Here is a 71172-nt window from a genome sequence, read left to right on the forward strand (position 1 = left end):
CGGAATGGGCTGATAACGAGACAACAGTGGTGGATACGTATCAGGTTGCTGTGGCTGCAGGTTGAAGACTGGAAGAAGCGGAAGAGAGGATAGCGTGGATGTGGTCTGTGCGTGGTCTGGCTCGTGTGGGGTTGGTGAAGAAGAAGTTGAGAGGTCGTGAGTCGCAATGCTTGGGGCAGTCGACGGTGCTGGCCGAGTCGCGGTCAAAGGCTCACAAGGGAACAGCACTGGTGCTACCAGACACGCGGAAGCGGCCGAGGCAAATGAGCACGTTGGAGAATTCACGCGCTGATGCAGGCACGCAGCTACTACTTGTTCTAGGGAAATGAGCACATTAAGCACTGGTGAGTGTGCAATCACCGGAGGCTGAGCCCAACTCAAATTGACTTCAGCGGTAGATGGGCCGAATACGTGATGCACTGCAATATCGGGTCCGCGAAAAGGCCTTTAAGGCCTCAGCATGTATACAGCGGGCTATTTTATTTTTAGGGAAAAATAAAAAATCCCTCAAAAGTTATTTGGATTTTGACTTTCCCTACAAAGTTGTTTTGTTGTAAAAAAACCTCCAAAAGTATGGTTTTATTGCAAAAACATCCCTAAAAATTTAGAAAAAAATTAAAAAATCATAAAAAATTCTAAAAAACTAGAGACAATTCTAAGACCTTTTGTAAAATTGTTTTTTAAAAATAATATCCTTTGCATCATATTTCATGGAGAGGAAGTTTGAAAAAAAAAGAAAAATGTGCAGCTCATTTATTAATTCAAGTTAAATGCATAGTTAATTATTTACTAATCCAAAAATCATGAAATCAATTTTTTTAGTCTTCTTACATGATCATCTATCTTCTAAAAATACATGAAATCTTGAAATAGTTATTGTAACGTGCAAGATTGAGTAAATGTGTTGCAGATAGATTAATTCATAACTAATCCATAACACCCCCAAAGTTAGCGAAACCACTTTTATTAGTTTACTTAAACAATTATTTGTGTAGTAAAAATAATGGTAGACATGACAAAGTTAAAATAACATGAGTTAATAAATGAGTTGCACATTTTTCTTTTTTTTTCCAAACTTCCTCTCCATTCAATATGATGCAAAGCATATTATTTTAAAAAAAAAATCACATAAAATCTTATAATTGTCTCTAGTTTTTTTTAGAATTTTTTTTATTTTTTTGAATTTTTGGAGGGTTTTTTTACAACAAAGTCAAACTTTTGGGGGTTATTTACAACAAAACAATTTTTGTGGGAAAAGTCAAAATCCAAGTGAATTTTGGGGTTTTTTTTGCATTTCCTTTATTTTTATATTTTTAACTTAAATATTAAATAAATAGATCTCTATATGAAAGATTTTTAAAAATAAACATCTATCGTCCTCTTATAGAGTAGTTAGAGGCTTAGAGCCTTATTGCTTTATGAGAAAGCGACAAAGACTCTGCCACCGTAGCAACGTGGGCCCTTACTGCCATCGGAAAGTTTAGGCTGATAGATGAATAGTACTCATCAAAATTACTGTTCATGACTTCATTTCCTCACTCATATACTCTATTTAAAATAGTAGTCTTCTGTTGCTCTAAATATCTTAAAAATTTTGTACATGTCTCATAATCCATGTGTAACCTATTTTAATTGGATTCATCCAAAAAGCCTACATAGAATTTAAATTAAAATTTTTCAAAAAAGGCTACTTTTATAACTTCTAATAATTGTTAGTGTCTCAAATAAATTTTCAAAAATTTTCAAAAATTCTTTAATATTCTTCTTAAATGATTGACTAATTTTTAAACTTATTTTTAACCCTAAGTTATATGGTGCAAAAGTGAGTTCCTTTGTAATGCTCTATTTATATGTATTTTTATCATTTCATGTGATATTCTTCTTTTAATTCAATTTGAATTCAAAAATATACAAAATTTAGCCATTGGAAATATATCCATTTTAAATATTTTTTATATATAGGACGGAAATATTTTTTATTTATAGGATGGAAATAATTTTACAAAATTTCATGTGATATTTTTTTCACCATATAACCTATGAATGGAAATAATTTTAGAAATTATTCCATCATATAAGAAGAATATTAGTGAATTCTTTCCGATTTTTGAAAAATTATTTGAGACCCTAATAATTGTTAGAAGTTATAAAGGTAGTCTTTTTTAAAATTTTAGTTTAAATTATACGTAAGATTTTTGGATGAATTTAATTAAAATGGGTTGCATATAAATTATGAAACACGTAAAAAAAGTTATAGAATTCTTGTTGATTGTTCGTTGCGTGTTTTGTTGGTTGTGTGCTTTTGTTACACATCTACAAAAATTGAATCTGAACTCATCTTATGCTTGCTACCTTATCCCCGAAGAACAAGAAGCTATCGGATATGTCATTAGAGAAATCAAACAAAGATAATCAACACCTAGAGCTGAAAACCCAAGCCGCAAGACGAAAAGCTATAAGCAGCCCATCCACAGAGTCTGTACCCGACAACAACAATCAGACAGACGACAATGTCAAACCAAGTGAAGAAGACACTCAAGGCAACGAAAGCAATCTAGAAATACAGAAAGTCCCTAAAGGACATAAATTGAATAAGGAACGAGAAAATCCAGATAACAAGAATGAACATCGCATGTCACTAGCACCTATTGCTGGAGATCTTCTCGCAATAATGGCTAACCAAATCCAACTGAAGCAAACTATTGCTCAAGAACTTAGTAACATCAGTCAAGCTCTTGACATAGGAAATGTTGACCAAAACCACTGAAACACCAAAAAGAGAAAATCTAAACTCGGTCAATGCCATATGGCTAGTTACAAGAGATGAAAGCTAGAAAACCAACATTCTATGCAGAATAAAGCCCCATGATCCACCTCAAATCAAGCAAATCCAATTTTCTGCAACCAAGATAGTGAAAACCTATGACAGAAAAGAACTTTGAAGACACCAAACCTCAATGAGATCTACTTCTTATATAAGCAACTCGAGCAATTCATAGCAAGTTGTCCAGTAGTGACTCAATCCAACACCCAAAGGCACACAAAAGCTCTGCTTTAATTGCAAGGATTCATGCCACTTTGCAAGGAATTGTCCCCTGAAGTAATTGACTGTTGCGTCAGTCTATATCATCAAAGTATTACATCAATAATCAGAACGGCTGTTGGAAGATTATGTAGACCCTTAGAATGGATACCCATAATCGGAAACCCAGAAATCGATGGATATCAGTCCCAATGGATACTCCCTCTAGTTCAACTTGAGATGTTGTTTGGCTTTACCTTGGAGTTGTTCTTTTGATCACCCCTCGGAGAGTATCTTCGGTCAAGGAAACTCCGATCGCTGTGAAAGTCTTTTGAGATCTGCGTTTTCAGAATAAGTATTAGATATCTTTTGGAAACCTTTATGTCGGAATCCATTAAAGTGGGGTAGTATTTTTAGCAAAACCTACGCATTGGAAAGAAATGACAAGTTATAACCTTGGAGTTAAGTGTTTTACCTTCAGTGAGGAAATATAGCCTCTGAAAATTGGAAGTTTACCTCAGTAACCTCATAAAAGATTGAAGAAAAATCTTGACATCAATAGGCTAACACCAAAACTTACAGAAGTTTGCAAGTTTCTCCTAAAAGAAAATACTTATAATATTGAGATGACCATAATCGGAATTACTCCTGGATAAAACTGGATGAATGACCCGATAACCAGAAAACCCTATTGGATAACCATAAAGGAATCTACCCATGTTGTATCATAAGGGAATGAAGAAGTCAATCAATAGTCTTGGACTGAGAAAGTTTAAAAGCTTAAACTATGTTTTGGAGCAACATCAGTTTAGTGAGAACTGCAACCAAATCTCAATAGAGGATAAAGTGATAATCCGTGAATGGATAGATGACTATAGTGTCGCATACTCTATGAGATCATCCGTAGTCAAAACCACTTTAAGTGGGGTAGCCTCACTTTGACTTGGAAAGTAATTATTTAAGGATGCAAACACAAGTATGTGTTGGAATCAAGGATGATTACCAAACAAGGACTAGTGAACCACCACTGATTGGTAGAGATTATAAAATTAGAACCCGAGAGTTATTGATATATCTAATGGATTAAAAGAAAATCATCGATAGAGTTTCGGTAAATGCCAGACAACCCATAGATAATCAAAGTTATCAGTAGGATCGTAGACGTTAATATTGGTATTCTGGAGAGAATAACACCTGAAGTGGGATGATCCTATGATTTATCACTGGACAAAAATTGATTATTGGATATCAAGCATAGTTGATTAAGTGGATATACTCGGAATAAAGTCCTGAGATTAAAAATACTGGAATCTCTTGAGTCATGACGATATTCAGTGAAAACCCATAAGAAATTATACAACACGATAAGATAAGTTTACTAATGACAGAGTGGTTCAGAAACGGAAGATAACCTAGGTTAGCGTTATATTGGAATATTTTGGATATGATAGAACGTCTAGCCAAAAGGGATAATAGTTACGTTCGACGAGCATGATGAAGTTTTCAACGTAAAGGTTGAAGTAACAGTTGATCAAGAAGAAGATCCGATAGAAGATAGTATTTCTCTAATTCCTTCTTAAAACCATCCGAATCTCGGGGTCGAGATTTACTTTAAGTGGGGTAGATTTGTAACACCCTGAATTTTAGCATATAAAGATATAGCAAAATTCGCTCCAAATTAAAAAAAATTCTAATTATTAAACTAGTATAAAACCAAGGAAGTATATATTTGATGTATATATACTTGTATGTATATATTCAAATATATTATTTTAGTTAAGTATTCCAAAGATCACTAAGTTAATTTCTAAGTTAATCGTTGCATAAATTGAGCACATGCATTTTGGTTTATTGTTCTTATGGTTCTTTGTGTGGCGAATCGAGTGTTGTATGCTTCTCAGTTCGAATCTATTCTAGTTCTTCTCGGTAATTTCCTAATCCAAATCAATTCGTAAAGATCGATCTTCCAATCCAACTCAAATCTATAATTCAATTATTCAATTGAGTTATCCCCATTTAATTTTGTTCGACTCGAACTGAATGTCTCTCGAATTCGAATCTCAATATTTGTTCTTATCAGCTCAAATACAAATTGAATTCAATTCCTTTGAATTCAAGCCTCTCTCAAATACCTAGGTTTCCAGTTCAAACATTTCTCCTAATTCAAATACCCTTATTTGAATTAATGCCAAACTCATATTCGAATACTCCAATTTGAGTTTAATCCTATATATCTCAAATCCATTTACAATTCAAACTCATTTTGAATTATCACCAATCCATTTTGATTCGATTGCATTCAAATTGAATCACTCAATCTCAATTTGAATATTTCCAAATCCTATTACCAATTCAAATTATTCAATTTGAATCCTTGCAAATACAAATACAATTCAAATACATCTATTTGAATTATCACACATTTCATTTACAAATTCAAATACATCTTTTGCAAATCAATATATTTATTTGAATCAATATTCATACACAAATATCTCTCTTTCTCTCATCTCACTGTTGTCTCTCTCTCATCTCTCCTTCTCTCTCAGCCCATCCCTCTATCCTCTCTGTGTGATCACCGACCAAATCAGCAGCCCATGCTCTGCGCCGGCCATCAGCAGCCCATGCTCTGCACCGGCCATCTCTCCCTGATCTCCACCGAGCAAGCCAAAACCGAATTCCCCTCCTCCTCTCCTTGCTTCACCTGCAAGCAATCGCACCTCCATACATACACCACACAGCAGCACACCATCGGCGTTCTCCTCTCCCTGCAAGCACACGGAGCTCTCCTCCTCTTCCCCACACAGGCACAAGCATACATACACACCTGCAGGAGCTCAAACACACACATGCATACAAGCACAGCAGCAGCACCGCGACGCCGCATCCACACATCCTCCCACTGTCGCGCCGAGCTGCCCTGCGCCGCCGTGCTCCCCGTTGCCGCGCTCGCTGCCGACGTGTGCACCGCGCCCTGCGCACCTCCGCGCTGCTGCTCCTCCATGCCGTCGCGCCGCCGACCTGCTGGCCCAGCCGCAGCCCCGCTCGCGCGCTGCCCTGGCCGAGCCCGGCCGGCTATCTCCTGCGCCGCCTTCGTGTCGCCGTACCGCGCCCATCGTCGCTCGCACCGTCGCCGTGGCGCCGTCCCGCGTCGCCGCTCGGTCGCACCCCTCTACATCGTCCCGTGCCGTTTCCCATCGCCGACAGCCCACGGTGAGCCTCCCCCTCTGCTCCTTCTTCCGCGCTGCCGCCCGACCCGCACCACGTCGAGCCATCGTGCGCGTGTCCCCGTGCTGTCGCCGGCCGAGCCGCGCGTGCCGCGCCATCTCTCTGCTGCGCCGCACCGCTGGCCGCCGCGTCACGCCGTCTGCACGCCGCGCTCCACCGCGCCGCGCTGCGCACAGCCCCCGCCCGCGTGCGCCGTGCCGCCTCCTGCCTCGCCAACCCGCGCCTCCCGCCGCGCCGCGCATCCCGTCGCGCTACCGAACCTCCACTGACGCGCCACGCGCGCCGTCCCTCTGGCGCCACTGCTTCTCCCTCCGGGCAACCGCCGCCCGCCACTCGGCCGAGAAGCCCAGCCGACCTCTCTTCCCGCCGCCGAGCTCCCGCCGGCACCCACCCCTCTTCCTCTCAGCGTCGCCGCCTCCTGCCCTCCGGCGTCGCCTCCCTCTCCCTCCGGTCTCTCTCTTCTCTGTGCCGCTCGGGAAAAGCCAAAGGCCCACCCGGCCTTATCCACAGCTCAGGCCGGCGTGTCCACACGTCCGGTCCACGGTGGACCTTCCAGCCGAGCCGCCCTGGTTCATCGGCCCGTGGACCGAGCCCACTGCACCGAACCCCTCTCCGGTCCACGGTGCACCACCCTCACACCCACTCTGGTCCACAAATTCCGTATACCAAGTTCACAGAACAGTACTTTTTTTTTAATTTCCTGGAATTATCCTTTCTGGCAAATCTTCCGTCGTCCGTAATTCATCCGTTTCAACTCCGATTTTGGTGATTCATTAGCCAATATTCCTCTAAAATCATAATCTATCTCCATGCCAAATCTTGTAAATTTTGGAGTTCGTTTAATTCTCGTTTGGTAATTATTTGTATTGCGGCATTTGATCTAGATTTAGATTTTCTCCTTTAATAAATAAAGTCGAGTTTAGATAATTTCATAAATGTGTTTGAGATATAATCGTATTTATGTTGCTTATATTAATCTCGCTTAAGTGTAGGTTAATCATCATATGAGTTAAAGGGTAGGTTTTAGATTAATCTTTTAATCAATGTTGCAATGTATTGTTATTTCATGTGATATTTCATGTGATGGCATACAATTAATCTTAGCTCAATTAAGGTAATCAATTAACTCGTGTAAATGATAGATAAATAAATACATGTTAATAGAATATGATAGAATAATTTAACATTGGTAATTAATTAATTGAATAACCTTTTGATAATTAATTAATTAGATTTAAAGAATAGATTAATCTAATTAATTAATTGGATGTATGCTTTTATGATAGCAATAAATATAACTTAATTAGTGTGGCAATTAAACAACACTAAACATTTAAGATTAATCATTAAATAACCATATTTAGTGCTATAGATTAGAATATTAATCTCCACACTTAAACACAGATAATCGTTTAGAGTTATACTTACGTATATATGTATACATGCTCACATACATATAGACGTAAGTATTACACATATGTTATGTCGATATACGTGCACTCACCTACACGTAGAATCTCTAGCTGTCGTCCTTCGACAGTTAATCTAATAAGAGTTCACCTAGTTAATCGTGATTTGTTCAGGTTTTCCCTTAAGTTGATAAAACAACTAGGTTATCAGCTTATCCTAGCTTCGCTAGATTATCCCGTTATTCTCTGTGTACTAGTTTCGTGTTGATTAGAGTTACCGATCATCTTCCGCTAGGTTTAGCTTTCGTCGTTTTCTTCGTCGTTCTTCTTCCGCTTTGATATTTCTTGGTTTTGTTCTGGTGTTCAATTGCTTAGTCATTGTGCGCTTTTTATCGTTAATATGCGTAGACTCGAAGTCAAGGTTCTAAGCAAGAACGCGAGGAAGGGTCTGAAGGCAAGATCCAGCGATGAAGAACCCGAAAGATGTGAACGACAAGACCAATCTTGAATTGACCCTTCAAGAAGGCAAGTCCTATTTCCTTGATCATATTGAACCTATGTTTTCGAATAATATATATGATCAACTAAAATCAGACTTATTATCGCATGTGCTATATATTGCATTTCTTTCAAACTACTTGTAGTAGTTAACCCTATCAACACTGCCATGCCATACATGTCATCATCCAGAATACATATCACCCTAGGAATACCTGTTGTTAAATATATTAACGATGGACGACGTCTTGATATCTAGCATGCTTAGGATTGAATACATCTCCTCTGAGATGTCGCTTTTAAAATACGTCTCCTCGGAGATATTGCTTTTAAAACACTTCTCTTAGAGACCAATTTGCTATTATCAACAATAACTCATATACCGTGATTCCTTGATGGTTGTGAATTCCGTGATGGTCGAGAAATCCTTGATGTCATGTGGGACATGGAAGGTGATGTGTAAAAATGGGTGAAAACTGTTTTGGCGCGGGCAGGTAGAGTGGTCCTCCAGGGAGGATGCTCATGGGGGCTTGAGTTACATGATGGTATTCATTGCCCATGAAGATGCCTAGCCCGGCCGCTTTAGGACCGAGTCTTGCGCCGTCATGCTTAGTCACCCCGTGCAACTATGCGTCCTGTTTGGGCAGGACTTGATTTTCCTTCACTGGACTGAGTTGGGCATCATACCAGGAGGCTGAGAGCAACGAGCAGCCAGGGGTCTATCTGTCCCGCTGTTTGGAGGTTCAGGGACCGGCTTAGGCTTAAAAATGGAGGCTGGCCTTCGGAACATGCAGCTCTGGAACTTGGCGTGTCTCGTGGAAAAGCCCGGCAGGAAAGGTGTTTGGAGAGTCTCGGTATGATTCGCTCCTCCGCTTGCAACGGTTGGAGGCTGAGCATATCGTATGGGTAAAGCTGTACAACCTCTGCAGAGTGTAAACCTATTCGAATAGCCGTGTCCACGGTCATGGACATGAAAAGCATTGACCTCACTTGAATAGACTCGTGGTGCGTGTGTCTTGATGAGTGAGTGTGTGGACTAGATGTCCGTGTGATGTGGTTCCTGGCTCGATCCGCCAGAAGCTGTGTGGTACTAGAGGTACACCAGATGTGATAAAAAGGACTGCGGAGTGAGGTATAGCCCCTCCCAGGACTGAAAACCCCCCAGATACAACTTGTTACCCTGGTTTTGGTTTTAAAACTATTTCGACAGCTTTACTACCAGGTCACCTTCTAATACGTTGGGGACTTGAGGTGATACTCAGTACCAACAGAAGATGCATGTAGTTGCTTTCAAAAGCTTTGCTACATTTATTTCAAAAGGTTAACAGTGGAGAATATAACTTGATACCTGCATAAAACCTGCTTTACGCTTAAAACTATGCCGTAAAGCCTTATCCTTGAAATATTCATTATGCATCTATCAACCCCCTTTGAAGTAGTATAGGACTTGTTGAGTACCTTCCGTACTCAGTCTTGTTGCTTTCAGATTGTTGAGTTGGAGATCAACCTCAACCCAGATGAAGTCGAAGAGAAGAAGTCTAAGGTCGCGTCCGCACCCGAGTTGCCTGTGGCATTGGGTTGCATCGTCGTTTCGCTCCGCTGCGCTGTAGGCTCTTCTGCCTGGCTGGTCTGCTGTGGATTCTTGTCCACCAGACCATCTTTTCGCTTTTCAGGTATTTATTTTACTTATTTGTATTCGAAGTATGTATTTGATATCATTCTGTTGAATTCTGTGCGTATCAGCTACTTGATCCAGGGACTGATACAGGAGGCACAGGGGAACCCGGGTCCGGGGTCCTGACAATGTACACATCGTTTCAACGATTTTTTTATTTTCAAAATTAGTAAAAATATACACTTGTTTCAAAAAATTTGTAAAAATAGGCTCTTCATGCTCGTTCAACGGGTGAGATATATAAAAATACCCATTCAATAGGTGAGATTTATAATCTCACCCTTTGAGAGTGCGATTAATAACATCGCTCAACCATAGGGTGCAGCAGAGTCCACTTGACTTGCCCTCATGGCTTGCACGGCTGCCACCGAGGTCAAGAAATGGATTGTCTGTTGAGAGGGGCAATCATTGTGTAGGGAGATTTCTCGCCTATTGGGTTTGATCTAGTAAAAATAGAGATATTCTTAATGACTCAGTATCAGTTTGATATAATCAATCTGAATAAAAAATTTACGACGTTTTCATAGAAGTAGGAGCGTCATGTTGTCTAAGCGTATAGCTTTTAAGTATAATGTGCTCATATTGCGTCGTTGAAATTTGATCATATACTTAACTTTAGAGACGTTAGGCTCTCTTGTGTCGTCAAGAAGAGGAGGATCGTGAAGCAGCGTGTGTGAGAAAGTGGAAATATCTGTGCTCCATGTAATAGATTCTACTATACTAAATATCGCAATATATAGAATAACCCTAGATCACCTTGTATCCACATTTATTTGTCAATAAAAATGCCGGGTTTCTCTATTCACTACTTCTGCACTTTAAAAAACGCCTTATCTCATATAAAATCTGCTATCTCTGAGGTAGGAAATGCAAATTTTATATAAAAAACATCCATTCTCGCCCTTCATTTCTCTGCACAAACATGTGTTCTGTCACATCATTCCTCGCCCTTTTAGCGGGTGATTTTTAAAACTCGCACTATGAAAAGGGTGAGAAGGGCATATTTTTAAAATGGGCGCATGTTTCCGCTAAATTTAAAAAATAAAATAATCCCCGTTTCAACCATAGATGGGCTAAATACATTGAAACATCGAGCTCCTACAAGGCCGGTTCATTTGTGGAAAGGCCCTTTAAAATGAAAGGAGTTTTGGGCTTCCAGCTAATTAAATCGGTATGTCCGAGCCAAAAATTTTATCAGATGGGCCTCCGTTTCTAATTAGGAGCATAGTAAAGTAGGGAGTTTTTTTTAATATTTTTTCGAGTTTAAATTTAAATAAATAGATTCCCGGCGAAAAGATTTGCAAAAGTAGGCGCCCACCGCCCTCTCAGAGGGCAGTTAGGGGCTTTTTTCATGTAAAATTAATTTTTTTCCATTTTATCCTATAAAAATGTATTATTTTTGTAATTGAAGAAAAAAAAGAAGGGGTGTAAGGAAATTAAGAAATTAAATTTGGAGTAGGTTATGTAATAACGGGAGGGAAAAATCAGTAATTAGTAGTTGCATTATTTTACATGGGTATGGGGTGCGAACGAGGACAAACATAGTATTGAACACATAGTGAAAACATTACAATACACTGTAACCGTGACGACACGATGAGGAAACAAAGGTAGTATGTACGGTTCGCACTAAGACCTTATTAGTGCGCCAATCCTAATCATAACATGCCTTAGGGAAGAAAAGTATATCGGGTTACATTAGGTACTCTCTACTGCGTGCATCTAGAATACTTTCCTTTTCGGAGGGCATCGGGACCTGCCGCCTTAGCACGGCGGGCTCTCTCCCGCTTCCTTTCCCTCTCAGCCTCTCGAGCCTGAGCCACGGTACGGTCGTGCGCCGCCTTCCTCATGCGCTCTTCTTCCTCCCGCTTGAGACGAAGTTCCTCTTGCTGTTGCTCGTACTCCCGACGTGCGTACGCTTCCCTTCTCCACCTCATGTTCATGTCGACCCACAGCTTCTGTGAGTCATTTTGCTCATTGTCGAGCCACTGAATAAAATCACAGAGCGGTGGAGGGACTGAACAAATGGAACAAGATGAGCGGTTAGTAAAAGAGGGTGCGTAATCAGAAGAGATGAGGCGGACATCTATTACCGTACCGGTCGATAACCAGTTGTTGCATTGCGAGGCTTGTCATACTCGTAGTCCCCCAATGTTTCTTTGGTGGGCTCGATGGAGCTGAGGAAGACATTGCACTTGAGAGATATGAGAAATGAGCGATGTTTCTCCGTAAGGAGGTTTGGCTACTTATAGTTGGGGGAGGCAGGAGCATTGGATTCACTCTTAAAGAAAGGAATTAGGGCATGGGCGTAGCTGGCGGGAGGAGCATCGGATTCCATCTTGAAGAATGTGACAGTTTTGTCATTGCCCATGGTCAGAGATTCCACGTTTATTGGTACCCGTGTCGTCATTTACTGATTTGAAAAAGCTGGGTAGTGTTGTCACATCTTGTTTAAAGCCTGCGGCAGGAGGTATGTGTTGTCAAGTCATGGTTAAAGTTTAGTGGTGTGGTCACTTGTTCATTGAACGTGTCTGAATATGAAATGTATTTACGAAATGCTAAGTCGACCATACAAAGTGAACGTGTCTTAATACATATGAGCACATCACGAAGCGAATACGCATATGTTAGTTAAAAAAATATAAAATGCTACTCATGCCTCCCTCGTTGCCGTCGTCCGTGCGCCCCATCGTGGTCCCGATGCCGCTGGTTAACCCTCACGTGACCCCTGGAGTAGGTGAGCGGGTCAGGTGGGCCAACGTGTCTGGTAGGCCTAGTAGGGACCACCGGTGTCGAGGGCTCGTCGTGCGTGGGCTGGGTTCGAAGCGATGCACTGGAAACCTGGGACCGCTGAAGGACGTCGTAGTCAGGTGTGCCCCCGAAGAAGTCACGGACGATGTCGTATGCGGTGTCGGGGCCAGCCTCATCCTCCTGACTAGGGTAGGAGGACTGTGAAGGCTCCGCAGGCGTCCATGTGTACTGGCTGGAGGGGCCTGTGAACAAATAATCACGTTAGATACGAACAATATGGTATTGAAAGTAGTAGTAAAAAATGTATAATTGTACCTGCGTGGTACGACGGTGCAGCAGAAGAAGGCCACACTGACGTGCCGTAGTACGTTGCGGGGGGGGGGGAGGGGGTAGGGTGTGGGGTCACCGAAGACGGACCGACCTCGTCACCGAAGTAACCTGAGCACAGTTGTAACTTATTTTGTTGAAAGTACTAGAAATTAGGAAGAAGTGTTCCCGGAGTACCTGACTGTGGACGTACAGGGCTCAATCTGCGAGGCTGCGTCGAGACTTGTGCAGACGGACCTAATGAATGTTTAATAACAATAAGTAAAGGATATTGATCAATAATTTTCAAAAGTATAATTCGTACCATGTTGCTCGGACCCTCCAAGACGTGATAGAAGGGGTCGTGTGGGTGCCGACACTGAAGAACGTCGGTGCACGTCTGACGGCCGAGACGACTCGGCGTGTACACCACTCGTCCTGGGAGGCGGCCCTGCTACATCTGTGGTAGATCGGCAGGAGGTGAGTTTCAGGGCGCGCGTCGTCTTGTCGAAAACCCGTCTAATGAAGCTCGCAACATCCGACGCACTTAGGTGATGCCCTTGCCGGACGCGGTCCACGGCAGCAGCTGCATCCCTATTTACATCATAAATGATATCTGTCTGCGGATACGAACAATAGTGAACAATTAAAGTATACGGTTATGTTCATTCAATATGTAGTACGGACTTCAAAAAATGACTTACTGCTAAAGCGGCGTCCTCGTCCCAATGCATCGGGTATGTCTCCGTTGTCGATGCGACGTGGCCCCGAACATCATCAGGGGTATAGGTGACACGAGTCCGCGTACGAGGTACGTACCACCGTAGGTACTCACTAAAGTTTCCCTCGGTGTGGGGACGCGCCTCATCAACGACGTCCTATAGCGCTTGGGCCCATGTTGCCACGTAAGGGGCCAAGCGGTCCGCCCAGAGGTGGCCAGCTGGGGCCTTTCCGCGTGTACCTGCATTAAAACCATGGTAAATGTAAGGCAAACTGAAACGAAGGTTGCTCAAACTAAAGTTTATCAAATGTACCTGTGGACGTGCAAGGGGACTGTACGGATGGGGACGAGCGGGAATGCCTGGTGACGGCCAAACTGCCGCATGACGCGCTGCGGTGAGTACTCTTCGACGTAGATGTCGAAGACAAGGGGCACCTTGGTGAGCCAGTACTCCTCGTCACGGGTGCACAAGGGTGACAATTCCGACCCTGCACGTGTATGAACGGACCGAACGTTGTATGGCTCCCATACCACATCGTTAGGACGTAGCCTGTCAAACTGGGTACGAAAATGCTCGTACGCGCTGCGAGGCTGCTCGTGGGTCCAGTGTGGCTGAGGGACAAACATCAATACGGATATTTAGAGAGTAACATAGTACGAACGAAACTGTTAATGTAAATTGCGTACCCGTCGACGACACCACAGCGAGGCCATTGTCGGCGCGTCCTCTTCCATCTCGCCGTACCACTCCTCTGGGTACGGGGAGCGATCCACCACCGGCCTACTTATGGCGAAATGCTCGTACGACCATAGCTGAAGAAGAAGTGGACACCTGGCAAAAGTGGCTAGCGCCTCCTTCTTCGTGCATGCATCGTAGAGCGCCCGATACGTCGCAGCAAGAACAACTGATGCCCAGCTGAACTGCGGTACATCCTCTGCATGCGCGTCCGCTATCAACCGGGCGTACGGCACAAGGGTCCTCGTAACCAGGTGGCCTTGGCCACTAGTGAACATCACCCCACCCAAACAACCAAAGGAGGTAGGCCTCCAAATATCTCGAGACCGCGTATGCGTTGGCTTGTGGGTGGATGTACGACGGCTGCATATATGACTGGTGTCAGAAATAATCATTACAACATAATTTGTTAGTAATCGATAGGTTGCATGTTACCGTACCTGGAACTGTAGGGTCCACTTCTTCGTTGGCCCTCGTGCATCGGCTAAGAACTCAGGCACGTACGGGGGTGCATCCGCCTTTCGCTCCACCGGCCCAAATCGCTGATGCATGTCGTTCATCCAGTCAGCCTGCATATCGATCACCCCAACCGCAGCTCCCGAATCTTCATATGTACCGAACCTAATCTCAATAGCCTTTTGTTTCGCCCTCCATGCATTCGTATAATTTATTGTGTACTGGAACCTTTGCTCAATAGCACGGATTATTGATCGTGGCTCATACCTTAGGTTGTCCACAATCTCTCCGTACATAACATTTGCAATGAAAGCAGAAGGCAAGTTTCGATAGGCGAACTCTATTTTCTCAATATGACAATTATGTTCCTTATCTATTGAGCATTGCCAGTAGTCTGTCCATTTCCCTCTAAATGCGTGCACCCGCCAAGGGCACTCAGGAACCAAACACTTCACATCGTACTTTCTTTTACTTGATTTAACAACCTTGAATTGCCTACGAAGAGACAACGACCAGAATTTCACAGCATCAATAACTGCCTCTTTTGTAGGGTACATAGCACCCTGTGACACCTCATTCTCATGGTATGGCCACGGTGTCTAGTCAGCCTCGCTAACCACCAACTTCGAAAATTCTTGATCCCGCCACTTTGCAGGAACTGCAGCATTACCCTCCTCATCAGAAGAATCCTCATCGGCAAGGCCTTCCTCTAACTCTTCATCCTCCAAATCCATATCTTCAATGATGCTAAGGATGTGCTCCCCTTCATCAGCTACACCCATCGGCTGCAGGTCTGGAACATCACCAACCTCCTCTCTGGACCCTACATTAGCCGCCTCTGACTCATCTTCCACTGCCTCACTTGGTCCTGCTACTGCTTCTTCAGAGTTCACCTCATTTTGATCTTTCAGGTACGTCGCAGCTAATAAAACAAGCGGCATGCCACGTTCACAGCATATATCTACATACTGCCTCCAAGTTGATGTGGCTTCGATGGGAACAAGCTCACCAAAGTATCCATAACTAGCACGGCTCAGAACACCTTTCAACTTCAGCTCATATTGCTGCGGATCCAGTTGGAAAAACCGCATGAGCCATTTGCACACCCCCACAATAGTCCTCTCATTAGCCTTACTAAGCCCCTTCATAACATGGCGAAATCCAGAGAGATCTACACCGTTGGGACCGTACATAATTTCACCCTCACCATAATATATCTGAAAAATTAATTTATCTCTCATTCCTGGAAACACCCGCAAACATAACACATGTTAAGACAACAAACTATATTTCTGATTATCGGATAAAATAGTTTTTAAATGCTACCCTAGGTTCGCAAATTATCATCTACTGTTGACTCATACGTCCGCATGTATAAGTAATATACTATAAACTATATACTATAAACAACATACTGAAAATAATATACTACAGGTAACAAATTGAAAATAATATACTAAAAATAATATTCTATATTCTACTATTTTCGTGCAATTTTCTAACTAAATTTTACAATTTTCTAAACCCTAGATCTAAATATCTAAAATCTATGTCATATACTACTACTGCACTAATTAACAACAATAAAAAGGATAAAAAGATTGACCTGAAATTTTTTTCCAAATCCGCAGCCCAAATGCAGCAGGGCTTCGCCGATCTCTCTTCCTCCCCTCTCCTCTCCTCTCTTCTCCTCTCTCTTCTCAACTTTCCTTTTTTTTCCGAATTTTATGGTTTTTTCTCCAATTTTCGGGGTTTTTATAGACTCAGGGCGCAGGGGGCCGGCGCAGGGGCGGCGGGCGGGAGGAGCCCTTACCGCCCCCTGAGAGGGCGGTAAGGACCTCTACCCGCCCCCTAAGGGGGCGGTAAGCTGTGGGGCCCGGGCGGGAAGGCCTACCGCCCTCTCAGGGAGCGGTTAGCACCCGTACCCGCCCTCTGAGAGGGCTGCAGCCCTCTGAGAGGGCGGTGGGTGCCTACTTTTACAAATCTTTTCACCGGGAATCTATTTATTTAAATTTAAACTCGAAAAAATATAAAAATAAAAAAAACTCGTAAAGTAGGAGTACCTTCGCGACGAAGAAGAAGGAATGGAGGAGTACCAACTAATACGAAACCCTTTAGAATCATAATTGCTATACATTAGTCAGCTAAAATAATTCGTGTTCTTAGTCAAATTTCTCTCCATCCCATTGGTGCCACGATTCGTGCTCGCGGCCACTGCCTCCGGCTGTCGCGCATCTCTCTGCCCGTCGTGAACTGATTATATTTGTTATTTCTTTTTGGGTTTTGATCTTGTTGTCAGTCCAGTTATTTTAGTTAGTTTTGCGAAGCGGGCTATGTTGTGGAGACCCAGTTAGAGATGAGAAAAAAAAGATAAATTTTAGGGATGTTGAAATATGTATCTTTTTTTATTATATAAGCAATTGTTGAAGTTGAAATTTCATGAAGTGCTAGATTATAGCATCCTTTATACCATAAATGTTTTTCTAATTTTTTATGACTATTTCGATAGTATTTTAAAGGTTGAGAGTATTTGAACGCAATATTTTATGATTTTCAAACTTATCGTCCGTTGGATAGGTAACAACTTTAGCGAAACTTATATACACGTGTCAGCGGTTTTATTTTGTGTTTACAATCAAATTCTCATCCACACGATTAGCTAGAAGATTCGTGCAGCAGGCTTCTCAGATGCACTCACGCGCTGCGTTTGTAGCTTGTTTGTTCCTCTATGTTGTGTTGATTTTTATTTTTTGGTGTCTGTTTCAGCCCACCTAACAAATCAAAACGGGTTGCAAACCCATTATGAGAGATGGAAAAGACGATCGGGTGTCCGTTAAGGGAAAGAGAAAGTTGAATCACCGAGTCAATTTGTTTCACCCGTGACGCGTCTTGTATGAGAGTGGAATCAATGATTGTGTCACTTTAAATCCTTGTGGTTTTTTTATCTCGCGTCGGTTACTGCAACTTACCTCTATTCAATTATTTTTGTATTTTTCTGGAGCTGCTCACCCTTTTTTTTATTTTCCTTTATGTTGTGTTATTTTTTTTTGTTAGCCCCTGAAATTGACACTCCAATAATTTTGCAAACAAAACAAAACCTTGATTCTGTTGATGCCAGCCCTTGGTTAATCCTTTTTGTTGTATTTGATTTTTTTTATATTTAATATGGGTTTTTTATGTTTTCAATTCATTGTTTGTTTGTTACAGCTCCTATTCACTCGATTAATAAGAAATTCAAAACAGTATGTAGAAACACTTCATATACGAATTTGTTTGAACCCAATAATTTATTTCAATAATTGGATCTGAAGACAAATGTTGCAACAATAGTTCTCACAATAGTTCTCCCCCATAAAAACGAAGGACACTTTATGGATAATAATGCCATACTGTTGTTATCTCCCAAAGTACAAAGAATACTTTTATTAAACAAGCTGAGTTACAATATAAGGTACATGTGTTTTTAAGCTGTACCTCATGCCAATGTATTTTGTCTGTACCTTTGTCTCGTAATGTTAATCATCCTGCTCAGATAATGGATGTTAACTTACAATTTGATCATCTTTCCAAGAAGCAAGACTCTTATGTATGTTATTCCAAATGGTACATTCTTATATTACATTAGAACTATGTTTCTAGAATTTATGCTATACACTTCGTATTTTCGTGTGTTCTAAAATTGAAACCACTATATGATCTTTTGTTTCAGCATTCTGGCCAACACATGGTTGGCTCCAAAGTCCCTGCAAATTCATTTGATGGGAAAAAGGTTTCAGTACTATCAATTTCGTTTTTTTACCCCATCAAGTGGCATCCTATTGCTTTGTCTACCAAATACTTCTGATGCCATTTCATCTACTCTGTTAGCTGCTATATACATTGAGTTCTATACACATATTTTACAAAATAAATTACAATTTTACTACAAGCTTTAAGCACTTAACAAAGATCAATCTGTAATCATGTGTACTGCAGTAATTAATATTTGCATTAGATATATTTTTTCTGAACTTTCTTACCTCAATATTTGAAGCTCCTTGCAGGAGGAGCTCTATGAAGCTGCATTGCATCCCCTGGAAAGACAATATATATAAGTAAGTTAAATTATTTTCTTTGTTTTTGTATTGTTATTTTTTTAAAAAAACTTACTTGTAATCGATTCTTTGCAAAAAAAAAAAATGACTGAAAACAAGCAAAAAATTGTCACATTAAAAAAAACTATTGCTTGCAATCGATTCTTTGCGCAAAAACAAAAACTAACTGAAAACAAAAAAATAGTCACATTTCTGATTCATGACGCTTTTTCATTTGTTTAAAATCTGACTATAATCAGAAAGAAAAATATCTAGCTATCAAATAGTTTGTGTGGCGAGTGGCTTTATACCGAAAGTGCCTCTAGCGGTTTTCCATCTATAAATACTACTCTCTGCACTCAACCAAAGACCAATGATAATGAAGGACTGAAATTCCACCTATCTCTTGTGTGATTGTCTCTCTTGTCTCTACTTCTACAGGTGTGTTCTTGTGCGACTGACTAATCTATACGTCGGCAAAAGGAGGACAAACTGATAAGCAGCACCTACGACGAGATCGGATTCAGCCCGTTTAGGAAAGGAAAAATCAAGCTTACGGATGCTTAAAGAAAGCCCGTTATAAGAAGACACGAGAAAGCAGCCCAAAGGGAGCAGAAGAAAGCTGTGTTCCCTTCACGGACGCAAGCGCTTCTGTGCTCTGCTGTAGTATTGTCCTGCAATCCCCGATAGGCAGCATGCCTCCGCTGCAAGCATGATAGTGCCAGCGTGGCAATGGCATCAATCATCCATGCTGTGCATGCCCCCTTGGTGTTGGAAGGGAAAATTCAACTCGGCTAAGGCCATGTCCAACAGCTATGGCAAAATCGGCAAATCCAGTGCTACAGTGTGGATACGGTGCACGGACGCCCGTAAACGCTCTCCAACGGAATCGTCTTCTACTGCTACAGCGATGCGGTGACGGCAAAGGGAGGAGAGAGGGGCAGCATTGTTGCGGATGAAATGGAGGAGCCGCAACACTGTATGCCGCGTTCCCGTGAACTGACGGAAGTGCAGTGCCGGCGCCACGACGTCGAGCACGCCAGAGAGGAGCGCCGAAAACACTGTACTCGATCCATCCGAGCCCCCCCCCCCCACCGGCTTCCCCGCCCGTCCTCCCTCCACTAGCGGGCTGCCACCCCTGAACGCCGTGCTCGACAACCTCGTGCTCTCTGATGTTGGGCTGTAGGACCAGATTGCGTCGGCGGACGGCGTGTGGTCGGCCGAGCGCTGTCTCCGGCAGTACCCCATCCGCCCCTCCAGGTCTTCGCCTGCCTCCGCTGCGCCCGCATCGCCACCCCCGCGGCCAAGCCCCGGCCACCCCGCCCTGCCGGCCGTGCCGCCCGCCGCGAATTCGCCCCGTCTCGACTGCCCTCGCCCTGGCCACCCCTGTCCGCGCCGCTCGGCCGCCCTTTGTCCCGCCTGACCTGCTCGACGCAAGGGGAGCCAGTGGCGGAGGGGCGCAAGGGGCGCGGCGGATGGAGGTGGGAGGGAGGCAGCGGATGGCGCCGAGGGAACGAAGAGAGCCAGGGAGTGAAAATGAAACAAATAATAAAGGAAAATAATTTAATAAAGGAGAGAAGAAAGGGTTGATTTATAGAGTATCTGTTGGAGATGGTTGAAAAAGATAGTGCTGTAATAGTGATAGTGGATACGATAATAGTGTTATAGAGTACGAAATTTTAAGATAACTGTTGGAGATGACCTAAGTGGATAATTCATTGGCCAGGATGCATAGTTTATCAGGACGTTTATTTATTGAAACGTGTGTCAGTGATATAGGTGAAAAAAATTATAAAGTAGATAAGATAATTAATTTATGGATAAGTATTATTAAGTAGAAATGGATAAGAGAATGAATAGTGGGGTAAGTATCAAATGAAAAAAAATAGATGAATGAGATAGCCGTATGCACGCAGGGAGTTGCCTTTTCCGATGGTCTTTTTCAGTTCTTTCTTCCCATTCCGGCCTTGCCAACTTTTTTATGCAGTTCTTTCTTCCCCTTCCGGCCCTTGCCAATTTCTCCGGCCCTGTTTTTACTCCGCTGTTCATGGACCAGTTTGTTCTCAAGATGGCCCCCATCATTTGCCTCGTGCGGATCAATCCTGCAACGGGCTGCTCGCGGACTGCGAAGTGTACTGTAAAAAAGGGTGTTTAAAAAAAAAACTGTAAAAAAGGTAGAGTAAAAGCAGAATTTGAAATGGATTGGCGTTCTTGCTGCCTTGTCTTCTGCTTGCAACGGTCCTCTAAGAAAAGGGAAAACTGCAAAAACCCCCCCAAAAGTCACTTGAATTTTGACTTTCCCCCCCAAAAGTTGTTTTGTTGCAAAAAACCCCCCAAAAGTTTGACTTTGTTGCAAAAAACCCCCTAAAAATTCAAAAGAATAAAAAAATCATAAAAAAAATCTAAAAAAAACTAGAGACAATTCTAAGACCTTCTGTGAAATTTGTTTTCAAAAATAATATCCTTTGCATCATATTTAATGGAGAGGAAGTTTGGAAAAAAAAGAAAAATGTGTAGCTCATTTATTAACTCATGTTATTTTAACTTTGTCATGTATACCATTATTTTTTCTACACAAATAATTGTTTAAGTAAACTAATAAAAGTGGTTTCACTAATTTTGGGGGTGTTATGGATTAGTTATGAATTAATCTATCTGCAACACATTTACTCAATCCTGCACGTTACAATAACTATTTCAAGATTTCATATATTTTTACAAGATAGAGGATCATCTAAGAAGACTAAAAAATTTTGTTTCATGATTTTTGGATTAGTAAATAATTAACTATGCATTTAACTCGAATTAACAAATGAGTTGCACGTTTTTCTTTTTTTTCAAACTTACTCTCCATGAAATATGATGCAAAGGATATTATTTTTGAAAACAAATTGCACAAAAGGTCTTATAATTGTCTCTAGTTTTTTTAAGAATTTTTTGTGATTTTTTTAATTTTTTTTTGAATTTTTGGGGGTGTTTTTGGAACAAAATCAAACATTTGGGGGGTTTTTTGCAACAAAACAACTTTTGGGGGGGAAAGTCAAAATTCAAGTGACTTTTGGGGGGGTTTTTGCATTTATCCCCTAAGAAAAAGTACCTTTGCTATCTCATTTCAAATTATGAGCAGTAACACTGTAGGAGTACTAGCTAGCTGGGGACAGCGACAGCTAGTGCAGTTTCTGTTGGAAACAGACTGAGACGAGTCCGATGCCCGATGTCATCACTCTTCGCAACTTCACACTCACCCTCTCCCCAACAAGCATTAAGCCATACCTCATGAGAATGGTAAGCCTGTTGTGATGTTTGATTGGAAATCGATGTGCATGCGGGACGGCGTATCGGAGGTCCGCAAGGAATTAGAACCTTTGGAATTTCTCTTTCATGATCTACAAGTCCCTTTTATTTTTTTTAGGAAAATACATTTATGATCTGAAGTCTGAACTTCTGTGTTTTCACCATCCATCTGCTTCTATAGTCCCAAAGGACCAGGGCAGGGGCGGATCCAGCACAACAATACCAAAGTGGACGCTGGTCCTCTTACTATTGGACTAAATTTATGATTTATAGGTTAAAATGATGTATTTTTTTTCTGAATTTTTTCTTTCTTTCTCCTGGGCTTTCTGAGCTTATAGGCTAAAATGATGCATTTTTTTCCTGAATTTTCCTCTATCTTTCTCTGAGCTTCCTGGGCTGAGCCCGTGCTGCAACCCCCAGCACGGACCCTGGATCCGCCCCTGGACCAGGGTACCAAATATTCGAGTAACGGACTCGGAGAAGCATACATGTTGGTTGTGGTTCCCCCAAAACATGAGTATTCATCCTACAAATTCACACTCGATAGCTTTTTGATGGTCATCCAACAGTCCACAACGCGGGAGGTATTATTCTTCTTCCTCTCGTCACTTCGTCATGTTTGCCAGCTCCTCTGCTCCTCCTACCTCTCATTATCTCCGACAGCATACCCCAACTGCTGGATTTGAGGCCACCGCCCCCACCGCGATAATCTAGCTTCATCATTCCTTCTCTACTCATCTTGTCCCGGCACCGCCCATTCGATCACCCTCTACCGCCTGCAACCGTCAGTGTGCCTACCATCTCGCTGCTCTGTGCCCATCACCACCGCCAGTCTACCCTACCTCTCATAGCCTCCAAGCCGGTAGTGACTAAAACCCCTGCCAAAAATAGAACCCACCGCGAACCCTATGATAGAACATTGCAAAATCAAGCATCTGTAGTTTAGGAATCGTGCAAATATAACTACCATTTTAGCATTTTTGATACATTAGGTCGGATCCATACCAAACACAGTACATAACACACTCCAGACGGCACACCGTACTCAGCTGTCGTTTCGTACACGCTTAATTAAGATCAACCGCGCGCATAGGCAGTATTACCGCTGCTCAGTACTTTTGTCTAGCTAAACACCAAGCACCGTCGTGCTACGTATACAAACCACGTACGCGGAAAACACCAGCAAGTATACGCGTGCGCCAACGGCGCCGCCGACGAGCTCCCTCGGCCCTCACAACCGGTGGCAGGTCTCGATCGGCGCCCCGCGGAGGCACTGGTTGTGCTCGTACGGCTTGCACCCGTGGCGGATCACGCCGTGCATCTTCGGGAGCGGCCCGCAGAGGTGGTTGTAGCTGAGGTCCAGCTTTTCCAGCGTGGACAGCCGGGCCAGCGACGCCGGCACGGTGCCCCTGATGCGGTTGTGGGACAGGTCGAGGTACGTCAGCTCCGGCGGGAACACGAGCTTGCTGAGGTCGAAGTCGAGGTTGTTCCACGAGAGGTCGACCTTGCCGATGGGCCGGCCCGGCGCGAACAGGTGGGACGCGTCGCCGGTGAGCCGGTTGTGGGAGAGGTCCACAGTGTTGATCTCGTCCTGCGCGTCGTCGCGGGGGATCGGGCCGGTGAGCTGGTTGTAGGACAGGATCAGCGACCGGAACTGGCCCTGCACGAGCCCGGCCGGGATGGAGCCCGTGAGCTGGTTGTGGCGGAGGTCCAGCGACCGGAGGTTGGGGAGGTCGGCGAAGGAGTTGGGGATGGAGCCCGTGAGGCGGTTGTTGGAAAGGTCGACGGAGTCGAGGATGCGGAGCCGCACCAGGGACTCCGGGATGGTGCCGGAGACGTTGGTGTGGGAGATGGTGAGGAACTGTAGGTTGGAGAGCGCGGTGAGGCAGGGCGGGATGGCTCCCGTGAGCCCCGGGAGGCGGAAGAGGGACAGCGACATGAGCGCCGTGAGGCCCGCCACCGCGGACGGGATCTGGCCGTGCACGTCGTCCGCGCCGTCGATGAAGACATTGTTCACGCGCCCGGCCTCGTCGCAGCGGACGTGGTCCCACTTGCAGCAGTCGCCCGACGCCGGGGACCACGTCGACAGTGTGGCCGGGTTGCCCAGCGACTGCTTCACGCTGAGCAGCGCGTGCAGGTCGCTCGGCGGGCACCGGGGCGGCGGGTGCGGCGAGGACCGCGCCGGCGCCGCGGCTGCTGCCACGAGCAGGACAACGGGGAGGAAGAACGAGGTGGTCGACGCCATCGTGGCCTCAGCCTAGCTAAGCTAGCAGGAGTGCAGGACAACGAGGAGTGTGGAGTGAAGAAGTGAGCGCACCCGAGGTGGGTATAAAAAGGGCGTGGGAACCCCGCAGCGTGACGGGATTAGTTCCTTCGGCGCTAATTGGCTTCCTTTGGTAAGTCGTGTTCTCTAATGGTTTTTCTTCTAATCCTATTTCTTTCAGGAAAAGATCCTTTTTTCTTTTAACACTCTAATTGTTTCTGTTCCTATTATCTCTATCCTAGAATTTCCTCTCATTTTATTTCACAAATTCGTTTGAAAAGAAATTATTAGAGACAAGAGAAAGTAAAAAACATGAAAACGGAGAAGAAGATCAGGAAAAAATAAAATAAAGAAACGAAAAGAATATGATTAGAAAGGGTCTAAACGCTTTTTTTCGCCTCAGGTTTTTTACCACCTACCGCCGAATCGGGACGATGTGTGCGCAGACACCGAGACGGCCAGCGGTGTGTGGCCTGTGGCGCAGCTAGCGCACTGCGCTGAAACCCTGACTGCAACCGGACAAAGGCGAGGTGGTAACCGGGACGGGCACTCCGGCGAAGCATCCGAGTGGGTTCGGCTCCGGCTGCGTCGCGATATGCACGTTCATGATTAGCATGTGGAGCCGAGGGCTTTCGTCTCCTCTGTTCCTCGGCGTGGCTCGGCACGTATTAACCCGCGTGCCGATTTCCTAGAACCCGGATGGGCGTCGCCTAGCTAGCTAGCACATGCCCTGGACTCGCTTGCATTGGTTATGCTTTACAAGGAGCAAATTAATGGACAAAATAAGGGAGCCACTGTTTGATTGTTTAGTCGACAGGAGAACAATTCGAGCTTTATTTAATCCACAAAACAGTCATGGAGCTTTTAAGAGCCTATATGCGACGGCTCAGATCAAGTCTTTTTATTCTTAGTTCTTCGAAGATTTGCATGGGAGTGCGAATAGCATTCGCTCTTTTTCAGTCCCAGGAGGCCACCGGTAGTGATCCTTGGATACACTGAAGGACGCGTCAGCTGTTCTTTTTTTTGATAAAAGAGGCGTCAGCTGGTTGACGTTACATTCGGTGCATGCATGTTGATCAGGTCCAGCACCACAGCACAAGGACTTAAAATGCACGAGCAGTTCGCACCACGGCCACCTTTTCAGCTCCACGTAGTCACACAAGTAAACTCTAAGTGGCGTACGTGTACGTCCAACCGCGGCAACCGGCAGGCAGGGAGAAGCAGGTGCATGCATGCCCATGACTCTTATCTCGTCCCCTTGTCAGCTCGATCGCCGGCCTCGATGCCACGCTTCACTCCTCGCGTTTTCTTTTCGCAGATTTGATCCTCTTCTCTCAAGACCAAGGCAGGCTTCGCATGTGAGAGCTAAATAATGCGGCATGGAGCCATCCGACAGGGTTCAGGCCGCACACGAGCGCGCATGTGAAGGGGAGAGAGAGTGTCTGATCGGTCGGGTGCAGCAGTGCCCGGTTCAATATTTTAATAATGAATGTATATAGCTAAATTGGAAGTTAATTGAACTTTGAGATGATGGAGTGTGGTAACAACTAATTAAATCTATAACTATTACATATGATATTTAGTTAATTTTTATAAAAAATATACATGTATAGATATACACCCTTTGTGCTAATGTAGGCCGGCCAATGCCGGGTGGCGAAGCAAGAAAAAGAGAAATGATTCTTTCCGCCACCTTTCTGGGCTGGGCAGAGCTTTGCTTTGCTTTGCTTGCGCTCGCGCTCTGGCTTCCTCCCTCCAGCTGCGCATCACATGACATGGTCTGGATGCCCACCCCCAGCTGCTCACTCTGTGCTCTCACCAGTTCGGCAAGCGTGCACGTTGCAGCGGAGCACTGCGCTAAATAGCACCATCTTTATGCGTCGTTTAAACGCCAAGGCTGGAGCTGGTTGGATCGTGCACCGATCGTGCAGACGTTTGCTTGCTGTACGCTGCACGATAGAGAGATTGTTTGTAGGATCAGATCGATTGCATGACGGCACAAGGGCATCTATCATCTACTAGTAGCGCTAAGGTGAACTGAGAGAAGCTCGCAATCACTCCCCTGCTCCATTGCACAGCATCGCCGGGTCCACTGCTTCCTCTTTCTTTCTTTTTTGCATCATTAGTCACCGGCCAACTTCGTAAATGGCTAGTGATTGGTCTAATCATCCATCAACTAACCTGCGGTCCAATATTGCGAGACACGCTCAAAGGCACGCGGCACGGAGCTGTAACATTCACGCTTCGGTAGCAAGATCTGAACTGTTGCGTAGGATTCCACCGCGGTAACTGGCGACAACTGCCTGGCTACTGGTTGGCACCCATCACGTGCCTGTCGAAACAAAAAGGTTCACCGCTGTATCAGCAGCTAGCCGCCAACGTTTAACAGCAGGCAAGAGTGAAATGCTCAGAGGATAAGTAATTGTCAGCGACCATCATCCTGCAGTGCAATTCGCGGGCCTCGGCCCGGGGGTAGGGTCGATTCTGATCAATGCCAGCCCAGCGGCTCATCCGGGTCACCGTTCCCGCCCCATTATTGCCGGCTGATTCGAGAGTCATGCATGCATGCATTCGTGCTCATGGAGTCGTGGGTCACGACAGCGTGTGAAACGTTTGCTTGCTCGCTTGCTAGTGCGCTCCTCCGCCCGACCGGTCCCCACTGCGAACCTATCGTGAGTTCGTGACAGCAACGGCGACCGCGACGGGTGATTCAAGAAGATGCGATTGGTTGTTAGTATAGATTGTATACATACGTTGAGAGCAAGCAAGTTTATTGGGGATATATTTGTTAAAAATAAGATATTTTATTAGTTGTATTTATTTGAATATGCTGAGTTAAGTTTCTATTTGGTTGATCAATATGCAATCGTATAAGTGAATATAAGAGTTAAAATTATGACTGGTTGCTCATATAAAAATAATTTTATGATACTAATAAATAAATCCGTTTGCATAAACGGATTGCATCCATCAAATCAGGCTAACAAATCGAGCTTCTCTCTAAAACAGGTTGAAGGCATACATTTATATCTACCGAACTAAATTAAAATAACGAATATAACCGATTAAATACGTTTCTTTTTAAAATTATATAAATTCAATACGTAAGGATCCTTCATGCATGAAACCAATCAGCCCCGAACGAATAAAGCAGGCGTACGGGGCGAACGGTTGACAGCCCCACGGCGCATGGGCCGGGGCGCCGACTGCCGACGAGCGCGGGCGGGCGCGCGGCGAGGTGCGCGCGCTGTCCGAACGGAGGCCAGACACTTGTTCCGGTCGCGGCCCCGATAAGGTGCATGGATCTGGGGAGGGGACGACGCACGCACATGACGCGGTCGTGAAAAAACGCGACGACGTCCGATCGAATCAATGGCGACGTGGACGTCGATTTGGTTCAAGATCTGCACACTGCACTACTGATAGCTTGAGGCGAGGTCAAGTTTCGATCAGCAGTTACAAATTGAATTTTTTTTTCCCATTGTCGCAGCTGCTCTCGGGAAGCCGAACGCGTGCACGTACTCTTGCTACAGATTTAGCTACACTAGGAGTGTACTTTTAACTGAGAAAACTGAACACGCGGGGCGCATGAGATGTTGGTATTTGGACTGCGATTCGCGCGTGGCCCGAGGGAGGACGACGAAGCATGCTCGTCGTTCCGTTTTTAAAAATCTATTTAAAAATCGATTTAAAAATCTCATGCGCTCGTCGTTCAGAAACCTTTACACGCGGCGCACTAGATTAGTCGGCATGCTACCAGATTCCGCTTTTAAAAATCCATTTTCAGAGCCGCGCTAAAAGTAACGCGCGCCGTTCGACAATTCGACGGGACAAAAAAGAAGGAATAAAACAAAGGTTAATCACCGGGAAGTATGAAGACCAATTTACGAGCAAAAGTGTGTACGCGGAAAAAAGAACATAGGATATTTTTTTGGTGAACAAAGACAGAGGAAAAGTTAATGTGAGGCTTGTAGCAGTAGCTAGGGGTAAAGTGCTGTTCTGTAGCGACACTGGAATCATAGTTTATGTACTGTTTATCAATGAGACAAAATAGGTGACAAAGCGATAGATACTCTATCTAGTATCTGAGATGTATATGAAAACAATGTACGGTCTTTTAATGAAAACTAGCAATCACATGGACGGTGGTGAACTAAGGATGACAAGCTACTAGCCAAGTACGTGCATTGCAATAAAAATATTAATATTGGATAAAAAAATATTAAGTATAAATTTAAATTATGGAGATATAGATGCGTTACAGGAGTATTATCGAATGAATACATTAAAAATGATACTGTAATTTAATTTCAGATATGATCCAAAAAATAAGTAGTAGGCTGGAGTAACATGGTGGATAGAAAAGCAAGTAAATTATTTACAATTGCCTGCTCCTGTTTTTGCATTGGTTTGTAGTTCTCCTCAATGCATTCTTTGCCAAACCCTTCTAGTTTGGTAATATCTTCAATCTTCTCATAAATTGACTGCAAAATATTTAAAGAGTTAAACTTATTGCCATCACCAATCTGACACATAGCAAGATATATATTTATTGAAATACCCGATCATTTGAAGTTTGTAGCATCATGATTTCTTCTGACATACATTGAATCCTTTGTTCTTCATTGTCATCCATTATCTCTTCTGGATTATTCTCATGCTTGTTCTGCACATTTGCAGTTAGCATAAAGATATTTATAAAGGTGATTAAACTGGAAAACACATGTTGATTGAAATACCTTATCAACTGAAAATTCTGACTTACTAATCATTTTTTATTTATATTGCTTGGGATCTTCATTTACCATTGGTGTTTCATCTTCCTTTTTACTTCTTTTGCTATTCATCTTCTTCTGCTTTAATTTATGCCCAGTTTGTGGCTTCCATTCTTGATCGGGCTCTTCTGTGATGATATTGCCGTTGCTCTCAGAATACCTCTCTCTTGCAATAGTATTTTGCTGTTTGTACAAATATTTAAATTATATTATTTGTCTATTTAAATATAAATTGACACATATGAAAATTGATATTTCGTATTTATGTAGTACCTGATCAACATTTATCTGAACATTTGAATCTTCTGATTTACTTAATCTTCTCCCTGTATTTTGGTTCTTCTTTTGCTTGTGTTTTATCTTTTGGAGGGTCTTTGCTTCCTCATTGTTGGTGATGTTGCATTTCCTGTCACCCTTTAGGTCCGCTGAATCTGTGGTGTATTCTCTCTACAATAAAAAAAAAACATTTGTTGATTCATTGAACTCAAACAAAAAGAAAGAGTTTCTGTTCATTCAAATACCTCATAAGTTGAATTTTTCTGCTCGATATCAACTGTTTTGCCTTTTCTTTTTTCATGAGCAACTTTTTTCCGTTTTATTTGACCTCATTGAACTCAAACAAAAAGAAAGAGTTTCTGTTCATTCAAATACCTCATAAGTTGAATTTTTCTGCTCGATATCAACTGTTTTGCCTTTTCTTTTTTCATGAGCAACTTTTTTCCGTTTTATTTGACCACCAGTTTCTTTATGCTTCCTCTTTTTATTATTTGATGTCTCTTGGAGGCTCTCTCTGTTTTTATTGGTGCTGATGTTGTCTTTCTTGTCATCCTTTTGCTCCTTTGAATCATTGTTGTATTTTCCCTAAAAAACCAAAATTTGTTGATATCATTGAACAAAAAAAAAAACAATACAAATTCAAATACCTCACAAGCTGAATGTTTAGTCTCAAACACAACTATTCTGTCTTTTCTTTTTCTGTGATGAATTTTCTTCCTATTTGTTTGACCACAATTGTCCTTGTGTTTCATCTTTTTGCCACTAATCTTTTTGCTTAATCTTATTCCAGTCTCTATAGCATCTTCTAATTTTTGTTTCGCGTGATTGAAGTCAACATCTGAGCCTTCAAGTTCAAGTGTTGTTTTTTGCATACTTGTCTCTTTGTAGTCTTCTTCTGAGTCACTGTCTATTATAATTGTTTTATTCCTTCTTTTCAGATTCAGTTTTCTTGATGATGAATAGTTTCCTTTACATCAATTTTGATCCATGCTGATTCCATCGCTATCTTCTAGTTCTTCTTTACCATGCGTCACTAAGATCGATGCCTTTTCGCTAGTTGAATCCTTGATGCAGCATTTTGGCACGTATATCTTTTCAAGCACCTTATTTTTGGCCTCTTCCAATTTACTTGTTTGTTGTTTCATTATATCTTCCATGTCCTGATCAATCAAATCCTGACAAACAGAATACACAAAGATAACAATTAATAACATAAGGTAATATAATTACTCAAAATATGTAGAAAGTATTTTTTTACCTTTTTAGCTTTATCATTCAAGAATTTTGTCTCAAGCTTGTTGTCAGGCACAAATGTTTTTTTTACTAAGTATCTTGGTTTTTCTTCAGTCAAATTTTGATTGCTCAGCTTGAACATAAAGATAAGTGTTTTTCCACATAGTTGTTGTATAATCTCTGGTACATCTTCAGTATTTCCATTCAGTGAATCTAGTAAATCTGAGATAGATGTGCTGAGCATTCTCTGTGCCTCATCATCAAATATAGTGCAGGTAATAGTGGTTGTGTGGTCACTGATTTCCAATCGAATCCAATACCTATTATAGCACAGTTGTTAGCGCAATGAAAATTTAATAAAAAAAAAAGTTAATATAGTGCATGTAGAATTGAAGCAATGTTGCTGAAAGCTGGTACACCATGTTTACCTAGGTGTCGACTTTTTTGGGTATTCTTTGCAATTGTTACAATAGTACTTGTCATCTATCTTAGTGCACATTTTGCTGCAAATGTTGCATGACATGTACCACCACTTAGCATTTTCTTGCAGCTTATCTATCCTTGCTTTTGATGTAAATACAAAATCCTACAAATAAAAAATTGAGTGTTAGAATTTTAAAAACACAATATTAGCTCCAAAAGAAATATTGATGTTAATACTTGATTTGTTTGGTTGTCATGTCTTATTTCAGAGATTTCTCGTAATGTCCTTCTGTTATAAAACATTTTCTCCTCTAGTGTCCCATGTGTACTTTTGTTTACCTCCATCATTTTTGATAAAGTTTCTTCCCTTGAGTGCCTAAAAAATATATCGTTAATATGTAATAATTATATATGTACAAAAATTCTTTTATAATAATATTTTGAAAATAACAGAACATACTGCATACCTGTCAATAAGATTCCAGGTTTCTGGTACATCTAAATCTGTATACAATCTTATGGCGCTAGTGGTCTTTAGAGATATAACTGTTTGATTCATTTATATGTTAGCTTTGTTGATCAGGGAGCATTATAATATATTACAAAATTGATTAACTTACCTTTGAACTTTGAAGCTTCAACCATTGTTGATGTAACAATAAGAACTGTATGCTTTCCAATTACATCTTCACTCAAATAATGTGCTAGCTCTCCCCATAATGTAATTTTAGCCTTTTCGCCCCTAAAATTTGTTTTGAAACATTTAATGTTCAAACTGAATGCAAGAAAAAATTCTTTGCTCTCCATAAATTTAATTAATAGCCTTTCTTACTCTAACAGGAGAAGTTCAATCTCATGAATATCTTTCGTTCGCGGATTGGCAGTGTTCTTCATTATTGTCCTTTGTTGTACTCGTAAAATATTGGTAAGTAATCCAATGACATCTGAAAATTTAGAGATAAATTACTATACATTAAAAGTGATTACAAAATAAATAAGTACACAACTGAACATTTACCTGAGCATTGTTTAGTATCACTGTGTCGTTCTAGTAGTGTATCTACTTTAGCAAACTCAAAGTAGTATTCCTGTAATATATTTGATGGCTCTTTCACCTCCATTAACTTTGTATTATAGATGAAAACAATTTTGATTTCATTGCTAACTGGACGGTATGTGGTGCATTCTTGTACTTTAAAATTGCTGATTGCATATACTGATCTCTCATTAATCAGTGGTCTATAAGTATCTATTAGACTCTTCCAGATAGTACCATGAATTATTTCACCCTGTTCAATCAAAGAAGAGTTTATCAAACTTTAATAAAATATGCATTTCCAGAATCAATACCAATACTGTTAATAAAAATACCTTTTCGTCCATTAGTAGCATATCCAAGCTTATAAGCTCATCTGTTTTGTTATTAATCGATTCCCAAAGCCGTATCACTTTCACTTTAATACTCCATATTTGTCCTTTTGTTGTGAGCTCACTCAATTTTTTGTATGCCATTGTGGTACTACCTCAAAGTACAAAAAGTAGATATAAATCAATAAACAAAATATGCTCATAATGTTAACAGAAAATGACTAAATATGCTCATAGTGATGCAACTGGAGTACCTTGCAGTATGCTCTATAGTTTTTTATATACAATTAGTCACTTGGAAGGGAATTTTAGTCTCTTTATACAATCTTTGAAGACGGGAGAGGGGGTGGCTGGTAGTAGTTGGCTAAACTGGGCGCAATTAGATCTGCACTGCACTGACTGGTTTAACCTAATTTTTAATGGCTAGGGAATCATCTTGGGGTGGTTACTGTACAATTGCTTCTTTTTTTTTCAAATGTTCCATTGGATGCAAAGCAAGGTTAAAGAGATAGAGATGCAGCCAGCTTCAAAAGAATAAAAATAAATAGATGCAGAATACTTTTGCAGTTAGAAAAACATGAGATGATATGCAATGTGTATGTCAATACAGTGACAGTCTTGAGACATTACTCAGGTTTGTCTGTTGTTATATTCTGTTATTTTCTTTCTCTTGCCTTCTAACACGGTGTTTATACATGTACCATTGATATGAAGATCTGGCTTAACCATGTCATCTTATTTTCTTTTTTTAATTCATTCTAATTTCTTTTGTTTTGTTTATAGATCGTGTCAACAAACCTAGTTGACTCTTTACTGTGCACCAGAGAAGCCATGAATGTCATGCAATACCAAGAGAAGGAAGGCCATATATTTAACATGGATGGAGCAGGTTCTAGAGGATCAAGTACACCATTGACAGCTGTGTGAGTACATTAATACTCAACTGCTTCTCTATAGCTTATATTGTAGAGATGTTGTGTTGTATTTTTCTTATTGGCTAAAACGATGATGAGCTCCAAATTTGCAGCTATGGTTCAACTCAGAAGATCAAAAGTTGGAGTACACACTGCTCTCCTGGTATGATCCTCGCAGACATCTTTTTAAGGTACCCTCTCTATACTTATGAATTTTGAGATTACTTACTTATCAGATGTCATGATCTGACTGTAAAACTCCCCGTAAACTCTCTCTCTATATATATTGGTTATCTGATACATTCTTATATTGCGTTGCACATGACGTAAGCCAGGGAATCATATTGGGGGTGCTTACTATACAACTGCTTTTTTTTATTCTAATGCTGCATTGCATGCAAAGCAAGGTTAAAGAGAAAGAGATGCAGCCAGCTTACCTCAGCTCAGCTGATCTCAGATCCCAACCTCAAAAGAATTTTTTAAAAAATATGCAGATTACTTTTGCAGTTAACAAACATCAGATGACATGTAATGTGTATGTCATACAGTGACAGCCATGAAGATGAGATGTGCAAGTAGCATACCAGAAGTTGACTACAGCTTGCTAGATCAAGCAACTTGTAATCAATCTGCCAAGTTGAAGCCAGAAGTTGGCGCTGGAAGTTGACTTCAATCAATAAAAGAGAGAGATCTAGATATAGAGCTTAGGTGAATCAAGCAAGTCGGCCAGAAATAGTTCCGGCAAGAAATCCGTTGTCAGGTGTCTGCATTGTTGTATGGCGATGCAGTCCGTTGTCAGGTGTTTGAATTGTTGTATGGCGATGTAGAACCAAGAAGCACGTTCTTTAATATATAAACAGAAGAAACGCATCCAACTGGAGTTTGTATCCGAATTATGTAACTGAAAAACTGGGACTATTTGTTTCCTTATTTTCCTTTCCACCGAAACTACCGTATCAACTCTTTGATTAAACGTTAACGAATTGGACTCTTTGCACCAGCTACAATTTTTGCGTGTCTGAATTGTTGACCTGAACGCTACCGAATTGGACTCTTTGCACCAGCTACAATTTTTGCGTGTCTGAATTGCTAACACCTTTTCACCGAAAATTTGTTTCCTTCTTTTCCTTTCCAACGAAACTACCGTATGGACTCTTTGATTTGATTAAATCCTTCTTTTCCTTTCCAACGAAACTACAGTATGGACTCTTTGATGTGATTAAATGTTTGGACTCTTTTCTTTTCCAACGTAACTACCGTATGGACTCTTTAATTTAATTAAATGTTTGGACTCTTTTCACCGTTAGATGTTCATAACAATGAATGGTTTAGATCTTTTTCTTTTTTCAAATTAATGTGGTAATTCCGTGGTTTTAAGAGCGAACGTTGAGGCTCCTTTTGTTGGCCAATTACTAAGGTAATAGATGAGCGAACGAGAAAGCTTGATCTTACGGCTACACGAAAAATGCCGACAAGCAAACTCAGTACTGCAATAATATTTAACGACAAGGAGGAAAGCCAAATCCAAGAGAAAGAAAAAAGATAATAAAAAGGCAAAAACAACAATTGAAGGCAAAACAATCAGTAAGCACAATTGCAAGATTGTGGAACTCGGGACAAAGACCCCAGATCTCTCGCTTGACCTTCTTGACAACTCATTCATAGTGGAAAGCTTATGATTCTGAATAAGAGTACCATAAAGCAAATCAACTCTTATTAAGCATAACGATTTTCCATTTCAAGATGGAGTGATATACTATAAGTATTTGAGTTTCAGTAGTATTTCATCAGCTGTTGTAACACTTTGCCTTGGTGTGTTGTTCCATTGAGAGTGAGCTTGGGATGTTAGCCTTAAGATCAATAGAGAGAATGCTGATGTTTTTGTGATCTCGGCTCCCATCACGAGTCAATTAGGACCGAGTTCTAAGGGGGAGCACGTCCCACTATGCGCCCTGATCGGAGGCGCAAACAATCTTGACTGGTTACGATCTTATCCCGTGCGACGACTATAAAACAGGATGAGGAGGGGGGGGGGGTCTGGTGCCGATGATGATCTATTTTATGTAAGCCTTAGCCGCCCCCTAACAAGTCTAACCGATCCTAAGGACGTCGTAACGGGTGAAAACCGTCGCCACTGCTGCGCCCGCACGACTATGCCGGTGATCAGCTACATCGAGCTGGTGACTTCTTCTTCACGCCGGCGTTCACTGCACCGACAGATCAAGACCCTAATGGCCTCTACTCAATCGGGTATGCAACGTCACGCTTCCACATTAGATTGTTATTCATGTTTAAAGCTATGAATTGTTGTTTTAGTTAAGTTTAGATCTAACCATGGATATTCCAAGACTTGTAACAGTGATGCCTTAATTTAGCGTTTGATATGTTAGATCAATGACATCTACAGATTTCTTAGAGAAGTTGTGGTCAATTCATATGAAGTCGTACATGGAAATTGTACATGTGTGCTTGCTGGGAGTGGAAAGCAGAAACTGGATATGAAATTCTGCATACAAGATACAATAAAGCTCCCAGATATGTGCAAATCCTCACCGTTACGCAGCCCCCAGTAACACCAACCATAGTTCATTCAAGAACATGTGGGGTGTACTGGATACATAAAGCATATTGAGGTACATATGATTCAGTTAACTACCAGTAAAACATCTCCCTTCTTACTGTAACAAAACTATGTGTCTGTGCGGAAGCTACTCGAATTGCGGTCAGCTGGATCGACCATGGGCACTCTCTGAATTCTTACAGGCTGATCGACGCCGTCCACGGAAGGTTTGATGTACAGATTGAACATGACGTTGGTGAATATCGTGAGGATAACAAGTGCAAGTGTTGAGAATGCCACATACGTTGGAGAAAATTCCGGCAATTCTTCAGTTGGTCCACGCCGTGTTATCATATCTCGGTCCAAGTACGGGTCTGTTTCAAGCAAATGATTGTAAGATACGCTATAGATTAAGATGATGCTACAACGATGTAAATGAACAAGTGTGATGGAAATTGGGAAAATGATTTTCTTTGCAAGTGTGCCCTCTCTCAAAAGAAAAAATAAATTGGCTTTGAAGCAATCGAGGGTCTGTGTGCAGCCATTAGCAACTGCAGATGGTTGAAAATCAGCACGGTTTTTGTGGTTGAAGATTATTGAAGCACTATTTTACGTTCTAGAGTTAAAAAGAAATTCTTCTATACTCTTTCTGTGCATTAGAACCTACGAGGAGGGTGCATCTATACCCGCGAGAACATCAATTGACATTGCAAAGTAGAACCCAAAAGGAGATGACAAGCTCATGTTCATTTACACCAAATCGATACTGATATCCATTCCCAAAAAAAAGTACCGATGTCTTTTTCTCTCTCAAAAAATTAGTGTTCTACTCTATACGCTAAGCGAGATATCAACGGTGGCCCGTGATGAAAAGATATTGGCGACTTCCCTAAAGCTGTCCTTCACTCAGGTTTGGCAGAACTACGGTTCGATATCTATGTATAATTTAAAACTTATAGGATAAAATAAAGTGATATAAATATTTGTTTTTAATCTAAAATAAAAATAAGATGTGTCAATCAAATACTTCTAACTATCCATAACTCTAGCTCGAAAACCTTTTAGATCTATAGATAATCAGCTCCCGGAATTCTTGAAGCATGAGGTCTGTCAACAGGTCCTAATTCAACCGAGTAGATTTGGAGACTGGACACGTGGAGATGCTCTTAGTGCCAGACAGGAGCAGAGCAGGGTAAGCAGAGGCAGGAGAATTACCCGGAGGGGGAGGGGGCGGCGGCGGCCGCATCTTGGGCTCGGTAAGTCCCTCCAGCAGCGCGTCGAGCTCCGCCAGCCGCTGCCGTGCCTCGTCCGGCGTCTCGCGCCCCGCTGCCTCCTCGCCCTCCTTCCCCGACGACGAGAAGCTGACTACCTTGTTACACGGCCTCCCCTTGCTCCGGCTTACGGGGCGGGGAGGTGCCGCATGAAAGCCTCTTCCTCCGACGGCACTCGCGGCGAGCGGGCGGAAGCGCAGCTGCATCCTGGCCGCCCCGGGACGCGTCGGCTGCGGACCTGCGGTGGACCGCGCGCGCGGGTGTGGATAATGATCTTGACGAGATAAATGGGCCGGATCATGCGGTCAGGCCCACATTCTAATGGGTCAATTAATGGGCCGGCTCATCAATTTATTCCACGACGCGAGATCCGCACCAGATTTGTGTAATGCAAGCGAGATCGCGAGACGGAATCCGGCAGCGAGCGAGGCGAGCGGCGGGCACCGGCACGGCACCGCCGTAGCCGACTACCCGCGCGTGGAACTGTGAAGCTAGCGATGGCGGCGTCGGGATCGGGAGGCGAGCCCGTCCGGCCCTGGACGGCGGCCAGCACGTGGGCCCCGGCCGGCGGCGGGGCCGTGGAGGACGCCGTCTCGTTCGAGACCTCCGACTACGACGCCGAGGCTTCCCCCTCGGGCGTCGTGCTCTCCCGCCCGCCCCCCGACGGGGACGGCGACACCCCTCCCTGTGAGGTCACTGGTGAGTCCTCGTTTAGTACTGGCCTAGTCAAAATTTTCGGGATTTTTAGCGAATTGCTGTGTTTGCGTTAGTCGGGTCGTTGATCGGATGTAGATGCGCTGCTTGGAATTTCCGTGTTGTGTTATTCGGCATCTGAGCGAGTAAAACCCTAGTAGGCTGATACTAGCCAACCGAGCTGGCCATCTCTGTTTGGGTTCCGGACTTTTAGTGCTGTGATTCCACTGGGCTGGAAGTGTCATATGAATGTTTGGAACCCCTTTGTTATTCTGAGGCACTGTTTTTACTAATAAATTATAATGAGATGCTGAAGATGCCCAAACCCTGTTCGTAATGTCAGTACTAGAAGTTGATGTCTGATCGCTGTGTGATTTATAGTGGGATTGATTTTCTATTGAAGGTTGCTTATATAAAACACTCTAGTGCTTCTTAATCCGCCCACGGTTATAGGAACAGTAATTTGTAGTTTTGGATGCTACAGTACTTCTAAAATTACATTGGCTAATTTTTACAGCTTTAGCTTAACATTTTCCAGAAGCCCGGTACCAAAGTAAAGTTCAACTAGCATTAATTGTGGTGCCGTTCCCATTTCTACTTCTCTAGTGTCATACCTGATATTCTTATTTTGTCATCTTCTATTGAACCGGTGTATTCCACGGAAGCCTTTACCCGTGCAAAAATTTCAGGACAGTTCCATCTCATTCTATATACACTATGTGGAGTTGGTTTCCATTCATTCTATAAATACTATAGTACCTATCATGGTCGAATGTCAAGTCAGTTTCTTTATGTGCAAGACTAATTCAAGGATGTTATTCAGTTTGTTTCAGGGGAAAATATGAGATTCATAGGGTCTATGTGCGAAGCACAGCTCGGATTTATGAAATATACCATTCTACCGATGCAAAGGGTACCAGCAAGGATTATCTATGTACTGTGCGTTGTGGACTTGCCATTAACGAACCACAGCCCTCTGGTGAAGAAAGTATGGCTCAATGGAGTAGCAATGCTTCAACTAGTAAAAAACATGAAGAGACGAAAAACGTAAGCAGTAGTAGTGATGAAGAAAGTTGGGTTGATGTCAAAATCCCAGAGTCTCCTGTGGGAAATGACACGTCAGAATCTCAAGAAAGGAATGCGGTTGGAACCTACCAAGAAAATGCATTGGTAATTCCTCTTTTTTTTTCACAACAAACTTTGGTTGATACTCTTTGTTACCAGAACTTTCTGCTGGAAGTTGTTTTGACTGCGACCTAGCTTCTTACTAGCTGAGTGCCTGCACTTTGTTAAATTAAGCATGTAGAATCATTCCAATCCCCAACTTCGTGTAAGCAAATTGATTTAATGCACATTGAAGGTATGTCAAATTGAGAGATATGGAATTATATGTACAATCGTACATCTCTATAATGAGAGGAGAAAACATTAGGAGATAAGAGATAGGAATTACGAGAGATAACTAGATCAGTTGTATGAGTTTGTTAGAAAATATTGCAAGTGATTTTTTTAATTAGTGTGGTTTTTAGAGTTCTTTTCGAGAATTTATAGTCTTTTTATCAGTGGCATTTTTGAGAGGTGGGAGTGAAGGGCCAGACAGACTTACAAGTTACAACCAGCCGAGTCTTTTAAAGTAGAAAATACATATTTATATACTTTTGTTTTATTATGTGTAATGCAGGCACACTATGAAGCAACTGCTGAGATGACTGATGTGAGCCCATGTGTATCTCTTACTGTCCGTCTTCTGTCACTTCAGTCAAAGGCATCAGTGCACATTGAGGAGATCTACATATTTGCTGATCCTGTTGAGTCCACAAATGATAATTCAGTAACAGGTCGTGGAAACATGGGTGATAGTTCTTTGTTGGCCATGCTTGTTCCTGGCCTTATGCAAATGTCAAAATCAAGGAGCTGGAAAATTGATGACAGATATTTTTCTCATGGATCAAGGACTCAACTTACCCAAGATTGTGCAATAAAAGAGAGCATCCCATGTGAAAATATTGCACTGGAAGCAGGGTCTTGTAGCAAAGATGATTCAAAATATACGCCAGCAGGGGTAGAAAGTGGAATAAATCTTACAGACGGTGGAACAGTATCTAAGGAAAAAAGCAGCCAATGTGACTTCCAGTTCAAGGATCCAAAGTCTTTTCCATTGCCTCTACAAACAGCAGAAAATACACAAGTGCCATCAGTGAAGGACCAGCGAGTATCGAATACAGATCAGCTTGCTAATCCCCTCATGAATGAATTTTCCCCCCCTTACAATCATATTGAGAGAAAGCTAGATACTCTGCTCTCTAAGGTAGAGAAGATAGAATTATACTGCTCTAGGTTTGATGACAGCATGATGAAGCCCCTTGGTAGCATTGAGGCAAGGCTTCAGCGACTGGAGCAACAGTTTGATTTATTCTCTTTGGAGATTCAGTCTTTTCGAGGTTCTTCAGCTAGGATGCCAGCACCAGATGGTCAGTCTGATACGACAAACTCACAGGAGAAAGCACATAATGTTGGTAATGCTAGAACTACTGCTTCTATAACTGATAGGCAGCCAGGTCTAGCTGTCAGGGCACCAGATTTTTCTTCAGAAGATTCCTGTGGTTATAATGTAACTGATCGAGGTTTGGCTGTCAGGGCACCATATTTTTCTTCAGAAGATTCCTGTTGTTATAATGTATCTGATGAAAATCAAGTTAGCTTTCGTGGGAGTAACATGGTGCCAAGGCTACTTGTGAAGGTCCCTGATTTTATTTCTCAACCCGAGTTAACTGGCGAAAAGCTTCACAATGGGCCTTTCTCACCTGTTGCTTTTGCTCTATCTTCTGGAAAAGAACGTAAGACTTCCCCAGGTTTAGTTGTCAAAGTTCCTGAATTCCCAGATGATGATGATGATGATGATGATGAAGTGGAGGAAGAGAAAGAAGCAGAAGTTGGCGATCATGATGATGGTCACACACAATATGATGATACTATGGCCAAAAGCACCGCCGACAGCTCCAAAAGCAAAATTCCTGTATCTATAAATGGTGCATTGGCTTCAGCATTGGAGGCATTACTCACTTCCACTAGAGGAACATCATCTTCGAAGTCTGTTGTTTGCACTGCCAGTAATTTAGGTGCTGAAAATACTAATGATTCCTCGAGCTGTTCTCTTTCTCCTGAAAAAGTTGATGAGATGTCCACTAAAGATGTTTCAGCCAATAAATTTCCGGGTACATTTGACAATGCAAATTTGGTTGGTACCTTCATATCTTCTCAGGAAATTGATGCGGCTCCACATACTTCTCTCTCAAAGGCAATGTTGGATGGCAAGGTTGAGGTAAATAAACAGAGCAATGATCTTAACTCGGGCAAGGTGGCATTTGTTGCAAGCACTGAACCATTGGGTGTTCCTTCACAGCCTCATGCATTTGAGGAATCTATTGATGATCAAAGTCGGGTAAGTGGACTGAACAATGGTCCTAATTTTGGCATAGTGCCATTTGTCGCAAGCACTGGACCTTTCGATCCTCCTACAGTTTTTGAATCTGTTGATAGTGAGGCTCCGGTGAATGAAAGCAGACCTGCCGTATCCTTAGCAGAGTTTCTTGCAGCAAGGAATGCTATCTCTTGTAAGAATGGTACCTCAGAGGTATGCGGCGGTAATGATGGTGCTGAATTACTGTCCTTAGAGAGAACATTGGCTGGAGCTGGTAAAAACTCGAAAAATATCAGTCAACTGCTAGTGAAGAAAGCTCTTGAGGTTGATGCGGATGACACAGAGCTTTTTTCTAGTGTACCCGCTGTGGAAAACTTTAAAGGATCAAGCTATGCAACTACTGGGAATGCCGCTAATGGGCATGATATCAATACAATAGAAACTGTGTCAGATAAAGATTGTGGTCCGGAGAATACAGGGAACAGTGTTAGGCTTTCTGTTGGGATGGACTCTGCATTTTTACAGTGTAGCGCTACTGATTCCAAGAAAAAAGGGATTGAGAGCAGTTTGGGCTCGAGCCTAGATGAGAGCTTCTTGAAACCAAATGCGGAACATTCCTGGTCTTTGAGTAGTATGGAGTCGTTCAGTGGAGCACCTGCCAAAGAACCTGTTGTTTTAGCGACTACCACATCAGGAAAGTATGCGGAAGATCTTCTTGCAGGCATTGGAGTTGGTTCTACTGTAACCCCAATCGCTGAGGAAGAGTTTCAAAAGGTTTGTGACTTGCTTTATAATTACAAGGCTAACATGTTGGGCATGGCCTCCACAACGAAGACAACAAGTAAGGGCAGCCCATCCCTTGAAGTCTTGCTTGGCGAATCATTTGGTTCTGAAGCTCAAATTTCAGAACTGGGGGACATTCACAATGATGCCGGCATGAGTTCAGCTCAACTGTTTAGTACATTCACATCTTCAGATGATGATGCTGCTTCTGCTGCGGAAGAGTCTTTAGTTGATGTTGCTGACCTGACCAGACCATCAGAGCCATATGCTTCTGCCCTCAACGAGCCTTTGATTGATGTGGCTTGTCTGACAAACCCTTCAGGGACATATGCTCCTGCGGTGGGTGAGCCTTCGACTGATGCGTTTGATCCGCCAAACCCTTCAGAGACATATGCTTCTGGCGTGAACGAGCCCTGGGCCAACGTCGATGATCTGCCAAAACCACTGGAGATATTTGCTGGTGGGAGCAGTGGAGAACATCTTGACAGTCTCATATAGGGTCACGGTTACTGTTCTACACGTCAGAAATAAGCTTCTTAACATCATTGGTGTGTCCTGTACAGCGGTCATCGTTTTCGTTCAAGTTTTTTTTTCTGTACATAAATAAATCGTGGCGTCTGCAACAATATTGCTAAATACATTATGACTAAACAGGTACCTTTGGGCTGCTATTCTGTCGTTTGTGTAATAAATTTACCGATTTACGACCCAACGCTTGTCGATGTACTTTTTACTATTGTCTGTTCATCTTTATTCCTCAAGCCCTGAGCATTGCAGGAAAAAGCATAGTTACCAGACTCGCTTTATGTTGGCACCATTTCCATCGGCAGTGAAGTCACCTGGGTTACAACGGAGAACAATGCATCCAGACGAGGTATTGCATAATTTCCCTGGTACTTTTTTTTTATAGCAAACCTCTCTGATGCTCGAGCATAATCCAATTGTTCTGTTACGTACGTCCTTGTATTTTATTTGATACTAATCTCGTGCACTTGTCGCTGACAGGTAAATATCGGAACACGCCATGTTGCATAAGCAAACAGGAGGAGGACAAGCCACATTCTGTTCACATGTCAGCTTGCTTGATGCTGCAGGCTGCAGCGGTCCGAGTACGCACATGGGCTAGTCCTGTCTATGGGCCTGGCGAGGTCGTCCCACAAGATGTAGAATTTAATACAAGGCACGGCCCACGGTGGGTCCGTGGCCATCTATCTTCATTACCGTCCAGGTGCGAGGAATCCATGGTTTACTCATCATCTCCGGTGTCCTACGGTCACGTCGTTCGTCCATTCCTTACCTCTAATATTTATCGGTTGATTTTCTCATATATGATTTTTTTGACGTACCCTCTGACATAAGTTTTAATATAAATAAACGGTTTTGATAGCTTACGTGTCCACAAGAACTAGTGGAATTTTTCCTTTCCCGGTCTCCCCTGCTGTCCAAAGTGGCTGAGAGCACCCGAGTTTAAGGCATGAAAAAAAATTTCGGCCGAATTTTGTCGATTTTCGGTCTTATTGGTCACCTTTGGTATTTGGTATTACCGGTCAAAACCAGCCGAAATTATTCAATTTTGAATAAGTTTTGATTAAATCCATTGATTTTAGTCATTTTTTGTCCAATTTTTTGAAGAATTTCGGACTGAAATTGACCAAATTTTTCCGATTTTTTGTCTTACCGATGCGCCCCCCCCCCCTTTTCTAAATCCGAATTTTTTTCCATGGTTTAAGGTAGGAGTGTTAATCGAGCCGAAATCACTTTTTGTCGCTTTGTTATCGATGAAGCTTTGCACAGTTGTTCTTATTATATTTATGCATTACATTCGGCACGTATTCACATTTTCACTACATGCAATCCGAAAAGAAATTGCTCATCTCTCCACAGAGGAATCTAAGCTCAATTTTGAGTTTTTTAAAATAATAATAATAATAATAATAACCCAACTTTGAGTTGAAGTGTTAAGCCGAGTCAAACAACAAAGAGAAAATCTTGTGTCGACACTCCAAATCCTAAGTTGCCAAACCAAGATACTGCAAATCATCTTTTGTACCATACTACACTCCACATAAATTTTTTAATTCATTTGAAGGTCACTTTCCGGTGCAGGGATATTGTTTAGCAAAGTTGTACTAGTATACTTGCTTTTGTTAAGCTATGATCATGGTACTTAGAAGTATGGATCAGAATTTATTAATTTAGCAAGACCCAGATCTATCATCAATCTCCTGTCTGCAAAGGGCACTCTCAGAACTTGTTTAATGAGTGTTGTTCCTCTCAGAGTCTCACCCCTGTTTATGTTACTGTAAGTTGGGGTGACATTTGACTAGGCAGAAACGGCTTCACCTCACGACTGTACTTCTCGCTCTACAGCAGAACTCACCAGGAAATCTCATCGAACAACACACACCCTGATACAATGATGTTCGGAGTGAAGATGGTCAGTTACATGCAGAAACGGAAGAAGAAAGTTCATGGAGTTCAGTACAAGTGTCCCAAATTACTCTTCCCTCAGTACTTGCACACACAGCAAAAAAAAAAAAAAAAGAACTTCAGTACATGGGGCTTCCACATTTTTTTGTTGTGTTCGTTGAGAATTTAAACATCCACCAAAAGAGCAGGGCAAGGTGCTGGAGGCAGAGAAACTTCACAACTGCAGTGAAGTAAAGAAACTAACAAAGAACAGAAATAAAGAAAGTAACTTGAGCATGCAAGTGAATTTACACGGTGGTAATTAACTTCATATCTTGTTCATATTGACATACACAATCCTTCATGAAAAATTCCAACAAAATACAAGCAGCTCTTGCCCTCTAGACTCAGGCAGAGCACATCCATATTATGCTATGTACTTCCCTGTCTGTCCTGGCCATCGACTTTGCAACACAATATCAAACACAAAGCTGAAAAGAAAATAAAAAAGCAAAGACTTGGTGATGATACATCATCATACATGTGGGTGCAACACTAAAACAAACGTTCCACGCAGCTAGCACAGCACTGATCACTGTGATGATCCTGTGGAGTGAAGCGGTGAACGACCCCACAAGCAACGGCACCGGCGACGAGCAGGCAGAGGAAGAAGAGGAGGGTTCAGAAGAAGGAGCGCTTGGTGGAGGGCGCCCTCCCGACGGCCCTCATGAAGTTGGCGAGCTCCAACACGCGTGCCACCTTGGTGCCCCGCTTGGCCTCCGCCGACGCGCGCTTCTCCTCCGCCTTGCGCCGCGCCTTGGCCACCTCGTTCTGCGCCTTCTCCATCGCCTTGGCCCGCTTCTCCTCCAGCTTCCTCTGCATACACATACATCAGAGCCCGGCCGGTCGGAAATGGCGTCGTCGGATTGGGGGACGAAGACGTTAAAGGATGCATGCATCTTTGGTTTGTGTTTGGATTTCGATTAGTGATTAATCACCTCGTATTTCTTGAGCCAGGCGCTGGCCTTCTCGACCTGGTCGCCCTCCCACCCGTTGATGACGACCTCCTCGCGCTTGAAGCGGTTGTTGACCTTGGCCACCTCGGCGATCTGCCACGCTGCGATCTTGGACTCCACCTCCTCCTTCTTCACCTGCCCCACGGACACCCCACCTTCGCCGTGGCCGGCGCCGGCCAACGCCACGTCCCCGGCCGTTGCCGCGGGGGTCGGCGAGCCCCGGCGCGGTGACGGGATGGGGTTACTGTCCGGCACGATGGCCAGCGGGTTCGTCTCCTCCAGCTCCTCCTCCCCGATCCTCCCCATCGCGTCGACGTTCCCCGGGGCGTCGCTCCCGGTCCCGTTGGCGGCGGCGTTGGCGATGGCTGCTGCGGCGACCATGGCCGAGAACTCCCTGCTCATAGTCGGGAAGGGCTCGCTGGGGGCGGTGTCGCTCCCGACGGAGCGGATCGACGTGTGCCTGCTCCCGCCCGCCGCGGACCCCCACGACTCCCCCCGGCCCCGGCGGTACGACGGTGGCTGGCTCGGCGTCGGCGGCGGGCTCAGCGCGTGGATGTCCCTGAACTCCGGCACCTCCTCCTCGTCCTCCCCCTCCGGCTGCCACCGACTCTCCTCGACGCTTCTCTCCTGCTCGACCCCGCGGCTGCTGCTGCTACCACTAGCCGCCGTCTGCTCACTCAACATGTGGCACGCTTCCTGTTCTCGCTAACGCTATGCCACCATCTGCGTCTCAGCTCCTGAAATCGCGCGCTGCGTGGTGCGGTGGAGTGGTGGTGAGTAGGATGGTGGCGGAGGGCGCCTCGTTAAATAGCCCAGAGGCGGTGTCAGGCCGTGCCCACCAATGGAGGCCACATCAGGATATTTCCTATTTTCGATTTCCATTTCCTGTGTCTTTTGGGAACCTTCGTCTCGCTTTCTTAAACCTGCTATCATGTTTGTTTTTGGGTCGCGTGGGCAAAGTGCGCTGACTCACACTGTCATGCACTACTTCCATTGCTCGAGCCATATGATTAATTACCTTTTCAGGCTTCTAATAGTAGGTTCACGAAAACAAGATGTATCGATAAGACGACAAAGAACCCTGGCGGGTTAGGAGGGAGATTGATTTTTTATGTTCTTTTGTCGTCAGAGTTAGAAGAAGTTTTTGGGAGGGAGGACAACCTAGCGGAGGAGGTGGGCGAGGGGCGGGGCAGCACTGGCTGCGGGCGACGGAGGATGGCCGATGGGCGATGCTGGGGCGGGGGTTAGCGTGACGATGGGCAGCAACAACGGATCTAATGGCGAGAGCATAACCAGAGATGAGTGAAGGAGGATAGGAGGTGGGGGAACGAGCATGATAGTGAGCTGGCAGGCAGTTGAAGACGTAGGCGAGGATGTGAGGTGATAAGAGGTTGAATACGATTGTGAGCCGTTAGATACCCATCCAACATCTCATAATCGAGACATCAAACGGCTAACAACCGTTGCTTGAAAAAAATAAAAAATAGACATATGTATTTTAACATCACTTTTACTTTTTGTCCCGTTTCTTTACGAGTTTGGTGTTAGTTTTGTTTGCGCATGTAGAAATATTTTCGTTATCGATGCAACAGGTAGGTACTCAAGTCACAGGGAGAGGGGTAGGGCTGGAAATACTCAAGGCTCGTGAGTCAGCTCGGGCTTGATCTGGCTCGGCTCAGCTCGGGCTCGATCTGGCTCGGCTTAGCTCGGTGGCTAAATGAGTCAAGCTCGAGCCACTCTGCCAACTCGCTTGACTAACGAGCTGAGCCCAAGCTAGCTCGCGAGCCGCTCAGTGCCTCGTTGGGCCCAGCCCACCACCCACAAGCACAACCGACCATCTCTTACTCTTTCCTGCTGCAAGCTAGCCTGGCCCAAGCTTGCTCTCTATGGACGCCCGCGTGCTGCCGCTAGGTATAGCAGGTCTTGATCCTCTTCTCTTGGTGCGCCTCCTCCATTCAATGGCGGCAGGGGCACGACAACAGATCTCGGTGTGGCGCTCAACAGATCTTGAGGTTGCACAAGGCTGCCAGCCTACAGGGACAGCGTGTAGTCACAAGCACAGTGGGTGCAGGGCAGCAGCCGACTAGGGATGTCGGCGGCGCGCAGCAACAAGGGCAGCCGGCCGAACGCAGGGTTCAGCAGGGACGGTGGGCGACAGTAGAGACCGGCCAGGGCTCTCGCTAGCAAGAGCGATGGCTAACAGGGGCGTGCGGCCGGGCCTTGGCACATCAAGGCCTTCGGTCGGCTTCTCTCTTTCTTTGTTGAGCCCGTCGTCACCTCTCTACGGACGCCCGCCCGTTGTCGCTTGGTACAATAGGGCCTCAGTGATCCTCCCTCCCATCGATGGCGGCAGGGGCACGACAGCAGGGCTGCGTGGGCGACACTCAGCAGATCTCGGCGTAGCCACAAGCACTAAATCATGGCAGTCGCAGGGTAGCAGCCGGCCAGGGATGGTGACGGCGTGCAACAACAGGGGTGAACGACCGGACGCAGGGTGTAGTAGGGATGGCGAGCGACAGTAGTGATCGGGCAGGCCTCTGGCCTGCAGGAACGACGGCTAACAGGGGCGTGCGGCAGACTTGGCTCGCGAGCCATACCGAACCGACTCGAGCCAGCTACGAGCCCGAGGTAAGCCTTTTTCCTAGCTTGTCAAGGCCCAGAGTTTCTAAACACATAATTAAGCGCTAATGAGTATCATTAGCATTATTTGTTTTTGTTTTGAGCAGTATAGACATGCAATGTGGATTAAACCGAATTTGGTTAAACCAGGTTTAACTGATGCGTTGTAAAGCATCTCCCAAAAGTTCTATGGAACATAGGACTGGTGACAATTTTAGAAATTAGTAGATACCAAGAGAAGAATATAAATGAATTTTCCCAAATTTTTGGGAAATATTTAGAAGGCATAAAAATTATCACAAGTTGGAAAAGATAGCATCTTTGAACAATTTTTATTCAAAATTGGCTCAAGCATTCTGAGTCAAACAAGTTCAAATGGGTTCCTTATGAATTTTAGTTTCAAACAAAATTTGTTTTACCAATTTTGGGCAATGGGAAGGCTTCCATTTGGTTAAGGTCTGTGGAGTGGGATATTTGCATTGCCGGCACTGTTCACGGCCCCTCCCGTCGTCCTCTTCGCACACACAGCTCTCTGCTCCCCCTTCTCCCGCTCTCTCAGCAAGCAAGTGGCGGCAGCTATCCTTGACTTCGGTGGCCAAGCCACAATTGCCGGCCAAAAGATCTCAGCCCAGGCGCCTTATCCTTTCCCCCCCTGCCCTCTCGCCTGGCTCTCTCCCTTTCTCTCCCTCTGCTCGCTCTCTCACGCGGGAGGCACACGAGCAGAGCAAGCTGCACAGCACCAGCCACCGGCAAGAATCACCGCGCCGCCAACGGTTTTCGTCGAGCCCGAGCCCAGTGGAGCCGCAGGGAGGAGCGCCCCAAGCTCCTCCGTCGTTTCCCCTCCTCCCCCGGCCGTTTTCCGCACGGGTTGAGCCGGTCGCGTCTTCTTTCCCAACGGCGGCAGCCGTCTCCACCCTTCTCTGTTGAACTGGCGAATCGCTGCCTTTCCCCAGCGACCGAACTCACCGTAAGCATCACCGTTCCCCACTGAGTCTAGTGCGCATGTCCGTTGAGGCTTAGCCCGTCGCCGGCATGCCTTCCGCCGTGCAGCCGTGCGCCGCCGCCTACGGCGCACACCGTCGGCCGAGCCACCGCCGAGCTCCTCAGTGTTCAGCCACGCCGTTGGGTCCGCGCGTCCTCGTAAAAGCTATAGCCGCCCTCATCCGAGTCTGTTGCGTTGCCGTTCGCCGTCGGCGCGTCAAAACCGTGCCACCGCCGTGTAGTTTCCGTCGTCCGCCACCGCTGGCCATTCTCCGACAGTCGCCGGCGACCACGTATGCCTCAGTTGGGTCCACGCGCGCATGCTGGAGCCGCAGCTGCCCTTCCCGGTCGCCTGGACTGCGCCGCTCACCGTCGGCGGGCACAACCCGAGCCACCGGCTGGCCGCGCTGCGCTGTGTGCTGGGCGGGGGTTCAATTTTGACCCCAGTAAAAATGGGCCCGGCCCCACTGTCTATGCCTGTGGCTAGTTGGGCGCCGGTAGAAAAAGGCGTGGGCCCATTTTAATATTAGAGGAAATCAGAAATTGCGAAATGAATATCTGTTGAGTTGATAAATCGGCTGAAATCTTGAAAAATGCATAGGAAATTATGTAGAGCTCCAAAATTCATGAAACCAATTTTGTTGGTTTTGTTATGACATGATCTATCCATTAAAAATACCAGTGGCCATGAAATGTGTGCTGTGAATTATTGAATTAATGAAATATGTCTAGGCTTTGATAATTCATAGTTAAAGTTTGGTATTTCCAAAATTGATGAATCCAATTTTGTTATTCTTGTTTTAATACCCCCTGTTCAGCAAAAATAGTCACCCACATGTTAGATGTTGTTACAATTCTATATAGGGTTAAGCTTAATTAATCCTAGAAGTGTTCAAACGTTTAACAGTAATCCCATTTAAGAAAAATCTTCGATGCTTTAGAACTCGTGCCCTGACGATTTGCACTGTTATCGCATTCTTTGGAGCATCCTTCATTTCATAACATTCATATTCATTACATTGCACACGTTATTCTTTTAGGGAACTTCGACCCGGCGAACGAGGCTGTCCCCGGAGGTTCCCGCAGTGGTGATCGTGACTCGGGTAGTGTCAGGTAGCAGTCAGGGCAGCAAGGCAAGCATCTATCATATTGCACCGTGTCAATTCAAAATCTAATATGTTATCTACGCTTATGTATACATTGCATGTGTCGGGTACCGAGTTGGGTAGAACCTATGCTGATGCATTATCCCATTTCGGTCATGTGTCATGTGTTGTTCCTAGGAGCCTAGTGGTGTCGTCGAGGTCTAATTATAGTTCGCTATGCTTAGTGGTACTTAGGCTTTCTGGTAGAAGTCGACGACGGCGTCCACCGTTGTCACGAGCCTAGGGCTTATTACCTGTTCACATTTGTGGTTGTGTTGATGATGAGTCGGTTTGGTGAGTGGTGAGTTGAGACGAGGTGTGGGCGGTGTTAGGGGTGTCATCTGCTCACGAGGAGTCCTCAGGCAGTTCGGGGAGGGAACCCGGACACCGTAGACCGCTTGCACCGGTTAAGCACCGACCGTCGGTGTAGTCGGCTTTAGCACTTACCTTACTCACCACATGCTGATATAATGGTAGGAGAGCTAATTACCTTCGCAGACGTGGTCATGTGGGCCTCGTCATAGACGGTGTGAGTCCGGTTTGAGTCCGGGCTTTTAGCGGTATTCGTTTGCTCGGGGAGTAGTTCTAATACCGCCGCGTCGAGCTATGGTTGATCCACATGGTTGGGCCTGGTTGAGAAAGGTTGTCACGGGTACCCCCTTGTGTGCATCTTAGCGGGTGGCACAAGCCGTATGGTCCCTATGTCGTGTGGGTCCAGGAGTATCCCCCTGCAGGGTGTATAATCAGTTCGAACTGCTGCGCTCTCGGTCATGAGCATCGCTATCGCTTATCTCCACCGAGCGACCATGTTTTGGTCGTAGAGTTTCGATGTGGGTTGTGGCACGGTTGGTTTAAGTGGTTTGGTCGGTATGTAGTCGGTGGTTTGGTGGTAATGGTTTACTCTTATACACTTGTTGTTTATATATCTGTTCTGATCAGTTGGTTGGCAGGGTTTGAGTTGGTGGTTGGTTAAGTCAGTTGCTTACACCTAGAGTCTAGGTTGCTTACCGCTTAATGAACTTAAACATGTCTTAATCCTTGCTACAGCTTTAAATGCATGATCCTTGGAGTCGAGAATATATATACTCATACTATGTAAGACTTGCTAGTACATTCGTACTAAGGGTACTGCCCTTAAGTTTCAGGTTCACAGGTTGGCGAGGAAGAGACAGTGTTCAGCTACTTTGTACCTACCGATCAGGGTGGCGGGCAGGAGTAGCACCTTCTACTCCGAACTCCGGCGCTTTTGGTATGGAGCCTAAGGGCATACGGCTCCATACTCTTTTGTTGTATAGGTTTATCTTCCGCTGCGTAGTTGTTGTTGTTCCTCTTTTGTTGTAAATTAAGGAAGCAGTTGCATGTTTAAGTATTGTAATATAGCTTAATTACTTGCTCTCTATTAAACTGTGTTGTGATATTTGAGTTAGAAGGCATGTGTTCCGATCCTGGGCACAAAACACGTGCCGGGACTACCGGAATGGTATTCTGGTTAATCGTCGAGGTTGTGATTATGAATAATGATCCTCCTGATGATTAATTAGAATACTATTTGGACGGTTTTTCACATAGCTTGGCCAAGTAGTCAAACCGGTTAAATTGGAAATTTAGACAACATACTGCTGCATATTTGCAAAAATAGACAACAGATGAGCGCATTTGTAAATTTAGCACATGTATTCGGAACCTCAAAATCCGAAATCTTGTTTTCGGTTACTGAAATACCGAAAAAACACCAGCCCCACAGTTTTTGGAAACTGAGGTACCGAATACGGCACTGTGCACCGTATTCGGCACCTCAGTTACCGAAAACTCTCTGTATTCGGCAACTGAGGTGCCGAATACGGTGCACAGTGCCGTATTCGGCACCTCAGTTTCCGAAAGCCACCCACGTCGTGCCATGTACTTCCTCTCTGGCTTGTTTACGTAGTTAATTAGTAATAGTAACTAGATTTTTCTTAGTCCGTTCAGAAGTATATTAATCCCTTCGTAAGTAGATTGTTAAATCTATTCAAGTACATTTGATTAATTATATTATTTTGATAAATTAGAGTATTTAGATTATTTGTTTAGTTGGATTATATGAATTTTATTAGTAAGTGTGATTATATTCTTTACTTAATTTAATAACATGAATTTACGTAATTTAATCAAGGTAATTAGTTTTATTAAAGTAATTTGATTATTTCAATTAACTTGAATTAGTTTAATCACTTAGGTTTAGTAGAACCGTAGAAGATAGTGTCCAGTAGCAACAAAGATGCATATTAGTTGTATATTAGTACTTACATATTGTTTACTTAATATTTTAATTCAATCTTTAATATTTTAATTAGTACTTACGCGCGTTTCCAAAAAGAAAGCAAGCCGGAGAGGAAGTATCATATGGCACGACGTGGGTGGCTTTCGGAAACTGAGGTGCCGAATACGGTGTACAGTGTCGTATTCGGTACCTCAGTTTCTGAAAACTGTGGGGCCGGTGTTTTTTCGGTATTTCAGTAACCGAAAACAAAATTTCGGATTTTGAGGTTCCGAATACATGTGCTAAATTTATAAATACGCTCATCTGTTGTCTATTTTTGCAAATACGTCGCAATATGTTGTCTAAATTTCCAATTCAGCCAGTCAAACCGAGTTAGAGTCGGCTCGTTTAAAAGCGAGCTCGTGCGAGCCGAACTCTCGGCGCGTTTCCACCCCCTAGGGGGATGTTGTGTCTTGTGCGTGCTATCAGCATGTGAGCAATAAAAGATCCAAGGCGCGCTAGGCATTTCGCCGGGCTTCAACTGCATCTCCCGATTTCACAGGGGATCTTCTTTTACCACTCACGTAGCCAGGTAGAAAGAGACATTCCGTCGTCGTTTCCCCATGGGGATAAGACGTGGTCGGTCGAGGTAACACGAGTCAGTGTCGCGCGATCAAAGTGGTCGATGTGAAATTGACCGCATGCACTCACGCAGGACAGTCGACAGAGGCGGTAGGGAACTAGCGTTAGCCCCGCGTGGCCCCCCCCCCCCCATTATTTTGCTACCGGTAGGCGCAGACAAGGTGGGCCCCGCGCAATATTGGCTACACCGGCGGAGATGTGTTTGGTGCAAGCATCTTTTTGAGGGAGGCGTAGGGTGGAGGACTAGGCTGGAGAGTAGGAGTAGTTGGCTGTCAGAAGGAAACGAACCAACGAACGAATAAACCCGTCAGGTGAGACGTTAGCCGTTGAGAGACAGCAGATAAGGTTCGGTATGGTCTTCGACCTCAATCTTACGTTGTTAAGCAAGGGCAGAGGTGAACAGTACCGGAACAGTAATTTGTGGCAGAGTAAATAGTAATTTATAGTGAAACACTGTAGATCGTATAATGTTCACAAAAATACTATGCTAACTGGGTTGTATACCTATACTGTAGTGATACTTATAGCACTAAATCTGGACCGTTAATTTTTAATCTAACGAATCATAGTAAGAGCAAAGTTATGGTATTGTTTAAATAAAGTCAGAGCAGTCAATTTCATCTACTGTGTATGCGTATGGTTGGTTCAGGAACATTCTTGCCAAGCCAGGTGCCCAGGAACTAACGGAGCGTTCTGCTTCTCCGTTGCTGTGCATTTATTGCCCAGCTGAAAGCTACTAGCAACTCGTGATCGAGTGCATTACAGAACACGGTGCGTGCATGGCATGGCATGGCAGGCTCACCAAAACCCAAAACGGCCCCGCCATGACATGCATTGCACGTTATCGCCGATCGAATCAACAAAAGCTGGAATCAACTTACTTGGCTTACAGCCAGTTCAGAATGTTTGAAAAGTGCTTATTCCGAATTTGACGCGGCCAAAGCCAGCACGTACGAAATCTCACAAAATCGTTTTTTTTTCCTCAAAAGGAAAAGTCGCAACATTTTTGTGGGAGAAAGTTTAGTAGCAAAGAATGGATAAACGGGTAGATTAAGATCTTGTTTGATTCAGTTTTTGTTAGTTTTTACTATTTAGAAGCAGAAAACCGAATCAAACAATTTACTTCAAAAATGGTTTTTAAGAAGCAAAATTTGTCAATATTATTGGAAGCCAGAAATTGATCTGGAGAAGTTTTTATGCCTTTTAAGAGATGATGTTCTGAAAAATATTATATATTATACATTTTATCCGTATCAAAAGTTAATTAAAAATAATTTTTCTACAAACAGTTGTTCACCAATAATTTTTAAAAACAGTTTAAAAAAAAATCGACCTAACTAAACAAAACCAAAGGATCAGGAGAGGACGGGACAAAATCGGTCTCGATCACGGGGGCCCAGAGCTTGATGGAACAGAGGAAACAAACAATGGAAAAGATCGCTCGAGCTCTCAAGGATCCTCTGTGACCACCATACCTGCACTAACCTTGCATTTGTCTTCTCCAAGATACTCATAGTAGGTAACAAGAGAAATAGAAAAATGAGAAATCCGTCGTGGATCGAGGTGCGATATTTGGACCTGCACTTCGTTTGCAGGTGATCACAGGCATGAGGCAAATCTAGCAAATCCAAGCTTGCTATCCATCACCTTGTGTCACTATGTTCATGGAAACGATAGTGTTCTCTCGAGTCTGCCACACCGACACCACAACACAAGGGCGGTAGGTACGTACGTACAGAAGATCCGGAATGAGCAGAAACGAAACCGAGCAGCCCCTCGGAGGAGGAACGTTCACTGGCGAGGTCAAGGTCAACTTAATGTACCCTGCCATCGTAGCCTGGGTCCGCGCGGTAGGTGGGAGGGTGTTTGCATAGCTATTAATTTGAGTTGGATGTGCAGTCGGTTTGGGTGAGATTGGAAGGGGTTATGTTTTACGGGTTTGTATAAGGCTCGTGGGTTGAAGTTAAAGTACGAATGATCTGTATCTAAGTTTTAATATAGATGTGATAATAAAAATTTAACATAATATATAAATAATAAAGAAATAACGATAGAAATACTTACTAAAATGAAGGTCCCATAACATTATCAATGCTTATATGTTTTCTAACAATATCTATAACTATTAGTTGGTTGAAGGTGGTGAGCAAAATAATACACATAATATACAGTATAACTTTCTCTTATGATCAATGATTACAATCCATTGAACTCATCTCGTATGTTGATAGCATCATTATATCTTTGACCTCTTACTTGCTTCAAACTCAACTTAAATTTTATAAATAGAGAATCAATACCTGACTTGATGTTAGAAGAAGTTGTCTCTTCATATGAACGAGACCAATAAATCTCTCTTTCGCAACTCTATAATTATCAATATTATCTTAAGACCATCGTAATTTATTCTTCGCAAGAGACATATCTGGGCTCATCAACTAGCAAGCAAAACACATCATGTGCAATGTCTTTAAGGATGGAATGTAAAATATCATTTGTCAAACATTTAACAATGTTTTCTTATATCAGAAGACACCATGAGACTATTATTTACAACATTAATTGTCAATACCTTGACTAAAGCTACATTCTGTTCTGCTAAGCAACAAAGCATCACAATTTTTAAATGCTATGTTGTGAGGGCTACTAACACCACCTATATGATCTTTTAGTCTATCTTTATTATGCCAACTATTCCAACCATCCACAACAAAAGATTTATATCCGGCCTCCTTCTTAGTGCAACTCTCATCAAGAAACAGGTAAAACTGTAGGCTATATCCGTAGATTCGCTATATTCAAACCAACTTCCAAACTCATCAAACTATTTAGAATCAAATCTTCTATTTCTTTCCCCAATCCGAGTCCACAGAAAATTAAGAGTGCAAGGTTGACAAGACCCATTTTCTAAATACCTTATTCTTACCACTTCTCTAAGATTAGAATGGTAAGTAGTTATTTCTTTCCTTTTATGTGGATCAAATTGGATCTTCTCTTCTCAATTGATATCTTGTGGAGCTGAATTCATAGCATTGGTATCTTGTTGACGAGAATTCCCAACATTATTTGCATCATCTGACGCTTTTATTTTCAACCATCTTTCCATAAGTTTACTTGATATCATACATTATTAAAAATATCAATTACATATTCTATCACGTGTTAACATTGGAGAATCAATAGAAGGAAAAAATCGATAAAGCATCCATAAGAAGATAAGCTTACTTGACATGCTTTATCTAAGTGATTGAGTTCAGTGTCACTCCAGCAAACGTGATGCTCTAGTTTCTAACGAGAACATGATGTTCTAGTAACTAGGCTCCAAGAATTTGAATAAAAATACGATGCTCGTGCTCTAGTATCTAGAAATACCAACTACTAAGAACGATTGAACCAAAATCAAAGGTAGACATAAGCAAATGTCAACAACAAAGAAAATATAATTGTACAAGTTCCATTATAGAATAGTAGTTTCTCATACATTTTTTCAAATGTAAATAAAGCAGATAAATCATGGACTTGTAACATCAAAGAATAGTTTATCAGCATGACAACATTCATAGATAAAAAAACTAACAATCAACATAAAAAATTAGAAAAGAAACTATAGCATGACAAAATAGGCTCAGTTATCATGTCATAGCAAATTTCAACATAAGTGGCATTTTATATTTCACTGCAAACTACATAATGGGCATTTTGCATAATAGACTGATGGGGATCAAATAGGATAGTGGCTATTGCGATCACTACCATACCTAAACTGTCAGACAAACAATGAGACAAGTATTGTGACATTAGCTAGGCATCTAACATCCTCATTATTTCTTTAGTCAATTAAAAAAAGGCTATGGATCAGAAAAAAAGAAAGAAAGAAAGGATCTTTACAAGAGGCAATAATGAATCAACCATTGCAGCTTGGCGACCTTGTAGGGACTTCCCAGATGAAGCGCTTCCTCGTTGTGATGTTGTCCCAGTTGAGGCCACGACTAGTGAGAAGGAGAGAAGGCGTGCGTGCCACGGTGACCATCGATTGCCGGATGGTGCCAACAGCAAGCTATGAGCACGGGCTATTCGTATTCCTAGGCTTTTGCAATTTTGGGCGAGCGATGGCCTGTTTTGACTCTTCGCGCATTGCAGTTCTATCTTCTGAGCAAGTTAGGATGTATTCCAGGCTTCAAGCTCAGGTGGGAACTACCGGATGGGTTTTGGCTTGCTGGCGGCTGGCGTTGTGCGCATGTTTCAAGTTGCCACTTATGTGGGTAGTCTGGACTAGAGACAAGCTGGGCTGTTGGTTGATGCGCGCGCTGCCGCGTGGTGAGCTCGTGGTTGGCCATCTGGGTCTTGGCTGCAGGCTACTCAGACAGATGGTGGTGCACAAATTTTGGGCTGCATGGTGCACAAGTGGTAAAACTAAGTCGTTGATAGGCGGTGCACAAATTTTTCTATAGTGCCGGTGCACTAGGGTGGCACACAGTAGCTTCGCCCCTTTCTTGTATCGATTCAACGCATGGGTCCCTTTTGAGTCATCGCCCATTCTCCCAATCACAACTTCCCTACCAACACGAAGGAAAAGAAATCGGCAGCAGGTGGAGCGGAGCTGCGAGAGGCGAGGGTAAGGGCCATGTATCCTTCATAACCGTCAGTGGCGAATCCGAGTCACGGGTCTCCTCCGCTAGCTCCCTCCTCCATCCTCGAGCTTTCTGTTGCTGCAGGTTCCCTCCTCCCATCCACAGGCAGAAGCTGTGACGGCTTCCTCCTCTCATCACCCGGTTGTCCGCAGGCGGCGACAATGTCTCCCTCCTGTCCTCTACAAGATCTCTTCCTTGAGCCCCTCTCCTCCCTGAATCTCATGGTAAGTTTGCACGGTTAGCTCGAACTGACACTCTATACTCTTAGCAATGCTACTTGTCTAGAGCGTATGATCATGGATCTAGTGGTGAGGAACTCATTTGTTCCATCTCTAAAGTTAGCACAGAGAGATAGTTACAGGTAGGCAGTTGGACGAGGATAATCTTTTGGGGAAGGGGTTTGGAAAGGTCCTTACCATTCTGTGAGGGAGGAGGGGAGATGAAATTAAACTGCATGCATGTTTATTACTCCCTCTTATCACAAATACTTGACATTTTGGATAAGATTCGGTCAAACTATTGAAACTTTGACCATCAATAACTTTTAAAATATTTAGTTTAAAAACATAAAAATCATATTTGTTGATTTGTCTTGAAGAATACTTTCATAGTTGCACAAATTTATTAGATTTTATAAATATATTTCAGTGGAAAATAATGGTCAAATTTACACATTGGAGACCGTGTCATATCTAAAACATCAATATTTTTTACTATACGGAGTAGTATTATGTTTAAGGTAGGGTGAGGAGATGCACATCGATAATCTTTGGAGGAAGTTGCTCAAAGGCTCTCATTCTATTGGTAAATTGTCGATCTTACAAATTTGTGGAATAGAAGAGGGATATCTCAAGTAGACAAAACAAAGGAATACACAAAGGGGGTTTTAGACATATTCAAGCCTCCCTTAGAATAATAACCTGGAGGACCGAGAATGGTGACTAGAGGGTGGTGAACAGGCTTTTCACAAATTTGTTTAATGACCTTCTCCTATTTTGTCACCCAACACACCCCAAAACCAAGTGCAGAAGCAAAAACTTAAGAAAGACACGTTGCAATAAAAGATTCTCAAAGATAGCTTGACTCTCATGGATGTAGATGAACACTAGGTTCCATTGAAACTCATTCCACGAGTCATAGTTACAAAAGATTGCAATTTGAAGGAATAACACTCTGCTCCAAAAGAAAGATCATCGGAAGAAGAAATTCTCTAAGTTGATGGTCTAGAGGCAAGGGAATTCAAGACCAATTATGAGAGTGAATTTTATACCTCTAGCAACAAGGAAAACAACTTCACAAGGTTGAAAATTTTTAGCCTTGAACCGAAAACAAAAATCACAATTAAAAAGGAAAACTTTCAACAAAGTAAGGGAACCAATAAGAGAAAACTAGAAGTAGATGAACACAAGCATTGAAGAAAATAAACACTTCATTTCTTGCAAAGATCAGGCCTCTTTAAGGCAGATTACAAAGTAGTTTCACTCACAAAAGCTCTCACCTACATATAGGCTAAGCACTCCTCTCTTCTTTCCTCTAAAACTCTAGCATACAAACTCAAATGGCTAACTCAACCTTCTCACACAGCCCTACCTCTCTATTTATAGGCCTAGAAAGATAGCTTAGCCCTTAAGTTTTCTTGTTCCCAAAATACCCATTCCTTCCAATGACCTCATACCTACCACCGGAGTATTTTGGTCCATTTCTCGCTCCATTCATCGAACGGTCATGACTTTTTCATGAATTAGTTTTGCCTCGATGTAAGCTTCGTGATGTTACCATGTGCACCCCATTCTTCTATGGTTTTGAGGCCAAACCGTGAAACCGCCTTTCATGCTTCTCAAAGCGTAACTTATTGCCACTGACTTATGCCTTAAGCAAACATCCCGATGTCGACGCGTGCACTCCGTCTTACGATCTTGACTGCCGGTAAGTCTCTTCCACTCCCGATCCCTTGGGCCACCTTGTTACTTGCATCGGTATCCCTTTCGCTTGACTTTATCAACACGCCATCTTTATCCATCTTCTCATGCTTTACTTGATCTCCATATGCACAGCTAGGACCACCCTTGACTCCACCCAGCATCCGCGATCATTTAGCACCAAGCACCCCGCTTAGCCCCGATCATCCCATCGTCGATCGTCATGTTCCATCTATCACCTGCACATCATGAGACAAACACACACATATCTCCAAACCATCTCTAATTAGTTTCAAATCGAAATCCCCAGCTTAAGACACATCCTAGAAAAATCTTGAATGTTAGATGGTCTAGTGTTCATAGCTTCTAAGCGTCAGACCATGCAACGTTTACTTCTCTCTGGACCAGCCATCTTGCAACCTTGCTGTAAGAAATGTTCTAGTGAAGAATCCAACATTCATCCATTTGAACACTAGACCATCCAATGAATACAAGTCTACCAGAGCCAGTTTGCAACCTCTCTGCAAGAAAAGCTCTGGTGTTCACTTCACTCCATCGTCGGACCATCCAGTGTACACTTCAATCTTTGCCTCTGGGATGAAATACTCGAAAGTGTACATTTGCCAATCGTCGGACCATCCAACGTGTACATTCTTGCCATAATCCATTTTGCAATATCTTTGCAAGAAATAGTCCGTCGTTCTCTTCACTTCATCACTGAATCATCCAGTGTGTACTTCAACTTTTGCTTCTAAGTTCAAATGCTTCGGCGTGAAGTCTTCCGAAGCATTGAATCATCCGGTGTGTACAAATTGCCCAGCATCGGACCATCCAACGTATGCAATTTTCTTGGACTCAGAGACAAAAACGTCAACTCCATTTTTTTGTAATTTTGGTTAGTCATGATCATAATTGCAGTACATAACCATACTCATACAATATCAAAAAAAAAACCAACCCAAAAACCTTATCAATCACTCATCCAAATAAACCAAGACAGATTATAACTTGGTTTCTCAATCTCCCCCTTTATGAATGCATTGACAACATTCAAAGCACAAAGATTTTAGTTTGAAGAAATTTCACAAGAGAAGCTCATCCAAGTGACTAAAAACCCAAGAAAGAGCAAAGAAAAATATCACTTAACATAAAAAGGATTGCAAAAACTCGAAGAGAGGTATAGACAAGCCAAATGCAAAAGCTCCCCTTTGATGAATGCATAGATTTCAGGATTTTTCTTCTTTGTGATTTAGTGCATATGCTCCCCTCCTTTGTCAATGCAAACATCAAGAACAAAAACTCCATAAAATGCATGAATATGCAAACCTAATGAGCTTTCTCAAGTATATTCCAAAGCATTTGCACAAGCTAGAAGCATCAAAGGTATATGGAGAGTAGAATGAGGAGCTCACAATCGCTTAAAGGCTCAAAAAGAAACAGTGATATAAGAGCATGAAGCTTTACAAGCTAATCTTGAAGAATTTTTGGCGCATTTAAGTTCAATTAGCCGAATCATGTTAAAAGTGACAAACACATAAGCATCCACTCGTGCCGAGCTCAGATATAAAATCAAGACTTAGTTAGATCAAGTAAAACTAAATCGATAGTTTAGGTACATTTTATTGTGATTCATGTTATTCTCAAGTTGACTTTAGCAACCATGTATTTACTTCTTTGGCAAACTACATGAAACATCAAGACAACCATATTGGATCATATTTTGGCATAAGAAACTTGATTGCTCAAAAGAATTCAAATTGCATAAATTATCAAGTTTTTTACTTATATCAAGTCAAGTAGTGTCTTTGCGACACAAGGAACACATGTTCCGTCATGGTTCTATCATGAGCTAAATATTTGACAAAGATAGGAAATATAGTACAATGTTTCTTAATTCACTATCTTGAACCAAGAAGTCTAGAGCAAGATATTCATCAAAGTAGCTTTAACACAAGCATTGATTAAGCCAAAACAATTACGAACATGGTGATCAAGAATGTAGCATTTTATAGTTACATGATTCATAAAATTGCCAAATATCATCTTTAAGAAAGCTAGCTTACTTGAAATATTTCATGCCAAAGCATCAAGAAAAACCTAAGATTAAAAGTTTGCTCCGCACAACACTCAACTTAGTCCAAATCCAAGTCTAGCAACAGAAAATGCTAAATACATACAAGTTAAAGCTCAGCTTCTATGATTATCTTATAAGATGAAATGCAATGCAAATATTACCACAATAAGACAGAGTATGTACAACTACAACTCCCCCTCACACAATGCCATAAGGATGGCACACTCCAAGCTCTCCTCTCAAATAGGTAAATTTGGTTGCATCAAGATACTTAGTGAAGATATCGGCTAGCTGGTGTTCGATATTTATGTATCTCAAGTCAATATCTCTATTCTCATTGTGGTATCTTAGAAAGTGGAATCTCATATCTATGTGTTTGGTTCTGGAGTATTGAACTAGGTTATTAGCTAAGCCTATGGTACTGGTGTTATCATATAAAAGTGGTAGTACACTCTTGAAGTCTAACATAAAATCTCTCAAAGTAGCAACTATCCATAAAATCTGAGAACAACAGCTAGCGGCAGCAACATATTCAGCTTCAGTAGTTGATTGCGCAACACTAGACTGTTTACGAGAAGACCAAAAAACAAGAGAAGTACCAAAGACATAAGAAGTACTAGAGATACTCTTGCTATTAATTCTACAACTAGCAAAATCCACATACGAAAAATGATGAAGAGAGAGAAGAAGATGCAGAAATCCAAAGACCATACTCAAGAGTGTGTTTGAGATACCTCAATATGCGCTTCACCGTTTGGCGGTGATATGTTCTTGGTGATGCTTGGAAGCGGGCACACAAGCAGACAACGAAGTGGATATCAGGTCTTGTCACCGTCAGGTATATAAAGGAGCCGATCATGCTCCTATACTCGTGCTGGTCTACCTCCTTGCCATCTTCATCCGGATCAAGCATGACCGAGGTAGCCATCAATGTCGCTAAGGGCTTCACATTGCTCATGTCGAACTTCTTCAACAAATCCTTGGTGTACTTCATCTGGTGTATGAATGTACCTTATTTGTATTGCTTGATTTAGAGTCCAAGGAAGAAGTTGAGTTCATACATCATAGACATCTCAAATTCTCTGCTTGTAGTTTCTGCAAACTTAGGCACAAGAACATGAGAAGAGCCATAAAAAATGATATCATCCACGTATACCTGAACAAGTAAAAAATCACTGTCATACCTAATTGTGAACAAAGTTTTATCAACTGACCCCATCACATACCCACACTCTAGAAAGAAGGATTTAAGCCTATCATACCAAGCCCTAGGCGCTTACTTAAGCCCCCACAAAGCTTTCTGAAGCTTGTATACTCTATGTGGGTGTTTGTGGATGCTTAAAGCCGAAGGTTGCTTGACATAGACCTCTTTCTCTATGAACCTATTTATGAATGCACTTTTGACATCCATTTGTTATAACTTGAGATCTTGGGATACCAAAAATAAAAGAAGGATCCTAATAGCTTCTAGGCTAGTTACCGGTGTAAAGGTCTCTCCAAAGTCTATCCCCTCTATTTGAGTGAAACATTGAGCCATAAGTCTAGCCTTATTCTTCACTATAGACCCATCTTCCTCCTGTTTATTTTTGAAAACCCATTTGATGCCTATAGTGTGAACATTTGGAGGTGGCTCTACAAGGATCCAAACTTGGTTTCTCTTAAAGTTTTCTAGTTCTTCATGTATGGCATTGACTCAATTTGAATCAAAAAGAGTATGTCCAACATCATAAGGATCAAAAGAAGCAACGAATGCAAAATCAGTAAAATGAGCATGATGAGCAGATTTGGATCTTATTACCCTCTCACCAAGATCACCGATCATTTGTTTAGGGGGATGTATCCGCTAAATGTGCCGAGGAGCCTTATGTTGTGAGATTACCCCCCCCCTCAAATGTAGCTAGTACAGGCTCAAAAGTAGCTAAAGTGGAAGTAGATGCTGTAGGACCTTCTGTCGGTGTAGAAGAAGCAGGAGAAAACTCTGAAGCAGGTGTGATAGCAGGAAGTAGTGGATCATCCTCATCATCACCGAGAGCTGGAAGGTCACCATCTACGAAGATACTTTCACCAATCTCTTTCTCACCTACACACTCGAAAGCAGAACTAGCACACGGGGTTGATTCATCAGAAATCACATAACAAGATTTCATGATGGTGTTAGTGTCAAAATTATAAACCTTGTAAGAATGACTATGAAGAGAATAACCTAAGAAAATCCCATTGGAAGAACGTGACTCGAATTTTTCAAGATTGCCACACTTCAGGATGAAGCAACGACATACAAAAACTATCAAATAAGAAAATTTTGGCTTCCTCCCAATGCGCAACTCATAAGAAATCACATTCAAAATCGAGCGCAAGAAAATGCATTCGAAGATATAACAAGCTATGCTAATAGCCTCTGCCAAAACTTTCTAAGTGTCCTATACTCATCAAGCATCATCCTAGACATACCCACCAAAGTGCGATTCTTCCTTTCAACCACGTCATTCTGCTGAGGAACACGTGAGGTAGAAAATTAATGCTCAATGCCATGTTCAAGATGGAAAGCATCAAAGAGATTGTTCTTGAACTCGGTGCTATTATTACTGTGAATTGCTTTCAATGCATCAGAGAATTCCTTGAACAATCTCAAAGCTAAGCTTCAAAAGTGTGAGAACACTTCATCCTTACTTATAAGAAAGAACACCCTAGGGTAGCGAGAGTAGTCATCATGACAAGTACATAACACTTTCTACCCGCTGAACGAACCTTGTAAGGATCAACAGTGTTCTCATGGAGAAGTTCTCCCGATCGTTCAGTCATCACCAAATTGACTGATGAGTGAGAGGCGGTAACCACCTTGCCATGTCGACAAGGAGCACAAACAAGGTTCTTCTCAAACTTGAGTTTGGGCAATTCTCAGATCAAGCCTTGGGCACTCAAATGAGTGAGCAAATCAAACTCATGTGCCATAATCTCCTATGTCACATCTAAAGCTCAGAAGATGGTTGAGCAATCAAATATCGAGAAGAACCAAAAGACTTAGAAAAATCAGCTCCAAATACTCTCCCTACTCGAGAAATCCGACAAATGAAACGCCCGAGTAATCAAGAACTCTAGAAGTATTGCGCTTGAAGCGCACTTCCAAATCCTCTTCTAACAACTATGACACAAAAAGTAAATTGTATTTCAGATGCTCCACCAAAGCCATATCCTTGAGAGTGAAACTCTAACTCACTCTTATCATACCTTCGGCCTTCACTCTACCTTCCTTGTCATCCCCAAAAGTGATGTACTCGTGTCATCGGGGTGAGACTGGAGAACCATGATGCATCTCTGGTCATATGATGTGAACAACCGGAGTCAAAGATCCACTTGTTCTCGAGGCCTCCACCTGCCACCTCATATGAGAAAAATAATAGGTAGATAGCTTAGTATTGGGGTTAGACAAAAACCTCTTAGGAATCCAATACTAGGTCATCCGCCTTAAAGAAGTATAAGTAGGTGCATGCAAATCAACACTAGTGCACTGAGGGCGAGTGTCACGATATGAAAAACGTGATCTGCTAAAACTTTGCAACTCAAAGCCTCTTACACGTGAACCAAATCATATATAATGTATGTTTTGTATTAATATAAGACTATTACAAGGCTATGTGTGGCTAGATTAGATAGTTATAACATAGCCAATCAACTTCTTGCGACTTGTAGAGACTTCAATCTTAGTTGTGTCTCATATCAACTTGTCCTTTGCAGGGTCCTTAGATTCCATATATATATGGAGCCGTCGTACGGTCTCTGGAGTCATACATTCTTATTCTTGGAGATAAACTTTCCTGTTTATGAGATATCCTGGATATCTGCAGGTAGTTTCTATACGTCCCGAGATTTTGTTCCCGGGGATAGAGATATACCCCAAGAATAACGAAAAACCCTAGGGTATCCAGATATGGTAGTTTTATACAACTCATCATCAAGCCTCCCTACCAGTATGTGAAATGATGATGTGACGGATCAAGAAACTTAGATCAGCTGAGGAAGACATCTTGACAGACTGCCTCTTCGAGTGACAACTCGCTCTTTCGGGTAGAATGTACATCTATTTGGGTTCCTGGTTGTCATCAAGTTATCTAGTCGGGATATTAGGCCATCTTCGGGTAGCTCTGTGAGCCTCCGGGTAGGTACCTTGTCCGAGTAGGAAATCTGGGTCAACGGATAAGCATTGTCCCAGCTTCTCGGGATTCCGAGAATGTTGGGGAAAATCTGGCTCTCCGTCCTTTAGTTTTTTTGAAAGTTGAAACGTCACGGTGGAGATTCGCGTGGTGGTGAAAGAATCTTTTCTCCTTTTTTGGCAAAGGATCACAATAAGGTTTTGAAACTGAGCGCATTTGTCAATGTAGTGCACCAGCTCTCCTAGTATTTCATACCAACAGCCCTCGCATGTGTTGGAAGAGATCCAAACATAAAATATGGTGGGACTTTGGCACAGAAAATCATAGTTCTGAGTAGTATTCGGAACCTCAGCGGTGGCTAGTTGGAGGATCATCGAGTTCGTTTAGGCTTTTTTTTATCCTGTGCTTGGGAATAGAAACTTATTTTTTTGTTAGTAAAAAATAAAAAAGAATGTAAAGAAAAATAGTGGGACTTCTTGGGAACTCGATACCGAGGAGATACCGACAACCTAACATGCCTAGTGCTTTTTGCTTCCTCCTTCGACTAGGGTAGGTTGACTTCATTTCTAATCGAGGAGTTTAATTGGGTCAGCCCTAGATCCAATGTGAGTGGAAGGCGCTGTAGGCCCTGGGCACTCGAGGACGTGATAGGGAACCTTTTTCACATTCACGAGGTCGTAACTTAGAACATCATCTCCACGCGAAGAAAGTTGCTTTAGCATACATACAATATGTTGTCGTTAGCTCTTGGTATATAGTATTCATCCAATCCTGACTGGTTATCTGGGAATAAAACTCAGATAGGCAATCAAAGATAATAGTATAAAAACAGTTGACCGGCCATTATGAATTAGCCAGTCGGGGTAGGAGAAAAGAATTGAATGCTTATACTTCATCTTTGGTCATAGAAACTCTTGTTTCCTGAAGTCAATTCCCGTGTGACCTTGTCTAGGCTTAAACAGGTGCGCGCGACAGGTATAGGTACCCAGATTACGGCTTATCGCTAGTGTACCCGTCTTACGGGTGCCAGCCGTTGAGTTTATGGAAGACAAAAAAGAACACAATGAGATTCAAATGACCTTACAGGAAATATGAATATTTACTAGTGCAAACTTACTCTTAGCACTTAGAGATAAAACTTTTGGAGCTAGTCGATATTCCAAGAATTATTGAACACTCATCCATCCTCCATTGCTAAGAGACCCAGGGCAAGAAAACTCGACCACCGTGTAGAGACCCTTCCACTCTGAGGATAACTTGTTGCTGTTATGTTGGCTCTGAACAGGTCGTAGAACCAGGTTCCTAGCTTGGAGGGTTTATTGTCGGATGTCTTGGTCATAGTAGCTCCGGAGGCATTTGATATTCGACTGATTGTATCAACACTTAAATCCTTTCTTGGTAGAGGTACCGATGAAGATTAAAAAGGAACTTGAAGCCCCCAGATGCTACTAGGAAGGCCCCCCAGAATATCTAGACCTCAAGTCACAAAAGGCCATGTTAAGGGGATCATCCATAGAGTTTGAGCGGGTTGGTGGACGCATATGCTATAGAGGGTTGCATAAGGGCTTCATGTAGGAGGATCCTCTGTGCCATACAAATATATAACATTGAGCCCCTTACTGACAGTCAGGAGACGTCAGATCCCACGCTACGTTTAGATTTTGGATATGGGGATGCGTGGCCAGTGGAAACTTACCGACTCCTAGAACTAGAGCAATGGGGATTTGTGTGTTTGCAAGATCATCATCATGATCACCAAGACCATCATCCCCGTCTCCAATGGTGAAGACTTCTCGAGGTAATCTTCACTAAAAGGGGAGTCTATATCCTTCATGGATTTGTCATTGGATTGCTCTGGGTAGGTATCTCGACAATCTATGTTGTCAAAACCTACGGAGGAGGATCCCGACTTGCGATGAACATCGCTTTCATGATTGTCTTGGCAGTTGAGTGGTTCGAACTTGATGCTATAGTCCTTAGCGTACTGATCTATAAAACAACTTACCTCATCACCGGAGTCGTCGATAGATAGTTCTTCATCGAGATCCACCCGATCGATTGATGATTCATCATTGGTCGAGGGGGTGAAGTTGCAGTAGAACTCCTCATTCGAGAAGCCGGTCTTCAGTGTAGGCTTAGGCGAAGTCTATGACATATCGTGTGTAGATGTTTCAATGCCTATTGCCATGATCCCCACGGATGGTACCAGCTATCAACGATTGTTGAACCATCGATTTTACAAATCTGTAGAATAGATAAAGGATGTCTCAGGTATATGAAATAAAGAACACACATATGGGTTTTAGACATGTTCGGACCTCCCTTAAGATAATAACCATACGTCCTATTTGTCTTATATTGATCTTAAACTGTTACGAGGGGGAGCGTGGCCATCCTAGATAGATCTAATCTAGTCGAGTAGCTTCATGTGACTTGTATAGACCTAATCTTAATCGTGTCTCGTATCAACTTGTGCTCTGCAGGGTCCCTAGGCTCCGTATATATAGGAGATTGTCGTACGGTCTCTGAAGTCCTTCCTTCTTATTCTTGTAGATAGACTTTTCTGTTTATGAGATATCCTAGGTATCTACAAGTAGTTTCCATACATCCATGGATTCTCTTACCAGTGATAGAGATATGCCCCGAGAATAATGAAAAACTCTAGCATATCCGAATATGGTAGTTTTATACTACTCATCGTCAACATATATCTTTATTTATCTGTTTGTTAGACTAATTAGCAACCTTAATGTTCAACGAGTGGAGGGATAGGGCTGTCAAAAAAGCTCAGAGGCTCATGAGCTACTCATACTCGGCTCGTTAAAGACTCAATTAGAGCTCGACTCGAATGGATTTCAAGCCAAGCTTGAGCTTAATTCAAAGCTCGTGAGTTTAACTATCCGAGCTCGAGCTATTCCACAAGGCTGGTTTTTTTTACACCCCGCCATATGCACCGCTCCTCTATTATTTTCCGTGCACCCAGAATTGAAACCGACGGTGCGGGATCCCCAGTCCCACTCCATAAATACCCACTCCCGTTGTCTTGCAGTTTCCCCTAATCCGCAGTTCTCTCACCAAATCAACGCCTCGTCACCTCCTTAATCACCGACTCGCCATTGTCCTGTGCTGCCAAAGTGGCAGATGCTTTCCAATCTCCACTATAGGCATTGCAACCAACAAGCCGGTGATAACTCAACCATTGGCCATTGACCTGCATCTCCTCTTATCCTTCCCAACTTGCAATTCTTCCCCACCTAAAGTCACAATCCTCATCTCCTGTGCGAAGAAAATTAGTAATCAATTCTTCCGGGGGAACGACACTACGAGTGGATGCCATCTAATTTGGGCATTATCCGCTAATTAATCTGCACCTGCGAAAGCTCAATATTCGAAACCCCACCTGATTGTCCACCTTCCCACCCTATCGGTTACCTCCTCTCTAGATCTTGAGGGCCAAGGCCTGGGCTACTAACCACCATGGAGCGCATAATCCTTCACTCTTCGTCTTGAAGGCTTGACGCTCCACAAACATGAGTGCATGTAATATATGTGGTACGTGTGTGAGCTTCCCCTTGTTGTACTTCCCAATTTATTTTCTTGATAGTAAGATCTATGGTTAATTTTAGGGATGGGATTTTATTCTCTTGCTGTTGTTGTAGACATGCCTTTTATCTCCTTTGTATTTTTGTAAACAAGCTCATCCAAGCCAAACTCGAGCCTTTGCGAGCTTCAGTTGAGCTGAGCTCGAGCCCATCTATAAGCTCAGCCTAATCTCAGACTCAAATCGAGCTCGGCTTGAGTTTATGTCGAGCTTAATCTTGAGGCACCAGGCTCACTGAAGCTCGGCTCGTTAACAACCCTAGTGGTAAGGCTGGCAACGGGTCAAGGCAGGTCGGGTCCCAGTGGGTTTTAGATCTGGCGGGGGTGGGTGCAAAATTTGCCCCGCGAGGTTCACGGATTTGGATTCGATAAGTGTTCTGGTTGGGCGTGGGGGCAGTTTTTTGCCCGTGGGCATTCGCGGGTGCCTGATAATGGGTTCACAGTGCCGGCCCAGCTGGCCCAACTGCCACCCCACCCATAACCCTAGCTCGTACCCAGCTCCCACCGCTGCTCCCACCCACCGACCTCCTGCCCTCCGCCACCGCTCCCTCACGCTCGTCGTCGTAGCTCCCACTCTGCCGAGCCGTTGCCCGCGCTGGCACCACCCGCACCCACTATCGCTCCCTCCTTCCCACCACCGCAGCTCCTGCCCGCCCGCCATGCCCGTCTGTGCCTATGGGGTCTCGACCGAGTTCGGGGCTGAGGGTGAATTCTCACCCATTAGAAGTTTCGGGGACATGTTGGGTTTTATATATCGGGTTTCGAGTCGGGTGCATTCTCGATGCACCTGGCCCTAACCCGCCCCGTTACCAGGCCTACATAGTGGAAGGGGGGAGATTTTCTTGTCTATTGAGTTACCAAATGATGCTTTATTTATCTGAATCTCGTGCCAGCTCAAGCTGATCATGTAGGTAGTTTTGCTTTAGAGAGTGCTATCAAAACCTTTTCTTTCTTCTTCTTTTTGACCTATCTTGTACTCTGATCCATCTTGGATGGGAACAAGCATAAACCTAGAAAAATGTACAAATTATTCGGTGCTCTGCATCTCAATATGCTCTCATTGTGATTTGGTTTTTGGTGCTAATTACTTATTATCTTTGTTAGGAAAAGATAAAACTTCCTGGTACTCTGTGGTATTTGAACATGTGCATGAACAGAACACCTAGCTACTTTTCAAAATCAAAACTAGCCTCTTTTGAAGTCACATTCTGTCCAGCCCTGTGGAAAATTCTTCAGGTACTTAAATGTGCTTGTGATGTGCGAACTCATGAATGCTTGCTTCTTTTAGTTGTCTCGGTCACTAAGGGCCTGTTTGTTTCAAGCTGCTTCTGGCTTCTGCTTCTGTCAGAGCCTAGAAGCTCAGAAGCTTAAACAATTAGGTTTGCTGAAAAGTGGCTTCTGGAGAAGCCAGAAGCCTGTTTCTGAGGAAATAAACTAGAAGTTGAGAAGCTAGCTGAGAGTAGCTTTTCTAAGAAGTAGTGTGTTGAGAAACCAAAAAATTATTATAAAAAACCCAATAGTTAAAATCCAAAAGCAACTTCTCAGAAAAGCCAAAAGCACAGCTTTTCAGAGAAACCAGAAACAGAAGCTCAAACAA

At 43.1% G+C, this 71172-nt stretch overlaps 5 protein-coding genes and 1 long non-coding RNA gene across 11 annotated transcripts; 3 read left to right on the plus strand and 3 right to left on the minus strand.

Annotated features, from left to right (window-relative positions):
• Positions 1-5619: 5619 nt before the first annotated feature.
• Positions 5620-6519, plus strand: LOC133890344 (uncharacterized). The gene has a single exon (XM_062330744.1). It carries the CDS (start codon positions 5620-5622, stop codon positions 6517-6519), a length of 900 nt encoding a protein of 299 aa, XP_062186728.1.
• A 16583-nt stretch (positions 6520-23102) lies between these two features.
• Positions 23103-24465, minus strand: LOC133889991 (polygalacturonase inhibitor 1-like). The gene has a single exon (XM_062330423.1). It carries the CDS (start codon positions 24412-24414, stop codon positions 23401-23403), a length of 1014 nt encoding a protein of 337 aa, XP_062186407.1. The 5' UTR covers positions 24415-24465; the 3' UTR covers positions 23103-23400.
• Positions 24466-28812: 4347 nt separating this feature from the next.
• LOC133891221 (uncharacterized) lies at positions 28813-34310 on the plus strand. 4 transcript variants are annotated; one of them, XR_009904160.1, is made up of 4 exons: positions 28813-32064; positions 32935-33430; positions 33535-33612; positions 33970-34310. It is a non-coding gene; the product is annotated as an uncharacterized LOC133891221 (long non-coding RNA). The 4 variants fall into 4 exon arrangements; XR_009904159.1 differs by having other exon boundaries at positions 33291-33430; XR_009904161.1 differs by lacking the exon at positions 28813-32064 and having other exon boundaries at positions 32071-33141; positions 33291-33430.
• Positions 34311-35829: 1519 nt separating this feature from the next.
• Positions 35830-37503, minus strand: LOC133891770 (uncharacterized). Its single transcript, XM_062332517.1, has 2 exons — positions 37197-37503; positions 35830-36355 (listed from the first exon to the last, which is right to left on the minus strand). Exons 1-2 carry the CDS (start codon positions 37456-37458, stop codon positions 36111-36113), a joined length of 507 nt encoding a protein of 168 aa, XP_062188501.1. The 5' UTR covers positions 37459-37503; the 3' UTR covers positions 35830-36110.
• On the plus strand, positions 37502-43535 carry LOC133891769 (uncharacterized). 3 transcript variants are annotated; one of them, XR_009904262.1, is made up of 5 exons: positions 37502-37951; positions 38769-39115; positions 39627-42803; positions 42912-43023; positions 43155-43535. XR_009904262.1 is itself a non-coding variant. In XM_062332515.1 (3 exons), the coding sequence occupies exons 1-3, from the start codon at positions 37750-37752 to the stop codon at positions 42645-42647; spliced, it is 3570 nt and encodes a 1189-aa protein (XP_062188499.1). In that variant the 5' UTR covers positions 37502-37749; the 3' UTR covers positions 42648-42878. The 3 variants fall into 3 exon arrangements, 1 of the variants encoding a protein (XP_062188499.1); XR_009904263.1 differs by having other exon boundaries at positions 42927-43023; XM_062332515.1 differs by lacking the exons at positions 42912-43023; positions 43155-43535 and having other exon boundaries at positions 39627-42878.
• A 1330-nt stretch (positions 43536-44865) lies between these two features.
• On the minus strand, positions 44866-46361 carry LOC133890986 (remorin 4.1-like). Its single transcript, XM_062331656.1, has 2 exons — positions 45557-46361; positions 44866-45434 (listed from the first exon to the last, which is right to left on the minus strand). Exons 1-2 carry the CDS (start codon positions 46256-46258, stop codon positions 45240-45242), a joined length of 897 nt encoding a protein of 298 aa, XP_062187640.1. The 5' UTR covers positions 46259-46361; the 3' UTR covers positions 44866-45239.
• Between the last annotated feature and the right edge of the window lie 24811 nt (positions 46362-71172).

This window comes from Phragmites australis, chromosome 14 (assembly GCF_958298935.1).
Source record: "Phragmites australis chromosome 14, lpPhrAust1.1, whole genome shotgun sequence".
Classification (NCBI taxonomy): domain Eukaryota; kingdom Viridiplantae; phylum Streptophyta; class Magnoliopsida; order Poales; family Poaceae; genus Phragmites; species Phragmites australis.

Bases quoted from the DNA above. Each gene is read 5' to 3' on its own strand.
- LOC133890344 (XM_062330744.1), top strand. From the start codon at position 5,620: ATGCTCTGCGCCGGCCATCAGCAGCCCATGCTCTGCACCGGCCATCTC.
- LOC133891769 (XM_062332515.1), top strand. From the start codon at position 37,750: ATGGCGGCGTCGGGATCGGGAGGCGAGCCCGTCCGGCCCTGGACGGCG. The intron at 37,952-38,768 runs GTGAGTCCTCGT...GATGTTATTCAG, and splicing joins CCCTCCCTGTGAGGTCACTG to TTTGTTTCAGGGGAAAATAT. The intron at 39,116-39,626 runs GTAATTCCTCTT...TGTGTAATGCAG, and splicing joins CCTACCAAGAAAATGCATTG to GCACACTATGAAGCAACTGC.
- LOC133891770 (XM_062332517.1), bottom strand. From the start codon at position 37,458: ATGCAGCTGCGCTTCCGCCCGCTCGCCGCGAGTGCCGTCGGAGGAAGA. The intron at 36,356-37,196 runs GTAATTCTCCTG...TGCTTGAAACAG, and splicing joins GCCGCCCCCTCCCCCTCCGG to ACCCGTACTTGGACCGAGAT.
- LOC133889991 (XM_062330423.1), bottom strand. From the start codon at position 24,414: ATGGCGTCGACCACCTCGTTCTTCCTCCCCGTTGTCCTGCTCGTGGCA.
- LOC133890986 (XM_062331656.1), bottom strand. From the start codon at position 46,258: ATGTTGAGTGAGCAGACGGCGGCTAGTGGTAGCAGCAGCAGCCGCGGG. The intron at 45,435-45,556 runs GTGATTAATCAC...ATGTGTATGCAG, and splicing joins CCTGGCTCAAGAAATACGAG to AGGAAGCTGGAGGAGAAGCG.